The sequence below is a fragment of the Salarias fasciatus genome, chromosome 19 (assembly GCF_902148845.1).
Source record: "Salarias fasciatus chromosome 19, fSalaFa1.1, whole genome shotgun sequence".
In the NCBI taxonomy this organism is placed as follows: Eukaryota; Metazoa; Chordata; class Actinopteri; order Blenniiformes; family Blenniidae; genus Salarias; species Salarias fasciatus.
This window is the reverse complement of record NC_043763.1, coordinates 15645639-15715403: the sequence shown is the minus strand read 5'-3', so window position 1 is coordinate 15715403 and position 69765 is coordinate 15645639. Positions and strand designations below refer to the sequence as shown.

The 69765-nt window shown below is 42.3% G+C and overlaps 2 protein-coding genes across 4 annotated transcripts in view; both read left to right on the top strand.

The window, feature by feature from the left end:
• eif4eb (eukaryotic translation initiation factor 4eb) overlaps window positions 1-4719 on the top strand; it is a 6288-nt gene extending 1569 nt beyond the window's left edge. The window contains exons 3-7 of the mRNA XM_030116612.1: window positions 2354-2449; window positions 2557-2620; window positions 3250-3363; window positions 3738-3877; window positions 3967-4719. Of these exons, the coding sequence (XP_029972472.1) occupies window positions 2354-2449; window positions 2557-2620; window positions 3250-3363; window positions 3738-3877; window positions 3967-4081 (529 nt within the window). The 3' untranslated portion in view covers window positions 4082-4719. The remainder of the gene's footprint in view (window positions 1-2353; window positions 2450-2556; window positions 2621-3249; window positions 3364-3737; window positions 3878-3966) is intronic.
• Window positions 4720-28608: 23889 nt separating this feature from the next.
• On the top strand, window positions 28609-68619 carry lingo2b (leucine rich repeat and Ig domain containing 2b). Of its 3 annotated transcripts, none has more exons than XM_030116475.1 (2): window positions 28609-28954; window positions 65149-68619. In XM_030116475.1, the coding sequence occupies exon 2, from the start codon at window positions 65192-65194 to the stop codon at window positions 67058-67060; it is 1869 nt and encodes a 622-aa protein (XP_029972335.1). In that variant the 5' UTR covers window positions 28609-28954; window positions 65149-65191; the 3' UTR covers window positions 67061-68619. The 3 variants fall into 3 exon arrangements, with proteins under 3 accessions (XP_029972335.1, XP_029972337.1, XP_029972336.1); XM_030116477.1 differs by lacking the exon at window positions 28609-28954 and adding an exon at window positions 63412-63586; XM_030116476.1 differs by lacking the exon at window positions 28609-28954 and adding an exon at window positions 63412-63591.
• Window positions 68620-69765: the final 1146 nt, after the last annotated feature.

Here is a 69765-nt window from a genome sequence, read left to right as displayed (position 1 = left end):
TTCTTTAACCTTTAAGATGAGGCAAAGTTTCATATGTCCATTAGTTTTGAAAAAAAAAAATTGCTCTTATGGTGCATTTATGAAGTTTCATTCACAATTTAGAATGGTAAACATTTCATTATATTGTCGGCTCTTTCTGTACCTGATTTTAACAGTCTCATCCTTCTTTTCCGGAATTTTTCTTGCAATTTGGTATGCAAGAATAGAATAAAAAAATAATATAATATTCCCAGAAGAAAATTCCTTTAAGCATTGCTCCACAAAGAATAAATGGGAAAAAAAATATCAAATTGGACAAGAAACCCATTAAATAAGTAAATTCAAATATGTACAAGGTTTAACGTTGACTAATAAAAACACAGAAATGAAGAAACTGAAACACAGCTAACACTCTACAGGGAGGCGTTATAGTTTTATGGCCACAGGAAGGAAGAACGGTGTAACCATTTTATGTCTTTTTTAAGCAGTTTTTCTTGTTTTGTTTTTGTATTTCCTTTTTAAACTTTTTCCCATAAAAGATGAATGTAATCCTTTCTGTAATGTCTTAACAACTCACGTGTGATTGATCGGAATTCTGAATTGTGGTTGGTTAATGTGGAAAAGTGGAGAAAGAGGCAGCAGCACTGAAATAGTTTATTTTATAACTGTAGTTATTCACGAATGTATTGCTGCCAAAAGTAGTGGCATTTCTCCCACCACTGAACATCATGTACAGTTCCTGTTTGTCTGAGACCATCTATGATACAGACGACACAAAATAAGCTCAAATGATGCATTTGTGTTGTTGCATACATGTCAAAATGGGATAAAAAAAAGACATCAAAGATCAGACTGGTGCTCTGGGTGACACTCTTCTATGTTTGATCTCGAAGTATGCGTAGCAGCTCACAGAGAAGTGGAAGCGAGCCGTGAATCGGCCATTCAGCGAAGAACAATGAGCGCTGTGTTAACAAACGAGCTGGAAGCTCAGCCATATGCTCAACTGTCACAGATGTCACAACATCTGGGAAACCCAAAACTGTGTGTCTTTTAGATTCTTGAGAAGAGTGCTTTTTTTTTAACTTAAGTAAATCAACAATTGGAGCATGAAGACACTTGAAACGTATGAGGCAGCTTCTCAGAATAAGGACTAGACACGACTGTGCTCATGTATTACATATACTATAATGGAGGTGCTGTGATTCGATACAGTTAAATACAATAAATATTTTCCCTCACTGAGACAATTTTTGTAACACAGAAGGAAAACTGTGAGGGCTGTGTGTGATTCAGACAGAGGACAACCCTGAGGGCAGAGTTTTCACTGGTGTACATGTTGTACAGTAGACAGATTTAAAATAAAGGAAAATATTATGGGGGTATCTTGCTGCCACAAAGAGCAACAACAAATCAAGATGAACATTTCCAAATGATCAGAATAGAATTTATCATTTTGGAGCAACTTCTTTGTGCTTTGTTCTTTGCTCTTGCTGCCACTGCGGTCTTGAGTTACGGTGGACTTCTTGTAGTCTGCTGTGCCGGAGTCTTTTCATTTTTCCCTCAGACAGGCTGTGATTGCCTGCGATGCTGCGGTGACCTGTCCGGAGAGGTTCACCGTCTCTCTTTCACTCGGCTCCGGCTCCCTCCTGCACCGAATACAAAGAAGCCGCGGATGAATATTTGATGCATATTTAAATTCCACAAGGATATTTATGTCCGCGTGGGTCAACTAGAAAAGCCAAACGCTACAGAAAGCTGAAAGAGATGCCAGACCCTCAGTGCAAAAAGTTTAGATTTAGTGCTGAAACATTTGAAGGAAGTGTGTCGTCGGTGCTCCTACACACCTCATTTAAATGAATGCCTTATTATGAGACTTTTGGATGGTCTGTTCATTTAAATCAGGTGTTTTCAGCTATAAATAGTTATATTTGCTATGCATTTGCAATGTGCCAAAGAGGTCTGAATTTATATCATTTCACGTTTCTCTCTCTCTCTTTCTTTTTTAATTTTTTAGCGTTTTCTGTAGACGGTGCTCTCATTTAAACTCACCCTCTGAGAGAGGAGCTGCTTTAATTGCTGCATAATACTTCCAGCAGTCACATTTCCCTTTAATGTACTCCAGCTTCAAGACTTTGAGTGCGTTGCTGAGTTATGAGGGGACTGCTGAGCGTCGCGCACGCGGCTCAGCACAACGTCACAATTAATTGGGCCGAGAGAGTGACGGCGTGATTTAGAGAGCGGTTCGCACCGACGCCATCCAGGTGCATCCATACGACGCGAGTTTGCTCTAAAGCACAATGGCCTCATTTGCCTCGCGCGCATAATTAGGGGGCTCGTCGCATTGATGCGGATTCTCTTTCTCCTCTTCTAACAGATGGTCCCTGTGGTTCTTCAAGAATGACAAGAGCAAAACATGGCAGGCCAACCTGCGACTCATCTCCAAATTTGACACAGTCGAAGATTTCTGGGCGTAAGGAGCTTTTAATCTCATCTCCTGTGCGCGCTCCTCGATCAAAGTGCAGAGATGTCGTGGCTATACCCCGTTGAAATCATCCCTCAATCTTTTTGTTGTTTCAGCCTCTACAACCACATCCAGCTGTCAAGCAACCTCATGTCTGGCTGTGATTACTCCCTGTTTAAGGTACCTTTGATTTATTCACCTTTTGAGGACGCAATGGGGGCATCGAGGGGATCAAACACATATTTAAGTAGAATAATGTCGCGTTCAGCTTGTTTGGTCAGTATTTCTATAGTGTGTGTGTTTTTTAGAGCTCACTGTGAACATCTGCAGAGGATTTCACACGAAACATATTCTATCTATTCTACGTTAAGCCATTTGATCCACCAGTTTCTAAGTGCTTGTCAGTAGATTGCGGGTCAGCCTCTTGAGAGGCTCACAAGCCTGAGCATTTAAAAGGTTTCAACATAACAGCCATGAAGTTTGGAGATGTTTCTGACAGCATAATGTAGAAAAACATCCCTCAGGCAGAACAAGAGCCGAGTTAGTTCTCGGGACGAGACATGCAAGTTTGTTTTCTGCAACCTTAATACTGTATTTTTCATTTTAACACGCTTTAAAAGATCATGAAACATCACGGGATGCGGATTTTGAATATGTGAGGATACCCTGAGTGAATCACTTGAGAATGTGGAGGAGTGAAAAAGTTTTTTTTTTTCCTGTTTGTTTTATTTCAAACTGTTGAAATGTGAAAGCCCCCGTACAAGCGCGTGTTTGGGGATGTTTATTGACCATGTAAACCACCGCTGCAGGATGGCATTGAACCCATGTGGGAGGACGAGCGGAACAAGCGTGGCGGGCGCTGGCTGATCACACTCAACAAGCAGCAGAGGAGATTAGACTTGGACCGCTTCTGGCTGGAAACTGTATGTTCGCTCCACTCCGTGTCCTCTCCTCCAAACCAGTGGCTCTCTTTATCACATCTTTTAGCTTCTTATCTTCATCACAAAGTAGTTCCTCTTATTAGCCACCGGCAGCCATGATTAGCACCGGCGCGCTTATCGTTATACGTATTGCTTTGGGAAATGAGTGATTCTGTTGACTGATAGCTCTGAAACCTGAGAGGAGCCGTCGCGGCGCTGTGCTGTAAACAACAAAGTCTGAGAGCAAGTGGAAATGAGGTTTAAAAGTAACTCGATAGCATAAACATCACACCTTTGTCTGTTCTGAGAGGATTTCAATATGGGGCTCATCAGGCCACCGCAGCTTCTCCTCCTCATCCTCTTCATCCTCTCTCCAGCTCCTGTGCTTAGTCGGAGAGGCCTTCGACGACTACAGCGACCAGGTGTGCGGCGCCGTGGTCAACATCCGCACTAAAGGAGATAAAATAGCCGTCTGGACATCAGACTATGAGAATCGGGAAGCTGTCACGCACATAGGGTGAGCCCTCCTCCCCGCTTTTCACTCCAAAACCTTCAGTGTTTCCACTCTGCCCTCCTTCCTAACACTCTGCTTTTCCCTGTCGACAGGAGAGTTTACAAAGAGCGTTTGGGGCTCCCCATGAAAATGACTATCGGCTACCAGTCCCACGCGGACACGGCCACCAAAAGCGGCTCAACCACCAAGAACAAATTTGTCGTTTGAGCATCGCCCCCATGTGCCTCTTTTCATATTCTTGTCTTATTTGTTGTTTGTGCATATGTTTACTTTGCTGCAAAGACTCTGCGGAATGCAATCTGGAAGGAGACAGAAAAGAAAAATATATATATCAAGATGCCAAATGTTTCCATAGCCTGCCCGGGACACTCACACCACAGGAAAGACAAACACACCCAAGGAAAACAGCTGCACACAAATCTTCCAAAACACTAACAATGAGAGGGATTAATAGTGAAGTATATTTTGAGTGCATCATACTCTATTGAAAATAATTGTGCTGATTTAATTTTTAATTTCTTTCTTTTTTTTTTCTTTTTTTTTTTTTGAATGGCAGGGAATCTTGAGATGCAAAAACAATGCGTATTCTCTCCCCACCCCCCTTTTTTTTTTACAGCATGGTTGGTTTGCTGTATTCTTTAATGACATTAAAACATTTTAATTTATTATATTAATTTGCCTGCATATTATTAGTTTGTTAGACTTTTGTTTTATGCTCCTTTTTTTTTTTTTTTTTTTGCTTTGAACTGTTGCACGTAATCAACCTTTTTAAAGTATGTCATGATGACCCATTTTAATTTGAGTGTTGATATAATTAAACATTGGTTTTGCAGTTATTAACTGTTCAGTTGTCCTTTATTTGTATTTGGGTCGTCTTTTGTGCTCTGCTTTGAGTAATAATTAGCCGTTCTGGTGCATTGTTATAATAGATAATACTCCACAAAAGATTTGGGTTCCTGGATTCATCATTTGGATCTGACTAGTTGTTTGTGTTCATAATTATGTAAACATGCAAAAAAATGAAATGAGGTTTTTATGGGGGTTTTTTTGCACCTGAAGGTATCAGTGTTGGCCTCATGATACCAATTTTCAGTAGGAATTATTGAAATTAAGATATTTTTAAATCGCATATATTGTGCACCACGATAAAAAAGCCTTTCAAGTTTGAATTTCAAAGTAATTATGACACTTTTAGCCCACTTAAGATGAAATCATGTCGTGTTTGGCTCCTGAACAAAAATGTGTTTGACAACAAACTGATCATATGAGTATCATGAAATGTTCTTTTGCTCTCAGACGTGTACCCATATTGCTTTTTCAAACTTAGTGTCACATGGCGTTGGAGCGGACAAAGGTGTGAATTACAGAAAACAAAGCTTTACTGAGAGGTCAGGGTGCAATGGTCGGCCTGATAGGAGATAGCACGAAAGCAGCAAGAGTTCTACCAAAGTTTACTGAAGATTATGTCAACGCATCACGGTGAAGCAGATGAACCCCTTTACCGTGACTATAAATATTTTTTTAACATTGATTTTTACATGTTTTCAGTATTTCTCCTTTGTGAAACATGGGGATCACAAACCGGACATTCGCAAAACACCTTTTAAGTTCTGTTTTTAAAACTTTATTTGCCTTTTTTTCTGTCTCCATGCCTCAGTCACCGATAAATGATTTCATCGTTAAAGCACAGTGATGCTGAACCACTAGATTCTGACTTTTATCTGCCAAAATTGGCAGACAGGAGGACTGCTGGATTTCACCACCGCTTAACACAGACACAATCACGCTCCAAAAAACCGGAATGGCTGTGAAAAGTGCCAAACTCAGTCTCGCTCACTGGCCCACACATCCCCCACCCTCTTAAGATCCTTAAAATGTCACTGTAGAAGAAATTTTGAAGAAATAAAGAAAAAAAAAAGGTTACATTGGCCAACATGGCTTTCTGTCTCTGCTCGCCGCCGTCGGTGCGGCATTAAAAATGTCATTTCTGCATGACAAATGTCATCACGTTCTCGAGGACGGGCTTGTTTAAGCCAGCAGGCAACACATCTGCAGCCAGATCCTTCCTGATCTGATGAAGCGTAACAAGTGACTGGCGGCTCTTCGTTCGGCCCTCGCCGGAGTTGTTGTGGTATAACCTTTTAAAGGCCGCGCAAGATCCTCTTCAAGCACACACTCGTATGATAAAAGTCAGTGAATTGCATGTTTAATGCTCTTGGTTGAAGCAGGTTTCACAAAAACTGGACCGATAACAGCCGGGGTTGGGTTTTTTTTCTCCAACTCCAGCCTGTCAGTTCGGTTTGCGTTGACAACATGAGCGAAACTAAATTGTACAGCTGTGTCGAGGAATCAGGGGAGAAAATCAATTCAGAATACAGAAACAAGGTAAAGCCTCAGAGGGAATAACAGTTTGCCAGAACCTGTTAAATTTTCAATTGATTAATTCACGTCAAAGGCAGAGAAAGAGTTTGCATGTGAAAAAATATAACCTGAATTTTTTTTTTTTTTTTGTTAGAGCCAAGTTGGGCTTCTCCACCTACTCTATGAGCCATTCTGACTGATTCACTCATTACATTTAGCTGTAGTTCGTAACATTACTGAGGGGGAATTACTGTAGATGTCAGCACTTCCTGAAATAAACCTTTTTATAAACTAATGGCAATGAAAATATGCCAACATGCAGACATATATTAACAAGAGAAGTTTCATTTTAATGTTAATCATGTAATGGACCTGACCTGTTTGTCAACAGCCCACTGGAATTTCAGTAACTCGACAGTTTTGCTAATTTCATGATTCAAATCAGGTATTAACCTGTCACTTTATATTACAATGGTTAAATTCCAATTCATCTAGTAGTGTTAAAATCCATTTCTTTTCATGACACATTTTTTACAGCACTGAGAGGGAGAACAGACGACAGCAGTGTTATTTACATGTTGCCTGTAGGTGTATGCAAATTAGACCATCGTACCAGTGCATGATATTCAAGGAAATTGTAAAAAAAAAAAAAAAGTTAAACCGCAGATTCAGGCGATGATCATTTTCAAATTTTTTGGAGCAAGAACCTTCTCAAATTGAGGCATACAATCACTAACTACAATAATAGTTCCTCCAGGAATGCAAATAATACAACAGTCTTTACAACATCATATAAGGAAATATAAGATATTTGCAGTTGTGGTATTTTTTTTTCTTCTTCTTCCCTTGTGATTATGCAAAAAGTGACAAAACTTACCAAAAAAAAAAAAAAAAAAACAGGACAGTGCAGGGAGCAAAAATACAAACTACCTATATGTATAACGCATAAATTTATCCTGCTACTGGTGGAGACAAACAAGAAATATTATCACCACCAGCCAGCTCAGTTAAAGGACTGTAGAAGTGCGGAGTGTGTGTCGCATCTGCAGTATGTGAATGGATGAGAGAGTGACCCAGCTCCGTCTGCTGAGGCCCTCAGAAGTGTCCCAAGAGAAGCTGCTCTGTCAGGAGCATGTGTTTCAACATTCACTGAATAGGCATGCATTAGACAAACACACGTAAGCATGTGAGATTTAGGCATTTACTCCTATTATTGTGTTTCATTGGTTGATGAAACATTGTTCCTGCACCACGACTGGTCACTCCGCTCAGGAGAAGAACCTCTTCCCCCTTTGAGCAGATTTAAAATCAGTCAGTAATCAAATCATTTAGTTGGAACGATTTGCGTAAACAAGTTGAGATATTTAACAGTCCACATTTGATCATAGAGAGTTTTTGTTCTGCTACAGAGACGGTTTTGATTTCAATTAAGTTCCTAAGATTAACTCCTCTCCTGCGGAATCCAGTTTGTCTTTAAGTAAACGGTCGTGGAGCAGACACGGTCTCTGCAGGATAAATAAATGTTTGATTGTCGGAGTGTGAGAGATGCGAGGAAGCAGCGGAGGAGCTCTCTGTCTGCGATGCATTAAAATGAGAGGAGCGGGTTGTATTTGTTTTTTTACAAGCAGATAGCTGGAAATACTTAATACTTCCAGCAAAACAGTTGGAAAGCTTTAAGCACCTGTCACATCCTGAGCTTTCAGTTTGAACTTCTTCGGTCTTTGGTCTTTGCTACATCACAATAATCTGAGTTGCTCAGTTGCAAAATCGCACTGATTATACAACTAAATTTAAGAGCAACACTCCTGTGTGAAAAACAAATGAAAAAATTGAATAAAAATCTAGATTTAGTTTGAAGGTTGAACATTAAATGGAGTAAACCCTCAAAATTGGCCTTTTATGCTGCATTGAAGCCATTTGTTGCTTTAAAAGCTCCACATGCTTTTCTTCAGGCGTCTCCTCTTCTATCATCTGGGAGGAGGCTGAACGTCAGTGTGTTTATGAGAGCTACTGCCATGATTTGGTGAGACCCATGTTTTGTAAACACTCTCTGATTCTAGACTTTATTCTAAATTGTATCAAATTTATTATTAATCTAAAATTGAAATCTTGCAAAAAGTATTTAGAGAAAAGTTCAAACATGGAGCTTGAACCATTTTGCCATTTACTTCAGTCCCCCAGACCTCTTTATTTATTTATTTGCCATTCTAAGATACTACAGTTAATGGATCTTTGCATCGAGGGATGAAAAAAGCAACAGAGAACTCCTGCTAGCTGGATGGTTTCAATTTTATTTGCCTTACAAGTCTTTATCTTTATTAAGCAACATTCTTTTGTACTTGTGACACTATCTTCAGACCCCTCTTTAAATAGTCTCTAGGGCTTGGGTCAGTCACGTCTTGAAGCTGTTCCTAGTTTGTCTTGATGAAGCTGTTTATTTATAAAAGGTTAACTATGAGTCCAAATGTCTGATCCCTTCCTTCGAGGTACATTTTCTTCAACCATCACGCTCTACTCGACTGTATTCTTCCTTCTGTCTGTTCTGGCCGCTCTCCCAGTCCCCGCTGCAGAGACGTACCCTCACAGCATGATGCTGCCACCGCCATGCTTAACCATATGGACGGTATTAACCAGGGCAATGCCTGCTGTTCACCAGACATAGTGCTTGGAACTCTTCCTAAAGTGCTCAGTCTCAGACAAGACAATCATTTCCACTCCCGTTTTGAGCTCTTTTAATGTCTTTACAGCTGTCGTGTTACTTCTGCTCAGAGTTTAAAAGCAGAACTGAGAAGGACTGATTTCAGTGAGGTTTCCTCTTCCTTTAGCTCTGTCAGAATGTCAGGATCTGGAAAACTTTTCTAACTATGACTTTCCAGTATTAACAGCTCAGAGTGACCAAATTATATTGTATTTTCAACAACAAGCAGACAGCACAATGTCACTTCATGTTCCTGCAGTTTGGTCAATTCAGACATTTTTGGTCGCTGCTGAGTTTCGCTCAATAGCTCAACTATACCGAAGCTTGTTCAGAAGTGGACTAAAGACCAATATGTGAGGCCTGAAAAAACAGAATCTGATCGCCTTCCTTGGGCTTTAAGAAAAAGAATAAAACCATTCATTTGTCGCTGCCACGGTCTCTGGAGCTCTTGGTGGAAATGGTCAATGTAGATTCACAAAGATAACTCCTCAGTTAAGGAAATTGAGAAATGTGTCTGTTTCTGTGGAGTATGCTTGCATCTCAATACCTACTTGTCAGAGATTCTTCAAGTTCAGTGCTCACCACGGTTTCAATACAACATTCATACTTTGAGTATTTAAGTGTGATGCCCCAGAATTCAGTTTGAGCAGACATGCTTTACTCCACATGGAGAGCCTGTTCTGCACCCTTCAGCTGCAACAATACTTGAATGTCATTATTATTTCTTCATCCAGCTTCGAAAAAAGCCCAGTAAGGACCCTCTCATTGCAATCAATGTGGAAGAGACCTGAAGCACAGGGCAGGAGCCCTCCAGGCCAAAGATCCTGTTTTAAAGCATTAGAGCGAACTGTGTTGAGATTTATCTATTGGAAGCTTTCCAGCTTTTAAATAACCCATTAAAAATATTCTTAAACGTGTTTTTACATTCTGTTTAAGCTCACAGCATAACTACAAATCCCCCTTGTGCCGGATATAATGTCCCAACCATGAAAAATCCTTTTGTTAGAACTTTATGGCCATTTTGGAGGCTGTGGTGCATTTGAACTGCTTGATTTTAAGATAAGAATCCATTTCAATAAAAGCGCACCCTTTAATATTAATGGGGTGGAAAATTTGTTGAAAAGCCAATGAAGAGAAAGCATTATTTTATACATGAAGCAGAACAATTTAAAACAACAACAGCCAGTTCAGTTTTTTATATTTTGCATTCCTCGAGCTGTCTAACCCCAACAGGATGAATTTAATAGTTTTAATCTTTCTGTCGTGTGAAGTAACGAACGTAAATGCACACAGGTAAACGCGCGGCTGCCGACACGGTCACTTTATTAAACGGGGTTACAGGCTAACCTTGGCAGCGGTGAACGCAATCAATGAGCCAAATTGAATTGAGCACAGTTTTCTTGGTCTCCAGTCGGGCCCCCGCCAGCCGCGGGGCCTTCTTGTTTTCCAATCACAGGCACTTATCAAAACCCCAGACCCTCCGACGTGAGGCGGCGGGTCACATCAGTCAGACGGAAGGACGGCCGGGGGAATACGGGAGGGAGGCCCACGTCGGAGGAGACTTCACAAAGACGGATGCTGCCGAGGCGCTTTATTTCCAAAGCCGTAACTTGCAGAAAAGCAAAAAGAGGCGAAACATAAAATATTATTACTGAGCACTATTTATCTGTCTGACTGGTTTTAGGGCTGCCGTGGGTGTTTCTGTCCACACTGTGGCTGCGGGCAGGTTTTAATAGGTAATCATTTCACTGCTGTCCATCACTTCACACTGGAGGGAGCTGCAACCCTATTTAACTTTAAACCGGTGTTTGTTAGGTCCAGTGGACGGTGCAGAGATGGATTTGTTTACAGCCTAAAGTTTACATCCTGCAGGCTTTCATCTGGAAAAGCAATGATTTAGGAGCTGGGTTGTTGTGTGGATTACACCACTGTCTGTCTGGGTGTTTCCTATCCCGGGCTTCACCATTCAGAGCAGAGGGAGAGAGAAAAAAAAGAAATTAACTTTGGCGGCAACGCGAGCTGAAAAATGGATTGTGTTTGTGCAGAGGTGAAGAGGGAGTTTCAAAGAATCAGCAAAAAAACCATCAAACATCAAACGGGAACTTCCTCATGTGTTGCTGCTGCGACTGGAGAAAACTCTCCCAGTGTGATGTGAGTGAATCGAGCAGCGACGCAGGAATGAAACTACATGTTTAACATCAAAGAAAAACATATTACATACAGTGGATGCTGCCAGCAGCTCTAATTAGGATGTAACATTGTGCAATGCGCTCGCAGAAAAGGGATCTAAACTAAGGCCATTTGTGAAACTCAATGCTTCATCAGCTTACCGTTCTATAGATGGCTGATCAATTTCCCCAGGGGGCGTTTAGACTCTCATTTTTCCCTCTATGGTGTTAAGGATCAATTGCAGGATTTGTTAACCCAGAGAGATAAACGAATGGAGCGATCAGAGAAGTAGTTTGCCTTTTTTTTTTTTTTTTTTTTTTAATGTGAAGGTTCAGATTCAAGCTCAGGCTTATGACACTTAAGGAAAATACAAATATTCACGGTAAAACCCAGGAGACACAGAAACACGGAACACATCGGGCAGTCCTCGCACGCCTTTCAGGGCCATAATATCGATCCAAATTCCCTGTACACCTGTTTGAGTCTGAGTCCTCATAGCCAACTAAGCACAAACAGCATATTATAATCATGTCAGCTCCAATGTTACTGGCTCCGAAAGCAGCCCTGCATCGATTCGAACATTTTATTGATCATTTTTAAGACACATCTCAGACTGGAGCCTTGTTACTTCGCTTAACTTTCAACTGTTTGTGAAATCCAAAGGCTCCAGGGAGCGAGGTTTCTGGCTCCCCCAAGGAGAATTCCACTTTATTCAATGTAGATTTCCCATTGTCGTTACTTGTTGTAGCTACAGAGGACTATATTCAAGAGGGAGATGAACATAGAACTGTAAGATACTCTTCTTTGGTAAAGTTATTCATACCACTCATGCAACACAGTCTTGGGAAAGACCATTCTACATTTGCAGTGGAAAATCTTCTGTCTTGGAGGGAAAACTTCACCAAACTTCAGCTGTGATGTTTTCTCTCCAGAATAACTTTCGTTTAATTGCACCAAATAACCGTCACATGTAGGAATGTTTAAAACTTTAATGTTCTGAGCTGCAGGAAAGACGATGTTTCTACAGCCACACGCATAACCCGATTTGGATATTTACATAAAATACCTGGAGAGAAATCCCTGGCAAAATCCAGGTGAGACCAACAGGCGTGTAAGTAAGCCACACGTGCGCCTCAATCAGCCATGAACGCATTATTTCTGCAAGAATTTTCACACACTTGCACAGAGAATATCTCTGCTCACATGCATAATATTGCATTTGAGAAAAAAAAGGTTATTTATATATATATATAAACTTATTTCTTATCTAATTTTTTTATTTACAATTCATGAAAATAAAATTTGAAAAACTAAATGTTTCCAAAGTCACCAAGGAACCATACTTTGTCAGCCTTCTTTGTGGAATTGAGTCCATACCACCAAAAATAAAAACCACTTGTGAGCTAGCACATCAAAGTTTAGCAAGCGGGAGATCAGCAGCAGCAGGTGTGAACTCATTTACACTTAGCAGATATTCAGAGCAGGAGTTTTCACTTGCTTGTGTGCAGTGAAATGCAAAAATAACATGCGCTTACACGGCTGTTTGAGCTGCAGCGAGGTGTGCACTGCACACAGATCTCACAGAATTTGCCGTCATTTTGTGAGGCAGTTTGATTAATATGAAGCTTAAATTGCAAAACATTGAGGTTAGTTGCATCATTGAGCTATAAGTTCAATACCAGCATGTTTTATTTACCTTAAGTTTCAAATAGTCTGTTGCATTAATGTTTCTTTAACACAGTGCTCTTGCTGCGATTAACCATTTTTTTTTTCTCTCTGAGCTCAGTTTAGGTCTTTCAGCTGCAGCTTTCCAGTCCCATGTGCTCCATCGGAGTGCGACTTTTCCCTCAATTAATCATTACACCAATCCACTCTGGCCTTTTCTTCTTTCTTTTGCTAATTGAAAAAGTGACATTTAGTTTGCATCGTGTTAATTACCACTGTGATTTATACTTAAATACAGTGGATATGGGTCCTGCCTGCAGCAAACACGGTGCTTTCTACTTATCTGTCTTTCCAGGTGGGTAATTGCCGTTAATTCCATTCACCTAGCACTGCGGGTGTCAGTTAGTCCATCATTAGGTGGCTGGAATAAATACCAGCGGGTCTGAGAAAACCAAAAGCTTCTAAAGAGGCGAAAAAAAAAATATCTCAACTTAAAAGGTTATTTCTCTTAAAAACTGATTGGCCACTCAGTGAGATTGAGCACTTTCCACATTGCTCGAAAATATCCAATCAATAGAAGTTCTCATTAATTTGAGCTGCTGTGCATTCATCCAAGTTTCAAAGGAAGGCAAGGTCAGAACTGGCAGGGTTCACACAAACTGGAGGTAATTAGCGTAGCCCTTTGTGAAGTTTCATGGTGTTTTGCACCGGCGGTTGTGTATTAAATTGGCTGGTAATAATAACCCCCCCTGCGCTCTCCCCGCATCACTCATCTGTGACAAATGAACTCAGGAGATTCAGACGCCGTATTTTATTTGTCGTCTCGACTCATTGAGGCGAACGCGTTCCGTTCAAACGGCCGTTTTAATAATATTGTGATGTGAGATCGGGATTTCTCTCCGTATGTTCCCTTTGTTCAGTCCAACCACACACACACACACACACACACACACACACACACACACACACACACACACACACTCAGGCTGTTTTTGAGGGGTAATATATCTGGCAATCATAAATCTTTATAGTTACAAATAACCAGTCTGTTTCACTGAAGTAGTGAGATGGAGTGTTGTAAATTATGCCTGCGAGTGGCAGCATGCAAGTGAGTACATTTCCGAAGTTTTACCAAAACTTATGCCATGTTGCTCGACGCCAGCTTTCTGAAACCTTCAGATCCATTTTCCCCACTTGAAGGTGGGACTTTTCCCATCTCCCTCCTACCTATGACACTGCTATGCTCTTGTAAAATCTTAATTTGTGACATAAAATTAAATGTTCCAAACTACATTCTACCTCCTTTATTACATTATAAATGATAGCAGGGGAAAAAAAATCCCCCCTAAAGAGCAATTTAGAAACACAACTTTGCTAATAGACCAATCAGAGAAACCATTTGAATGTCAGAAGCTGCACTCAAGACAGAGCGATTCATGGGGAGTTATATTCTCTGTATGACATTTCATGAATGAAATAGGATCCCTTTTTGTATTGTAACTGCGCATGATGGATATGTTTTCATAACCAGTGTGTAGTATGCAACGGGGACACATTTCTCCTCTCTGTGGGTTTATTGTAAATATGCATTTCAAAGAGGGCTCGCTTCCTACAACTGGTGCACAAGACATTTACAGGGGAAAGAAAAAAAAAGAAAAAGAACAGGCTTCCATCAGTACTTTGAAGCTTGGAGCACCGAGCCCGTACAGTCTATGAAAGAGGGTGGAAAGTATATATTGTTGTCTGCTGCAGCCTTGGGGATTATATATACTATAGGCCACCACTTCCCTCTAACTAGATCATCGCTGCGCTTGTGCAGACGCGGAGATGGCCCTCAAAATATACATAAGCTTCGCTTTGTAGACATGTGCTGTCTGTGTGAGTGTGACAAGCAGCGTTGCTGCCAGCGCCTCAGTGCACAGACTACATATTTATCAGGGGTGTCCCTGGAGGGGAGCCCTAACCCTGACACAAGCACAGAGTCACACCGAGCCGTGTTTCTCTTTGTTAGAGCAGATGAAAGGAATATGTCATTTCAACAGACCTTTTATTCAGAGCAGTTATACAATATATACAGTAAACACAGACGGATTTGCAGTTTTTCACAGGAACGTGATAAGTTGAGGGTTTCTGCACCGTTTCATTCAATATCACGACGCCGGTCGTCTGACTCCTCGTCCTCTGATCGCTGCCTCCGCCTTCTCATTTCCATGAGATTGGTAGTAAAATAATTTCATTACACACACTTTGAACTACCGGATGCTTGTTATTGCAGAACTGCTTTGCTGCTCCCTTCTGACCAATTTTCCTCCCACAACTCTTTAAAAAGGCGCAAAGCCTGCAGTATCCCCTTCAGGTGAGGCTGTTTGATTGTGTGTGTTTGACCAGTGATAAAGCGGTTAATATTCCCCGAACAACGCTCACCAATTGCATTCTTCTCTCCATTCAGAGATCCTGCATCTGTTTCATTAACAGTTAAACGTTAAAATTTTTTTTTTGCAGTGGATGATTAAAGAAATACATCAGAGGAACGGCAAATCTCGCACTGTATTAAATATTTAAATCATAGAATTGTTGGATATTGCTTGTTAAATGTCTTAATGTCTAAGCCTATGGATGCTCTCATTTATCCAGGTAAAAAAGCAAATAAAAGTCCTCAAATGAACATTTTATAGCTTTTATGTTCATTCAAAGAAGAGAAATCTGGGCAAAGAAATGTGAAAAAAAAAAAACACATTTCAAGAGCAGCAGTCTCTTACTTCTTATTTACTGGCTGAACATTAACATGACGCAATCTTAAGTGCTGCCAGCTTCTGATTTCAGTTTAGAGAAAGGAGACAGAATAGAGCAATGACAATAACAACAGCAAAAAGAGTGGAAAATGTACTACATTTGTAGGCAATAACCATCTCTTTCAAATCTTTTTCTTAAACTCATATTAAATTATTGACCGTCTTGCTTTGGGAATTTCAATAATATCGCTGAAGCATCATTTTCTAAGGTAACGCAGAACCAGGCGTGAGAGTTGGCAGCCCTGTTACTGCGGTGAAAGCTTAGTTTATCACAAAGAGGAGAAGCAGCGAGACAACAGCTATCCAAAGGTCAAACATATCCTTCCAGCACCGCTAAAGCCAACAGATTTACTCTCTATACTATGTGTGTTTGATCCGCACAAAATCCAAACTATCAAAGTATTCCTCTTGTCTTTTTTTTTTTTTTCTTTCTACAACCTCCTGCTTCATGTATACCGAGTGAATAGAAAAGAGATATTCTCCATCACTCTTGTTTGGAGTTGTGTAAAGCCTACAAGCAGTGAGGGGTAAAGAAATCCTGTCAACACCGCTACAGCTTACCCATCTACTCTTTATACCTTCTGTATTTATTACCTGCCATGCTTTAAGGGCTTTTTTTTTTTTTTTTTATGTTTACTGTACATATATAGGGATTGTATCAAGTTCTATGCTTCTGCTTGGAGTTGGGCAATTAAAATCCCTGTGAGGATATCGCAGCGTGAAGGCTATGGAATTGGACTCCAACCATCCAGAGATAAAAAAAAAGAAAGCCCCGCTTCAGCTTCCTAATAGGTCCTTTAAAGTGTGTTTGTTTATTCCGCGCGGCACAAAAATGCAAATATAAGTTGTGATTTCGGTTGTGGAGTTAATAAACCCTGGCATTTCCCCCCCTCTGCCTTCTGTATGCGGTGACCTCTTGTTTTATTGTTGCTGTGGGAACATAAAAGTGGTGCCAGCGCATCCTCCAGTCTAAACGTTTAATGTAGGTTAATTGGACGAGCGGAAACAACAGTAAAAGATTTAAAAAGAAAAAACAACATATTTAGGGGGATTAATGTGACACGAGCTGATTCCAGCTGAATGTGAAGCACCCTGGTCAGACCACCATTCGCCAGTTAACCTCAGTCTCATGTATTTGACGCTGGGAGAATGCTGATCTCAAGACCCATAAAAACAATTCTGCATGAATCTACAGTATTAAAGGTGTGATTAAATGTCAAATAACATTTTACTTTTTGTTCCGATCTCGGCCTGAACAGGTTGCGTGTTGCGTATTTGCGACGGCGGGTGACCTTTAAGCCGCTGGAGAACGCGAGCTGACTCAACCCTTGGACAGCAGAGCATCAGCTGGATGCGCTGCTGTTCTGTCACACAGGCTAACACCGAAGGCCCTCACGCAGCCCCCGCCGCGAAGCACCGGGAGACGGGTCAGGCTTCAGCTATCTCACACAGCATCCGTGAGAGGTGTGGCGTTTACATAACCGCCCCACTTACTGCCTCGGTACGTGCAGTTTGCGATGCATGTCGACAGATTCGAAATGTCCTCAAGAGGACAAATGAATTGCCCAAAAAAACAAGATATGGCTTCATCAGCGGCGAGCTGTTGGTCGTAAAAGGAGATCTGTGTTTTCACCACGACACCGACATCGTGCGAGCAGCTTCGCCGGAGATGCGGCTCAGTCACGGCACACCTTTAGCAAGACGAAGTCAAGATGGCCCGATTGTTTTCCTGAAGGCCTCGGAAGCGAGACCAAATGGTGCGCCTTCTGTCCCCGTTGTTTCTGCCTCTCTGCACAACCTCTGCGTGAGTGCAGGTGACATTTATGATGTGAGCCAGATGCTTGTGACCCCGAGGCTCCGCCGCCGCCCGCCACCAGACTCCGGGACCGTGCAGGACGACCAACCTGCATCCTCTCACTTCACTGCTTAAATCTGACACATTGCATTTTTTTTCATTAACCTCAGCTGGTAGATGATTTTTTTTTCTTTTCTTTTCTTTTCTTTTCTTTCATAGTTCACCTTTTCTGTTTGGTCCTGGAAGACAGAATACACTTTTTTAACCTATGATAATTAACACTTAATGTTTGGAAAAACAACACAACCGTAGCTGAGTTCTGAATATTGAATATTCTGCTTGACTTGACGTCTCTTGGCTTGTCGTTTGTGTGTTTTTTCCAGGCCTAACTTCTCAATAATGAGTCTTCTGGGTAGAGTGGAAGCAAACAGATTGGTTTTAATTCACAACAAATTAGATAATTGGGAAAGCAACTTTTTAATTCATAAGGCATAATTACTCTCACCCAGATCTGGCTGTTTGAACGCTCCACTGATGAAAGTCGGCTGTCACTCTCCAATTAGGTTCACTGTCTCCTCGGCTGACCTTTTGAGTAGGACGACTAAAAAAAAAAAAAGTCAATTGAAATGTCATGTTCCCTATGTTTTAATCACCGGGGATATTAATACGGTTAAATTATGAATTTCTCATTTTTCAATCCAAAATGTCAAAATGCGGGTTGCTTATATTTATAGAGATGCTGCTGTCATTATGTGCCATCCGTCAAGAAAACATTCACTACATTTTGGCAGGAGTCTGCACTGACTCACACACGAGTGGAATACATTTAGGCTATCAGCATTTTGTTTTCCCTGTTTGTTTGTTTTTTTCCCCCGGTGCTACTATATCTAGTTTCATATTTCTATCAGCTCTATTATAACTTTAAATGAGGGCTATTCTGTTTGCAAAATTTTAAATTAAAGAGAAAATAATAGCTGTACAGATTTCAGAGCTTTAAATATAAAACATAGATGAAATCCAGTTAATGATATTCCATATAATATCTCAATATTCAACCAATTACATAATGGCATAGTATTAATATTCACAAACACTCATCTGATCGACCAGTGACCAAAACAACGGAAATCACCCAATTTTCAATGAATCAGGCCACATTTACACCACAGCCTTTCATGTGAAAATGCATATTTGTTTGATTTTCAGTTTAGAAAGTTTTCAAAGTTGCTGTTATGGGAGACTCAACTGCTGGCGTAACTCATAATGTGACTGTGAGCAACGCTGTAACCGGTATATCCGCTGGGTTTTTATTGAATATTATGTCAGTCAGTATTATGCGGACAAATGATATAACATGTATCACATAACTGCTTAGTCACTTAGTGACAGACATTCACACCCAACGGGACGGAGCCACTGCTGTGGTCCAGGAACTTAATAAAGTGGAGAGAAAAAAAAAAAATCTGGCATTTTTTTGACAATTTGTACGGGCTTTCACTTAGCTCTTTATTTCTAAATAAGTTGCAAAAAAATATACTGCTGGGAAGATTAAAAAAAAAAAGACATCTACTACATAGATACTGTATAAAATATTAAAGTAAAATGTATGAATAATCCATAAATGACGATATGCAACATTAATCGTCTTTACTCTGCTTTGTCATGCACAATACATCTGAAACAGTAGCCTACATAACATGATATATGAAAGTGTACAACATATATCGTTCTCTCTGTGGGGATTGACAAACATTACTGACACAAAAATAGGGATGAATTATTTACACAGTCATGACAGCAGTGGGACCACTTAGAATGGAGGGAGTCGGAAAAACAACACTGCAGACATGCCGGGAGTTCCTGTGAGGTTGTGTATGTGCTTAGCGATGGTGTTTGAACACTGATGTGAAGTGTGTACTGCATGACCTCGAACACACACTTCCAAACTTTTGCTCATGTAGCGTCATGGCTTAGCAGAACATGCAAACTCCGCTCAGCAGCAGGTTTGAAGACGGACCGTGCGGTTGGTGCCACAGCGGTGCAGTCCACTGCGCCACATCTCAGCCTGTGCTTTCCAGCAGCTTATTATCATTCTGCATGTAACCGTGAAAGACGGGGGGAAAACACTGGAAGCTTCAAAGAGCTTCGGGGCTTGTTCGGTCCAGACATGGGAGTACACCAGAAAACAATCTGTCTTAAATCAAAACACACACATCTTCTATGAAAACATATAGTTTCAGATTTAAGATGAATCTAAGATAAGAAATATCTGTAGGTCACACTCTTTGCTGTTTAATTTATGGATCTTAATTTAAGGATTCTAGTTTCATGGTTCATATTTAAAATAAACTCTATTAGAAAGAATGTCTTCCAGTTTTATTTTACTTGAGGTGTTTCAGGAAAAGAACTCCGTATATTTGATGTGGAAGTTTATGTGATCACATTTGTTTTACAACTGAGACAGGGACGGCACGTCAAACCGGGCGAGGAAATATTTCACTTCATCATCGGAAGCGATTGGAAGTAATAAACGGAGTCGGCGAGCCGCGGATGTGCTACTTTGTGCTTTATTTCCTCCCTCAGTGTGGTTGCTATAGATGCCAGAGCAGTGTCTGCTCCTCTTTGGTCTCCAGTTCTGTCTTTACTGCTTCTATTTTGGTCTCCCTCGCAGTCCAAAGTGTCAGGCGGCGCAGGAGGGGAGTGGCGAGCCGGTCTCTCCGCCACGGGGAAGAGGAACGGAGCGCTGGCTTGTCTCCTCAGAACCCCATAGAGACGTTAGCCCCACAGGTACATGCTAATGAAGGCGGCGGAATCAATATTCCTTCCACCCTCCCCACAGTGACACCCACACACACACACACACACACACACACACACACACACACACACACTCAAGTCATACAGCTGGATTTCGATGCTTGTGAGAACCCTCCGTTCACCTCGTCTCGTTCCCATTCACACACCTGCAAGGAGACGTTTTATCATCGTCTTGTCAATTTCAGTTGTACTATTTAACACACCGTGTCTCGCTGTAAAGCCGCAAGAGGTCATTTTAATTCAGAGCTGCACACAAAGTTGCCGTCCAAGAGGCATCTGCTGGAGCAATGAAATAAATGGACAAGGCCTCCTATATAGTATTCTGCAAAAGCAATGTAACATAAGGGAACATCTTCTATTTATCTTTTCTCGATTTAATTAGCTGTGCTTGATCAATTCTGATTGATGCTTCGACAATGGTTTTTAACGTTCACTTTTACCACATTTTTTCAGTAGACCAGCTGTCATTTGGCTGCAACTGGTTATCAGTGAAGGAAAAAAAAAAGAAAATGTGCATAGTAATTAGGAAAAAAAAACAGAGCAACAGCATGATGAGCAGACTGCCTGGTGACAGAATGGATGCGTTACAACACCAAGCCTCAAAATTCAAGCACCAGACCACAGCTCTCTTTTTCCCGCAAACACATTTGAATGCACCGATTGTTCAGATATTGCGCGTCCAAATGCACGGTACAGATTAATGTGACAGTGTTGATAATGTGTCAAGTGTTACACAGTGCAGATCTAACTCGTCTGTTAAAACTGATAGATTGATGCCTATGCAGACTGGCTTCAACACAAGACTCAAACTGTAGACCTACATGGAATTTCTCAGTAAAAATAAATCAAAAGTTTAACATTTGAATGGTATCAGTCAGCACAAAATATACAGGACTGTGTTGTTGTTGTTGTTGTTGCTGTTGTTGTTGTTTTATTTGTGTTTTTTTTTGCTGCAAAACAGTTGCAAATGGTTGATCTATAATTTTGAATTAAGCCATCCTGTGTTTTCGGGATTGTAGATACTGATTTACCGGATGTTCATGACAGCGAAGTGACGACTCCAGGGGTTGGTTATCATTTGTATATGGCTACATGCTGTGTTCCACACGCTGCATTTACATTCAGGTCCCCTGATAAAATGACTCGCCTGCACACTCCACTGGCTTTCATTAAGAGGAGCATTTTGACAGGAGGATTTATGCCTGTTGTCAAGCTTTACGTCGGCCTTTAAACTGTGATGTTGTCAACAGGCACGAGGTTCTCGCAGCTTCCTAACTGAAACTGGACGACAGTTTGATTAAACATAAAACAATTATAAAGTGAAATTCAATGTCATATAGGCCAACGCTAAACAGCACAATACGATGTTGGATATAAATAAGTTGAAGGAAAGTGCAAGCCTGCCTACAGCGGAGTGGGAGACCACAGGGGCAGGTGCTGGAGTGCCACATGAGGTCTCTCTGTGCACGTGTCTGCTGCTATATCAGTGCAGATTAACTCCCCGGGGGTGGACTTCCATTCACTACCTGTCTTCACTCAGAGCTACGCTCATTCAGAAAACCATACGTGATCTGCTTAAGCTGTCTTATTAAAATTACAAAGCGACGGGACGGGTGCTGAACATGTCTACTTCTTTTTAAATAGCAAGATTCACTGCAGTTTATGTTGGAGCTAGTTTTACAAAGAAATGATGTGACGTAGTTTCTCAGTCAAATGAATAAATTTCAATGGCGACAAAACTGCAGTTCGAAAGGTTTGAATAAAAACTCTGCCACTGTGGTGTATGCAGTCATGGCTGAAGATGTTTAAAGGGGATTTATATAAAATCTGAGTCATTCTGCTGTAGTTTGGATGACGGCTGTTTCTTCTCTCTGGTTCCTAATTATAATTAGTAGTTTTGCTGATCTAAATTTAGTGGAAGATGTGAAAATGTGACTCCAAGAAAGCATCCCCAGACCAATGAATTAGTATTTGCATGGTCATTTGAGATACAGGCAGATAACTCATGATTTATAACTCTCAGAGCCATTGTTGTGCCAACACTCCTCCAGCTGCTTCTTTGAGCTATAATGCACCAACTTGTGGCCCAAACTGGATTTTTTTAAACTGGTTGGCAAACCAGCTAATGCAACTTTGGCAGGTATCAGGAGAAATCATTTTGCCTTTTATATAATTTGAAGGCACAAGGACCTTAAAATGCTCCTTAATTAACGTAATGTGTTTTTGTAATTTAATGCTTTTAAACTCTGGCGAGTGACGCACTGCACAGTGATCACTTAGGAGTGTTTGCATAATCTTCTTCAGGCAAGTGATGTCATTCCTCTCTCTCTTCTTTAGTTTTCTGGAGTTGGATCTCTGACATTTCATTAGTCCATTCATACTGGGATTGATTCCGTCCCCACTCAGCACCCTCTGCTCTCCGACAGTGGTTTACCTCCATGTCTTCAACTTTGATTTTCAGTAATTGGTGGTTTTGTTTTACCACCAATTACTTTGTGTTCTTTCACCATCAGCATATGTTCTTCTTATACTACTTCAGGAGATACTTTTTTTTAGCATTGGTTTGAATTGCATTGCATTATTTTGTCTCAGTCATGATTTGAGCACCTTTTATATGAACACACAACACTGTAGCCTTAAAGTTTCCTTGCAGCAAATTGGAATGAGAATTTCGCGACACAGTACAGATTCAGTCCGACTCGTTCTTTTTGGGCAGCGGGTACTTTTCTGAGGTCGAACTTTCTTCTTCACACAGTCATTGATCATTGTGATGCACACAGCGTGGACTCATCCTCACTTTGGCACAAACCTGAAGAGAGCAGGAAATCCCAGATCCTTTGGTGAACAGCAAAACTTGTGCATCGTCTAATTGACCGTGCTGTCGACTTGTGGGGTTCCACTAATTGAGGTACTTAGTGAGTTTAAAAATCAGTACCGCAGTGATAAAGCAGCGAGGGTTAATCGTTCCTCACCAGCTTTTAACTTTATTCCTGCTTATTTAGACCATTAAGGAAAGAAAGAAAATTGTGGGTTTTATTCAAAGTATATAACCTCTAGATCCAAAGAATTTATAAAATCAGGGATTTAACACTTGTTGAATGTCACAAATAGTTAGTGGTGTGGCCACATGGGAGATTTACACCAGAACTGAAATAACAAAAATAAGCTGAATAAAGCAGGAAAAACCAGAGAAACCGATAAAGGGTGGCGAGAAACTTCATTCTTCTTTACTTCCATTTTTTTAACCAACTTTCCAAGTAAACAATCTTCCTCCACGACCCATCTGCCTTCTTCTGAGTGCATCAGGTATTTCCTTTTGCGTTTCCGTCTGCAACTCAGAATATCTTTCACTTCCGCGTCTTTAACAACTCCTCGGTACAAGCTTTGCTTCCAGTCAAAACCTGAACCCAAAATAACCACGAATAAATATGTCAACTGGAACCTTGCGCTCATTTCTCCGTCTTGGTGAGAACATTATGTTCTCATAAGGGTAGGAATGTGAGGCAACCCTCATACATTTCTCATGTCTTCATCGTGCCACATGGGAGTCGGCGGTTCCCCTGCGACTGAGTTGTGGGGAAGACTGTGTTACAGGAGATTGAAAGGAGGAGGAGATGAAGAGAGCAGAGCTCTCTGTGTGTGTATGTGTGCGTGTGTGTGTGTGAGAAGGAAGTAAAGAATAAAAGTCGCACAGCGGAGTGGCGAAGGAGAGACGGAGGGAGAGGTGAAGGTAGAAAGAGAACAGATCCCACCAGTACTTTTCTCATCGGCGCCACACTGTGAGCTGCTGGGAGCTGCCGAGAGCACACAGCTTAACTCGGAAGGCTGAGACGAATAGCAAACACTGCTTCCTGTGAATTCTTTCAGAATTAAATCCGTCACAACTCGGGTGCTTCGTGTGTATTTTGTCATGTGTTCACAGAGTATAATTATTGGTAGGCAACTCCGGGCTTCGAGGATCCGATATCCTGCGTGTTTCAGGTCCCTCCCAGTTCGGGGGCTCATTATTGGGCTTTATTACAAGCTTAATGAAGACGTCAACGTCAGATTGAGGTGAGCTGAAGCAGGAAGACAGCCCTCGAGGCCCCGGGGTTGCCTCCCCTCGTGGCGCCTCTGTGTCGGCTCTGACATGGGTTAATCTTTTAGTCAGGGCTCGTGCATGTTTAATGAGAGGATGACTTCCATCATCCCTTCATGTGTCACGCTCTGATGACCCTTTGTGATTCTCAAATGGAGGTTTTTCATGTAGCGCCGTGCATGTCACCTTTTTGGTGTTGATCCGGTTTGTTCTTGTCATGCTCTCTGTTGGATTCTGGATCACACTGTTCGACTCCCCGAATAGAACTGGCACAGCCTGATCTGTCTTTGGGTCTACCATTCTGACAAAATCTTTTCTATCATGAAATAAAAGCAGTGTTTAGAAACATTCTTGACAGGTGCAGTTATCCTAAAAACACCAGGATGCACTATTTCTGCTTTCTCTCAAAACAGTATGTATAACCAACATTTATCTCTGTGGTTGCATGAGCTGCAGTTCATCCATCCATCCATCCATCCATCCATCCATCCATCCATCCATCCATCCATCACCTAATCCCTGCAATGTAGAAATAGAAGGTGACCCAGGGGCATCCTCAGAACGGCCACAACTGGCTGGTAGCCAGCTGCTTAGCTTTAAGTCTCTCCCAGATGGATTAGCTCTCTGCTCCATCACTCTATAGAGAGAATTTTTTTTTCCACTGGTATCCACGATCTTATTCTTTCAGCCGTGACCCAAAGTTCACCGGTGGACTGAGGATGGGGACTGACTGATAAACAGAGGTTTACTTTGCAACGGAGTTCGTTCTTGACAACTAAATGGATTTGCTCTTAGAACATTGTGTCCTATCTCCAGTACTGAGAGCAGGAATTACAGTGTTTTTAATTATTTTATTGTCTCAGAATGGTCGGTTTTCAATGACAGATGTGTCCCCTTTAATACGTCCGATGTTCAAGGTGCAGCCCTGCAGGAACAACGGCACCTCCGCAGCCTCTTAACTTGTCCGGTTAATCTTCTGCAGAGATTTCAGAAAGGTTACGGGGATTGCGGCCGTCCGCGCAGGAGTGAAATGAAAGTTTGGCCCTTGCTCTGATTTTGGCACTTTAGAGACACTCAAGACAGAGATGAACTGTGTTAATTTTAAAAAACTGCACACTGCAGGCAGAGAGAGGTGGAGTAGGGAAAAAAAAAGTTCTCATCTGCAATATTTTACTCAACGTTTAGTATGCATATTGCTGATGAGATGTCGTCCATGGCCACACACGACTTTGGTCACCAAGCGTGTGTGATTTGGTTCTGTAAGAAAGATTTCTGTTTGATCTTCGAAACGCCACAGTAACTTCCACAAATCCAGCTAAGGCTGCACATCTCAGCCGGTAGTAACAGAGGTGCATCAGATGTGAAACGTGTCAGCGTCAGCGAGCGCTCAAACGCACTCACGCTTTTAACGAGTGATGTGTTGCGCCTCCGTCACGCCTCTTGTCGTGAAAAAAGCCACTGGCTGCTTTAAATCACACGCCGAGCGCCGTTAGCTTGATTCGGCGTGAATCGTTAGAAGCCGAGACGGGAGCTCATTAAGGCTTCGTGTGACAGAGGCTTCAGTTTTCTGCCGTCACATGACTCACTTGAATATTAACGTGGACTTTAATCATCTCCTCCTCGCCCAGAGACCCTGATCTCTGGAGGCAAACTTAATGTTCCATTCAACCACCTCATCCGCTTCTGGATGCAGGCTTTCTAGCTTCTATTAAGCGACATGCTGGGAAAGATTATCATGTATTGATAGTTTCTGGTGGGCTATGTAAAGGATTTTCTTAGAGCTAATTGTTTTTTATATGATTACAAATTTCTGAGGGGGAAAAAAAAGGTTCTGGTAAAAAGAAAAAAAGAAAAGATGCTTCAAAGTAGAAGGGTACTTTCTGGATTTGATTGGCATTATTGGTATGCGATCGAGCTTTAATGCAAATGCCTGACTCCCCCCTGTTATCTGAAGCCTGTGCTGCAGAGGGAGAAGAGGAGATGACTGAATATGCATCTCCACGGGACGCGATCAGGGAATGCTCACAAGTGCAGGACGAATCATCTCAAGTTTGTGTTCGCTTCATCGAAAAGAAAAGGGAGTAAATTTGATGCGACATAGAAACACAATAGATTGTGTAAAAAGTTATTGGACTCTAAGAGAATTTTATTCATCGAGACATAGACTGGAGATGTTAGCAGATGTCTTTAGTTCTTGCGCTTGTTCCACAACTTCCTTCATTTAAGTTCATTTTTCCTGCTTTTAACACAACTTTAAGAACCCAATGTTTTCATATATACAGCAAACCATTTACTAACAGGTGCCTTGATGAAGACATGATCAGTGTTGACTGGTGATGTAATATGAGGGCTGACTGTTCCTGTCTTTTCCTTTCTGACATAATTGAGCTTTTAGCAAAAGCCTTTCAGAATGTGGAAGGTTGGATTTATTTGCTTGGCAGCATTATATCAAATCAAAGTGAATTTAAAAATGTAGGGAAAATGATTATTTCAACTGGAATGCACATGATCCATATACTCTCCTCATTTTATTTTGATGGAAATGTCAAAAAGATGATTTTGTTTCATAGAAATGAATGTATCTGCGTGAGTCCCAACCACAAGTGATCACTCAAGAATCTCATGGAGACATTTTCCAATAACACGAGTATTATGAAGTACTTCAGTCCGTCCAGTTTTGATAAGATCGCCCACGATGCATGTTAATGCAGGTGCGAACAGGCAAGTGACAGGGCGGCTGGTCTTTGAATAAAGGTGTGAAATCAAATATCAAATCTATCTCGAGCCAGGAAAGATCAGATCGGGGTGACACATGAGCCAGATATCGACCTCTTCTTAAAACCCAGATAATCTTATCTGGGAGTGGCTGCATTGTCCGCCTCTGCTGTAACAATTCATTTGTTTCAGCGGAAATTGATTGGAGAATTGATTAGTGTTGGGTGGACTATGAAGCCTTTGAGTTGATGCTAATGTGACATTTCGCTGTGATTCCAGGAGAATATGTCTTAGTCTGTGCTGTAAAGCTTCTTTCTCTCGCTGTTTTGCTTCTGTGTCCTCTGCATGGTGGACTTGTTTGCATGAAAATGGCCTCAGACAGAATAAATTTCATGAAGATACCACTCAGATATTTTGCTTATGTTTATTATGCAATAAATCAGTTCTCACAGCCAAATGGAAATTAAAAGACAGAACAAGTTCAAGCATTTATGTTGAATTTATAGAATAAGAATGTTCTCAATCGTCTTGTCCAGTTTTGCAGAAAAGTCAAGTGAGAGGTTAATATTTGAAGTCAATCAACCATCGATCCATTCATCAATCTTCTATTCTGCTTCATCCTAATTAGTGTCACCTCAGGACGAGCCGCCTGTCGAAGACAGGCTTCACCTCTGATAGGTCACTGGTCCATCACGTCGGTTCACCATGATCGGATGATGAAAGATTCAACATAAATAAACAACATGAATTTGTAGTCAAGACCTCACAGAAACATTGTTCCAGGGCCAATCATGTGTAGGTTTGATCTCTCAGTTGCATTTTTTTTTTAAAAGTGTCCTTGAGAAAGACACTGAGCCCAGATGTGGTCCCAAGGTGTGGACTGAGCATGTGCACGGTGGTCGTTGCCACTGGACTGTGTGTGAATGGCACTATGTAAGTGAAATCCCTAATATACACAACAAAATTAAAGCCTCACCCATCATCTCTCTCACTGTGTGTTTGGACTGGCTCTGTACGTGAAGGGGCTTTGAGCAGTGTGAATCTGGCAGGGCAAATTTCACTAACTGATTTGGAAAGGTTTACTCAAGATATGTGCCAGACACTTTGATTTAGATGCATTTTCCTGTAGAATCCAACACAGCACACGTACCGAGAAAGTGGTAAACCAAAGTAAACCAAAAACATGAACAGCCTGCCTTATTTTTTTTATTTTTATTTTTTTTTTTTATTGCCATTGGCTCACTTTAAATACTGACTTGATTGATGAGAAAAATGACCTCAATTACACCAAACACCTAAACAAATAAGAACCAAATCTGTCCCTCACTTCCCAGCGACACGAGTCTTTATACATCAAAAGCAAAATAGAAATCGGGTCTCTGGGGGGGAAATCTTGTCCACCTGGAAATGCATGGGCAATAACTCTGTTCGTATCTTTACAGGTTTGTGTAGAAATCACTGGAAGGAAAGCAAGACTTTGGACTCCCAGTCAGGTATTTTATTATTTGGAAGATTTTACTGTGAAGGAAGAGGCCATCCTGTCCTGTTGGTGCGCGATGCTGCTGAATTGACTCTCTCTCTCTCTCTCTCTCTCTCTCTCTCTCTCTCTCTCTCTCTCTCTCTCTCTCTCAGCCGCGGTTACGCACGGTGCCTCGTTAAACCGGGAGCTGCTGTCAGGAGGGATGATTCGCCTTCTGACCGGACACCAGACCACATAAAACAACCTCATAAAGAACAAATTGGAAGGGTGGACGAACGTCTTCTTTCTTTCTTTCTCTCTCTTTCTCCCTCCTTTTTCTTTTCTTTTTTTTTTTTTCTCTCTTTTTTTTTTCAAACCTGCGGGTAGTTCTCCCATGGAAGACAGAGTGGAAGGAGTCCAACTCAGAGACAGGATTTCGTCCCCGGCGTGTGCGTCAGGCAGAGTGCGCGCCCCGGACTCCCACTCAGAGATGTAGAGCTGGATTTTGGCATGTGGACGAGCAGGTGAGAGGTAAGCACAGAGCCTGCTCTTCATCATCTCCCTGCTGTGGTGTCAGTCAGCAGCCATGAATGAATGAATGAAGGAATGAATGAATGAATAAATGAATGAATTACAGCTTAATACAGTCACTCATCAGTTGACTTGAAAAAAAAAAAAAAAAAGAAAAGATATTGACACTTGGTTTCATCAGCAGACTGTAGGCGTAGTCCACATCTGACCAGGAGGTGTGAGGATGATTTTCAGGACAGAGGAAACCTCACCTGAGCTCAGGGCTGTGAGAAAATTTGGCGTTTGAAGATGCTGTTTGTCTTCATCTTTTCTCAAATGAGTGCAGGTGAAACCTGTGGGTCTTTTTTTTTTTCTTTCTTTTTTAAAGACTGTATCCTGTCAGTGTTTGACATGAAGCCACCAGCTCTCCATCACAGGGTGGACAGACGAAGCCCTCCCCAAGCTGCACAGCAGGGAGTGGGGACATGACACATGCACTGTATGAAGTTGCTGTGAGTCAAAGTCGCCTTGCAGCAGAGGAACACACTCCTTTTATCATTTTTTTTTTTTTTTCTATTTCATTTACTCTCTTTTTGGACCCCTGCACTCCCCTTTTTCAGAGGGACGTCTAAAAGCCTGCAGGGGTGAGACATAAGTGTAGGTATATATCCTTTCATGCGGATGAGCGCTCACAAAAAAGCCTCACTTTAGGCACTCCGATCCCAGCCTTAAGAATGAGAAACGGGGCTGAATTATAAATGAGTGGTGCTCCTGCTGAGGGAGCCTCCATCTGAGGTCCGTGAGGCATTAATTGAGTGTGGCATGACTACGGTAATTGTGTGCAAATTTAATCTTGTCTTTTGCGTCTTCGTGATGGAGAGCAAAGTTCAGAAAGGTGGGGGGAGAGAGAGAGAGAGAGACAGAGAGAGATGGGGAGGAGATGTCATGAAAAGCGTTTGCAAACTGAGTGCAACACAACAGGCTGTGCACACATGAAATCTAGACCTAAAAGTAGAAATTTGGAAGTTTTGCATGTGTGTGTGTGAGGGAGAGCAAGAGAGATGGATGGTTGGATGTTAGTTTCAGATTGTGCCTTTACATGGGGGGGGTGTTTCGACAAGTGCCGCCCCTGCTGTCTCTGAGCGAGAGGGATGCTAATGGAGGAGAGGAGAGAGAGGATACAGGCGTTACCGCTGCAAGAGAGAAAGACAGAGAGAGAGAGAGAGAGAGAGAGAGAGAGAGAGAGAGACGGGGAATGAGAGTGAGTGTGTGAGGCGTTTCCATGGCAACCGGTCAGGGGTGTGTTTGGTCCCTGGAGACGGCGAGGTGGAGGATGGCGGGGTGGTGATGGGGAGGAAGATGAGAGACAAGGAGAAAACTATCCCTCGTTAGGGGTGAGAGTGGCGGCGGTTAGAGTGTAGGAGGGGGAGGCTGGCGGGGGGGGGGGGGGGGGGGGGGGGGATGGGGGGGTGAGAAAGGAGATAATGGAGGGAAGAGAGAAAGGTGGGACTGCCTCAAGCCCCTCCCTGCCTCGCTATTTCAGCCTCTATTGTTTGTTTTCTCCCACCTTGCCAAGGCTTTCCTCTCCCAGCCTCAGTGGGCTTCACAGAGGAGGGGGCCTGGTGTGGCAGAGGGGTGGCGTCAGTGTGGGGGGGGGTGGGGGGGGGGGGGGGGGGGGGCTTCAAGTCCAACGGAGTGTTTGAGCTCATGTGAGGACACGTCAGTGCACCACACGGCTTTTTCCACCACCAGTTTTACATATTTTTTTTTCTCGTCGACCCCTGCAGCCTCATACTTGGAGCTCAGACTCCCCCCTCCTCACCCCTCCCTCTCTGCATCTTCATGATGAGGAAATTAATGAGTTAACATCCATCCCACCCAATGGAGTAGCTTCTCCAACCAGCTGGTAGCTTCTTGGCACTTTATTTTTTTCTTCCTCAGATGGCGCCGATAATTTGGAATAAAAAAACCATGCCAGTGTTTGGATTTCACGAGCCGAGTTTTTAAGCTCTGCTTCACTTCTACTGATTCTTCCTTGCTGGTAATGGCTGTATTAGATTAGACATGTAACCAAATGGAAGAAATTAGGCACGGAACCAGTTGGTGTAATGATTATGTGAGAATGGCGAATGCTGCGAGCAACAAGTGTGTGACGTACGAGCGGGGTCTCGGAGCGAGGCCCGTGTGCAGCGCTCTAATGTGAGGCCAGGCGACGGTCTTTATGCCGCAGCAGCAGCACGCTCCGAAAGAGAAAGACGTTAAGAAAACGCATTAAAAAAGCATAAAAACCCGGCTAAACGAGACAAATTACACTTGAATAAGACACCGCAGCAACTCAAACATGTAAAATGATCCCAGGGTTTAATTTAAAGGGGACTGATTGTGTTTTCCTGTGTTTCTGTCACACATGTAATGGTTATTAGGTGTTCATGCTTAATGTGTTTAATGTAATGGGTAAACTATTCAAATAAAGCTCTTCTTAGTAGAATAAACTCATAAAGGACTTCCTTTGGTGGGCTTCCACATCCAGCAGTGGAGCAGCTGGCAAAGCAACAAAGCAGGAGTAAAATTACAAACGACGCACGATGCATGTTTTCTGGGAGGTTTCCCAAAACCAGGACATTTAGAAGAAGGCGGCAGAGCTGAACTGGCTTGTTTCAGGCAAATACAGGGAATTACTGTTAACGACGAAGAAGTTACACTGGAAAGGCGGAGCATTAAAAAAAGAAAAATTCTCAATTTTTAAAAGAGTCGAACAAAGATACAACAAATAAATGAGGTATTTTCTTAACCATAACCGAATGTGTCGTCCCATCGCTCCCTGTCTAGCTGTTTCCCTCAACGTCTTGTTTTCTGTCTCCTTTGTATTCACTGCCACAGCTGTTTCCATGAGCAATGCACGTTTTAAGTTCCTTTAATGAGTGAAGGACCAGCCTGCTTTTCCTTTCGCAGGCTGACTTCTTTCTCTGACTAATAAGATTTCTTGCCTATGCCTGAAAAAAAAAAAAAATCATACTCATGAAGGTAACGCCTGGCCAGCCTGAGACAGGAAAGAAGTCCCTTTTAATGAAAGAGTGCCAGACAGTATGCAATCTCTTCCAAATATATGGCCGTGGGTCTCAAAGGAAGAGAGCCTGAGATCTCTGGTTGGCTTTTAGAGCATCATTTAGAGCGAACATCACCTCTGAAAAAAAACAAAACATTTCCTTCTCTGTCTAATCTTTCATTTTGTAAAGCATTACAGTGAAGCCAAACACTGATGCAGTAACTCTAAGATGTTCCCAGTACCTGGTGTAGCTACAATATAAAAGGAAATTAAGAAGTAACTTTTTTTTTTTGCTTCCAGTATTGAATGAAATGCTTGCTGTGTGTTCGTGCTTTCTAATCTTTTCAATACATCAGTTATTTGCAAACTACTTCACTCTGTCATTTAGCTGAATTTCAGTATAATTGCTTGTATGCACAACAAAAGAATAGAAGTGATTATGCTTTTTTTTTTTTTCTGAATTCCTATTTTTGTCGCACCGGCGCTTGCATCGAAGCCAAATACTCCAGTTGATAATCAGAGTTACAGACATTCACGGAGATCGAAGGAATAATCACAGCAGCAAACTCGAGATCCGGCTAATTTGTAACAGGTTACAGACCTCCTGCAGACGGCCTGCTGATTAGGACCGCATTTTAAAGGAAACCTCTGATCAGACATGCTGAACCTTAATGGAGGCACATCTTGGCACTTCATCTGGCGATCGATACGCCATATAGCCGCCGAGGCTATTCCTGGAATATCTGCGTTCATCTCATGCAGCTGCAATCACTCATTACGGCAACAATACAACAACAGCTGGCTGCTGATGGCCCCATTATTAATGCAGCTCTTGGCAAATTTACACAGAGCAAGTGTAATTGCTTAATAATGATCTTGTGCGAGTTGAATCTTTCGACAGTATAAATGAATAACAAAATGTTGCTCGGCAGCCACCTCCTATACAACACGTGTTGGAGCGTCCCACCAACACACCAGCAAGTGTGCCAGACTCGAAGTTACCATCTGTTTCCTTGTAATAATAATAATGATAATTAAAATGCACGCCAGTTTTAATCATAATATGATACTTTAGAAGATTTTTCATGGTTTTTCCTCCCCCCATGCGGCATTGTAGGATTTCAACATGCAAAAGCAGCATTTTTATAATTAGTTCAGGCCTTTTGGGGCTTGCAGATTTCTGTTTGTATTGTAGCGATCCACCTAGAATCGATTCTATTCTAATTTCACTGCATCAGCTGCAGCGAAGTCATCTCAAAGCAAGAAAAAAGCAAATAAATAATCAGATAGCAGCACCGAGCATCTTAAAATATTCATTTTTTGCTTTTTGGTGCAATTAGCAAGGAACAATGTCCTTTTCTCTAAGCTGATTGGACAGAATAGGACATGTTGCTTAAACTCATTGTAGAGCCACTTAAAAATCATAAAATCAGTCTGAAATCTCAAACCTAATTGAAAAACAAGACAAAGGGGAATCTCCCTGAAACATTTATTCCAGAAACAAAAGAAATCAATGCAAACAAAAAAGGGCTCGTCTGAATGTTTTTCAACAAAACCAATGTTTTAAAGAATCTAACAATAATCTAACATTTATCCACATTTATGCAACACTTAAGAATGGATTTGAAATCATGGATCGTGGACCTGCAAGTTTCACAGTGTTGACTCCAGGTATCGATTTGTCCTTATTTATTTATTTTGAATGCGAATTGGTCAAATACATCAAGAAGAATTTGTAAAGTCATCGTACGGAAAAAGCTTTTTACCTGCAGTACATACAGGAACCACCGGGGGGGGGGGGGGGGGGGGGGGTCCTGCCCACTGCTCTTGTTTCGCACTAATGATCAACTAAAAAAGGTGGGATAGCATCATTATGAAAGCTTTTTCCAAAGCTGATTAAATGCTTGAAATAAATGAAGGAGATTATGCAGATTCTAGATTTAAAGATGCAGCATGGATGGGGATTTTATGTAGCTGAGGGGTTTTACAGCAAAGCAATACGTGGGTGCAGCCACAGGAGACCAGGAGGTCCTCGAGATGTTCAAGTTGGAGAAAATCACTTTACAGCTGACACTGAAACCTGTTTTAGGTTACGGGCTCGCTGTTGGAAAGGGATTGATTATATAAAACTGCGCCGAAAACTCCTCCCGAGGTGGTCAGGAATAAACTCAGTCTCCAGAGAAATGCTGGCATTTTGCTTTTCTGAAAACTGTGAAACTGTTTGTGAACCAGAAATACATTTGTATCTGTGCTTCTACCAACGCAGGACACGTGACAGGAATGCATGTATTGTGTTCCCGTTTTGAAGCGATTGTCAGGTTTGTTCAAATCTCCAGCTTGTTAGAAAACTGGTTTCATTCGCAGTTCAGTCTTATCTTGTCATTGAAAATTAAATTTTAACACTGACTCAAAAGATCCATACAGCCAGTAAAGTCATGTGGTGAAGTGGTGATGTTAATTTAATGTAATTTAATTCAAGAATTTCCACTTTGGAAATAAAGCATTTCATTTCTTTTCGTTTCTAGCTGCTTTAATCAAAGAAAAATTTAAATGTGTCCCCTCTGGCCACTGGGTGGCAGTATTAAAATATATTCCCGACCAAAGTTTTTAAAGAGGAAGTAAGACTGAGCCACGTTCTTCATGTTTACACATCCTTCATAATATCACGATATTTAAAGTAACATTTTTAAGAATTCAGGCACATACACTTTTTTTTTTCATTAGATTATATGAATTTCAAACTGACAAAAACTGAATGTTATAAGAAACCTGATGCTCTATTTTCAAATATATTTATTTAGTAGTTTTACCTGGTCATGAGGACAAACCTTTCTTTGTTACTGACCCACATATGTCAGTTTGAAGACGAGACAGTGGCTGTAAATGCCCCATCCTGCATGTAGACGCTGCTGTGGACAGCGATTCCACTGACCGCAGCCCAAACAGCTGCGGGAATCAGCATTCCTCACCGATTTTTGTCTCCGGTTCTCAACCATGCACAGCAGATCACACGCCACGATAACAAAGCCTCACAGCTGACTCTCATCTTCCTCCCTCTGTTGCCCGGTGTTTGATGTTTTCATTGTTGCATGCAAACAAGAGGGTTACGTGACACACACAGCAACAGTCTGGACATCAGACGTCAATATAATGTGTGAACGGGATTGGTTTCAAATAGCGTCCCCATGCTTCTAGGGGAAGAAATTCAAAAGACACAGTTGGAGGCAGCAGTGGTTTGTGAAGCTGTTAAACACTTTTAATACTTATTCACTTCTTATCTCAACACTGCCCTATTGGCTACCGGTGGTACTGCCTCGCTTAATCTCTACCTGTGAACTTCCCGGAGACGACACAATTCCATAAAATAAAAAAATAAAAAACCCGCAGGAGCTAACTTCATGCATATCTGTATGAATATTAAACATAAATGAGCCCTGAAGTTACAATATCTACAAAATTCACAACTAATCAAAGGGTATTTTCACCCATACCGTTTTCACCTCAACCCAGGTCGTTTTGGAATGGATTACAAGCCCCGTTCACTTGACGTTGGAAATAGTTTTTTTCCTCTTTCATTTTAGAGAAGTTATTTCCATGGGGGAAAAAAAAGTTTGTTTGCACAGAAACTGCAAAAATGCTGAAAGCGATGTTTTTAACATGCCGGGACATGGTTGGTCCTATTGGATGTTTTTCTACACCACAAAAAAGGGGAGCTCAGATACAAGATATCAACACTAAATTAAAGAAATTTTTCTCCTAAAACTAGTGAAATTATCTGTCCATGCAGAAAGTAAATTTTACTTAAAAAGAGATCTTGATATAAGAATTTTAAATCAAGAGATAAGTCTCTCTCTATCTTAAACTTATCTTAAATCAAGTGGGATGAGACATTTTGGCTGAAAACAAGACTAATGACAATATAGACCATCTCAACTCTTGAGCGCTCCCTTCCTGTCATAGTTACATAAATATGGTGCTCCCCCCCCACGTCGCCATGCTCGGTAGTCATGGTAACAACATCAGCGCTTCAAATTTACACACTTCCTGCACGTCCTTCTGCGCTCCAACAGGTGTTCAAGCACCCAGAGTCAGGTGATGGATTCAGACTTGTCGCACGTGGCGTGCGGACTACTTTAATCTGCTCGCCTCTATTCCGAATGCAGATTCGCCCAAAGTGGCAGGGCAGCCAGGGCTTCCTGCAGGACGTCGCCCCGCAGCGCATTAGCCATGCAGCGAGACGCGGGACGCCTGGTTGTTATGGGGAGACGGATTTTTTTCGTTTGACGGGGAAGGGAAGGCGAGGCTCGTCTGTGGGGCCCCTTCGCCGGAGTGTGATTAGCATTGCAGATGCTGGCTTCTGTAGGCGTCCGTTTCAACAAACTCAAGGTTCCCCCGTCTCCAGTGCATGATTAAAATGTAACAGTGGTGCGTGGGAAATTCACAAGAGCAGAATTATGCCGCAGCACTCAAAGAGCCTATTTTTTGCTCAGGTGTGTGTTGTGCAGCCTTCTTCTAGCATGCACTCTCTCTCTCTCTCTCTATCTCGCTTCTTCCTCTCATAAACACACACCAGGGCGTGACCCACATGGGTTTTTCATCACAAGAAAGCATCTGAAGCCTGCCAGCATTAATATATCCTGGTGGTGTTGGAGATCAAGAAACAACGTGCAAATGGGAATTCGGAGGGCGTCGCTGGGAAGCCGGACGTCTCAATCAGCTGGAGCTTTTCAAATAATCCTCGCCATAACCGGGGCGATGATCGTAAAGCATCATCGTAATAAGCACCATCAGCGTGGCTCACACTCATTCAGACCACGACAATAACACAGCCTTCATGCTTATGTAATCCGCATCCATCCTGGTTATTTCCCTCCTCCACACAAACAGGGTCGATCGGTTTATTTAGTACGAGTGTGTGATCGGTAAAAGTGGATCATATCATGTGACGCCGCACGACAGTGATTCCTAATGAAAGCCTGCAGTATCACAGTCATCTATCACAGAATCAATACGCTTCATTGGTGTCAACCTGCTGTGTTTAAACACACACACACACACACACACACACACATGCACACACAGAGCTGTTACACCCCTTTATGAATACTTATTTTTTTCTATTAGAAGAGAAAGATGCAAATCATGATTTACAAATATTTCCCGTACTTGTGCGCTTCTCTTCCCTCACACATTTCCACCGTCTGAATTTCGTCAATAATTTAGCTAAGGCAGTTTTAACATGACATTAAAGGTTTCCTGAGGGTCTTGAGGAGCTGCCTGAGCTCAATATTCTGACCTGATCTTGCATCTCGATAGCAGTTACATAAATAGAGTCACAGGTGAATTATTGTTGTTCTTTGCAGCTTGTCTGCAGTGATATTAGCAAATTATCGATGTTTTCATTACGAGGGGACTGAGATTCCTCAGCGTGAATTTTATTTGGAGTTAATTTCATCACTTTTTATGTGAGTTTCTGTGAAGTTCCGTTCATGAAAAATGTGAATAATAACATCCAAATACTTTGATTCTTGGTGGAATGTCAATGCATATACGGTTCGCAGTGTTTCATTTTGTGATTCTGTGGTGGACTTGATGCTCTCTGCCATTAAAAGACCTTATTTGTTGTTGCTTAGCGTTTGATGAGCATCAACTGATTTGCTGATTGGTTACTACTGCTACTACATCTCATCCTATATAAGATGTGCGTCATATCAGTCTCCCAGATGACACACTGACAGTGAGTTGTAGTTATTCTGATTAGCAGCGTAAGTGGTGACGTGTGTGATGAGCCGAATAACCACACAATCATCAATTTCATTCCCATTGAATCACCTTGTGGTGACTGTACTGACCATTCTCAATCCCCCCCGTAACACGCCACATTATTAACTAATCACATGATTTAATGTCTTAATGTACGCCCGTGCAGTCTGTTCCTACATGAATGAAAACATCTCTGAGGTGCTAAAAGTCAAAATGTTTGGAAGTGCCTGTCAGTCGTCCCGCTATATATAAAGACGTTCGGCGCTCGGTTATGTCTAGAGCAAATAATAGCACACATCCTTCCCAATGATAGATGAGGAAACAGCAACAGGCAGGTCTCTGGAGGAGACGCTCCTGTAAGAGACGCCAGCGAAATGGGAAAAAGGCTTTCAGCACAATGGCGTTCTCAGGTTGGTGCGGGCTTCCCTCCCTCTGGCTTCATCACACGCCCAGAGGATGACGGACATTAGATGTTCCTAAGAAGGCTATTTCTGGATTATTTAAAAGTGCAGCCCATGCATTGGGCCGGGTGCTTTATTCTGAAGCGGCGCGTTCATTAACACAGCGGTATATGTTAAGATAGAGATTTCCCCCCCCCTGAATTTAATTTCCTGAGCTTCGCTAACGAGGAACGTGAGCTAATGAGGAGTCGAAGCGTGCGGTTTCTCCTGGGTGGATAAAAATCTTAATATTAAAAAATGTCAGTGTTCTTCAGAGCAAGAGCAAGGCCAAACTTATATTGTCTCTGTCCAACAACTCAGATATATAGATATTTTTTTTTTGAACACTTACATGTCCCGTCTATTTTAAAGGAAATTAAAAAAAAACTTTGATTCAAAATTCAGAATAAAATATGCTGCATTAAAAAGTACTCTTTATCTTTTAGCGTATTTTTAAAAAGTGATAATTCTTTGTAACAAGCACAGTCACCGGTTTCAGTCTTTCTGCGCCGATGACAAACTGTCTCGATGGTTTCTTGAGTTTTAATCAACCATGTGTTGGTAGGATTCATAACACCTTTGAAAGAAATCATTGATATGCTTCAAATTTGTGGTTGGTCAAAAATCCTCTGTTAGTGTTAATATTGAGTGTTTGAAGGGTTGTAGTCCACATAATGTGTTATTTATCTCTAGTAGTTTCTTACAGTAAAATACGACTTTTAAGCGATCATCTTGATGGACTTGGACTGAGGCAGATCTTGGATAAACCTCTGGTTCATGCTTTGTAGAAATGGATTTAATTTTACTTTCTTTTACTTTGCAAAATATTCATGTTTTGTAGTGTAAATGAAAACACGCTTCCCACAAGGTTTCATAGAGCTTTTAGAAAGGGTTGATTTCCGTCTTCGGTGGAGGTAAAAGTCTATTTTTTCTCAGTTTATGTTTTCCTCACCTCATAAAGAGGTAAAATGTATTGATGGCCACATCAAAATGAAAAATAAAAAGTCATTGAGCGTGTTTTTGTAGAAATATCATGCAGGTTTTATGTCTATTATGACAATCGAACAAAGAAATCGTAAGTGGAGCAGGAGAGTGGTTGACAGCTTGTGCTTAAACTTCCATCAGACTGTCTGAAAAGACCCTCGTTGAGAGGCTAAGAGCTTCAGATGTGCCAGTATTATATACAAAAACGTCCAAGTTTTTGTGATGGCAAAAAGAGAAATGATTATACTCTTTCTGTGGGTTTGGCAGCAGGCGGGTTCGTGACTGTAGAGGCAAGGAATTAAAAGTGACATAAGCCAGGAGGCAGATTCGATATGAGAGTGTCAGCGTACCTGCCGGCCCTCCCGCCCTCACTCTCTCATCTCGTTCCATTTTTGTATTAATTCCAGCAGTGAGGTCCGTAAACCCCGTGTCTGCAGGAGCTCCGCCTGCATCTGGCGCAGATTCTATCATTAGCTTGGCGGCCCTCCCCCCCCCGCTGCCTCTCAACATCTCCACTGCTGCAAATTTGCTTTAGTCACACATCCAATGATAGAAATGCACGGGGGCAAAATCTTTCGCACGCGGCGCAGGTGATTGACACTGAAGCCCAGAGGGGAGCTTCGGACTAAAACAAAAGCAGTCAGAAACGAGCACGGAAAGGTTACAAGATCACCGTAAATTGGATAACGGAGCGGAAATGATGCCAAAAGTCAATAGGGAGGCACATTGGAATGTCAGAATGGTGCGGCGTGAAATAATAAAGTCAACCTGATACAGGTGATGGAAAGTGAGAGGCTGGCGGGACTGAAACTGCCCGCTCATACATAAAAAGGACGATCAAGTGTGAGACGGACATGCATTCTGAGTCTCACTGTTTTGTAGCACAATATGAAAATGAATGTAAAATGTGTTCTTGATCCCTCTTGTGCTGTTTTGTCCAATGTCAGACGTGTCTGCAATCATTGATCATCAAGGATTTGTCAGATAGACAGACATGTGCACTGCGATTCAAGCAAAAACCCATCAAAACCAGGACAGTTTGATGTTGCATTACCACGTGGGACCACAAGATGGTGCATTGAGTTTATTTTAGTGTCTAGATCAAGCACGCTTGCTGCTCGGAGGGGGCAACTGGTGGGCCGATTCAGAAATTTGTTCACCGGCTTTCAAATGTTAAAACAAACTCAGATTACCGGAAGTTTCCAATGTTTCAAAGTAATTCTTAACAACTCCTTGAGTTTCTTCACATTAATGAATAGTTATGGTTGTGTTGTGGCTGTCCACCTTTAATTATGCTGAAGTTTGTAACAAGTCAGCAGTCAATCGTACAAGGCTGAACAGAAAAAGCAGCTGAAGACACAGAAACAACAGTGGGTGAAGCGTTGAGCTGAATCCCAAGCAGCCAACTCTCAAAGTCAATTGGATGCTTCAGAAACCCACTAACCTGAACTCCACTTGGAGGGAGAGCAGGATCGGCCGACCCGTCTGCCTTTTAGGGTCGAACTCTGACTGAATGAACCACGGGCACGTCGATCAGGTTCAACGCATCGTCGTAACATCATCATGATGTTAATAATCATTGTCAATAGAAAGATTGTTTGACAGTTCAGCAAAAACGTTACTGAACTGTCAAATTTGTGCAATGCAGTTATATTGTGAAAATATTAAAAAAAATGTTATTTTCAACATCCCTTCTCTGCCTTCATTGCATGATTGACAGAGGTTGTTAAAGAGTCAGGGAGCTTTTACCAAAAATAGCATGAATGTCTAGATTTTGGAAACATTTGACAGTTAAATTTAAGACAAGTACGGCTTTAGTGTAAATCAGAATCCTACTTATTAGACCTCCTGTCCTCAGCCGGGGTGTAAGAAGCATCACAGCTCATAGGCAGACACAAATCAAACGGATTTCCTCACATCACGCGCTCCGTAATGAAAACTGCTGCTGCTGCCTGTCATGTGTGACAGAGGGAGTGAGGCCGCCTGCCGCCGCGCGTTTCACTACAAATATTGTTCCAGGCCGAGATGGTCAATATGGCTGCAGTCACCTCTGTGACGGGAGGCGGGACGGCTTAGCTGGAGCGCTCGCTAATGGCACAAATAAAAAGCGGGGAGAGCGGCTACAAACAGGCTGTTTGTTCGAGCGGAGCGGCGCTCCCGGGGAACGCCTTCTGCGCCGGAGTGACGGCCCCCGTCAATACGACGGGCCCTCCGAGCGGCGGCCGCCGTGCACTCAGCCCCTCGCCATTATCGGGCACTTCAAAGAACACAGAGGCTATTAAAGGCCCCGTGCGCGCCGCAGCTGCCGAGCCCGCGGGCCTCTGGGCCGTCCTGTCGCTTGGACGCCGGCGCTCCGGCTCATTCTTCCCGTCTGAGAGCACACTCCTTGCCGCGGGGGTCGTTCAACTGGTTCACGGCCAGAGCCGCAGACCGCCGGCTTTGTTAACATGACAGCGACGGCGCCGCGTGACCTCCTAATGTGTAGGTTGGAGGTTTCGCTCCCGTTCGCCTCAGTTTTGTACTTTTTTGTGCTGATTTGGCGTCTTTAGGCCGACCAGTGTATTCCCTGGAAATCAGTGTGTTAAGTTAAGAGTGTGTGACCTATAATGTGAGAAAGCTGATGTTTTCAGTAGCCGCTGACCCTCAATACCAACCAGTTTGAGCCATTATCCCACGCCGACGCTGCTGTTGGTGCCGAGGAAACACCTGCAGGGCAGTTTCTGCCTTTAATTGGATGCTGGTTTAAGAGATGCCCTCAAGTCCAGCATGAGGAATCAAGCATTTGATACTGCTTCGCAAGGAGAGAATTTCATGCGAAATAACTCCATTAATAATGTTTGATCATAAAAATGTTTTCTTCCACGTCAAGTGGTGAATGAACATTTAAGTGAAAGACTGGAAGAAATTCGTTTTTTTTATTTCAGAAGGTCTTGAAAACAAGCCCCGTGTTTTTCCTTGATAAATGCAGATATTTTTTTTTTCAGTCTTTGAACTCAACAGCAACAACCTCAGTGGTGAAGAACAAGCTTTTTTATTCTGTTTGTTTCTTTAAGGATCAGTTTCACTGATACCACGGCCAACGAGCGCAGACCCACAGCAGGATCCCACTGGTCTCGTTGTTTCCCCACCACCACCTGCAAAATTGGATTAGTACGATGTATTTTAGTGACATTACTAAGTTACAGCGGTCCAAGTGACTCATTTTATAGACACAGCTGTGTGCACATTTTTTCCACCAACTGTGCAAGTGTTGAAACAGCGTCACACAGTTTATGTACATTTAATTAAAAAATAGACATGAAAATGTCTGTTTTGAGGCCTTCAAACGGAACATATGTAATTTATGTAATTTAAAACTGAACGGTAAAGCAACAGCGAAGCTGCCATTCCACTTATATCTGTTTGAATAAGTCCAGAAACCTCAGTATCAATGATCGTTTCATACATCCAGGCGCAAATTTCTTTTTGAAATATGGTGTAATTTCTGAAGAAACGCTCTATCACTTAGCATTGAGCAAAAAACTACTGTAACTGAATGGAAATCTTGCAAAAAGAAAACATTAACAGCAATTTGTTGGAAACAGTCAAAGCTGATTGTTCTCATTTCCCCAACATGTTGCACTGTTTTAGTACGACTAGAGCATGTACTCTGCAGATGCTCACTGTGCATGGAGCCAACACCTCAGTGATCGAGCTGTCAAAGCGAGATATCGTATTGCTGGACAATAGCGTTAGCCTTGAAACTATACCATTAGGGGAGGATTCGTGAAAGAGTCCATGCTGAAGGCTGTTTGCTTTGTTCTGCGAGGCGACAGGTATTTGTGTGTTTTATTGAGAAATTTCAGGTTGTTCATTACAGATTTTGTGGAAATGCACATTAAGCGTGGAAATTTGGAGGGTGTATTTGTATTTTCTTGTAGCTGCATGCTCCCAAGTGACTGGCCGCAGGTGAATCTAACTTGTAGCCACACACTCACTCACTGACAGATTTGTGTTGGATCCTCTCGCTGATTTCTCAGCTGAAAGCCTGGCTGACTTTATGTACAAACATCTTGCGGCTACACGACAACTCCTGCAAAATTGATGTAATTGGTGTTTGTTTGCCAAAACACGTGCACTTGCTGTAATTGCTGTAAGATTGGTGCAATCTAGCCGGAGAAGACGCAAGAAGAAATCACAGCACTGCAGTGTGTAATTGTGGAAGGAGTGCTTTGGTGAGAGGCGCGTCTCGGCAGAACAAATACTCCAGGGCCGCCTCGGCGTTACACCGAGCGAGCACGCAGCGGCTTGCTGGGACGCTGACAATTTGACGAGAGAACATCCCGACTCTGTCGCGATTTCCTAAACTGGCGAAAATGTGCGATCGGTCGTCCTCGTGGTGTTTGTCAGCTGCTTGTGGGATTAATTAGCATAGACTCGGCTGGAAAGGGATCCACTGCAGTGGGAAGACCGTCCCTCATTTCACACACTGTTAGAGGGTGGGCATCACAGGGACAGGAAAAAAAAAAAAAAAAAAACAGCTCATGGTTCAGGAAACTCTGAGGCGCTAAAAAAAGAAAGTGCCACTCATACTGGGTGCAAAGAGAAGGCTGCGAGAGAGGAATGAAATAAAGCAATCACCAGAAAAAAAGAGAAAAAAAAAAAAGGTTTGAGAAGCAGAGGTGTTAAGTGTAAGGTGTGAATGTTATGCAAATCCAAGGTGAGGAAGAGTATCAGGAAGAAAAACTCGCTCATTACACTGTACGCAGGTGTACAGAGCCTATTTCCAGCATTTTAATGAAACCTGACACATTTTAATTTCTGCATTATGAAGCTGTTTTCTCTCTTTTTTTTTCCCCGTCTTGAGTGTGTACCGATAAGATGAACTGAAACCACAGTGGTAACATGCAATCTTTCACAGCTCCATATGATCTGTTAAATCTGCTGGCAGATGTCTTGTCCCGAGTATTTTTAGAGGAGGCTGAACGGAATCATCCAGAATATCTTTATATTTCAGCTGTGAAGAAAAGATATGCTAATATTACAATGATTACAAAAACACAGATGCTTTCCTAATAAATATCATAGGATTACTGCCTGTATCCTCTCATTTTCCCTGATTATCACTAATGTACATTAAAAATTAGAATAGCACTGTTGCAAAATTGATAATGATGACTGAAGTAGTCACGCTAACTACAAATGAATGCAATCACTCCTATCCTGAAGCTACTTCAGATGCTTTAAGAATTTAGTGATTTTGTTTTTCTTTGCTTCTCTTGTTCAATGATATAAAAAGGAAATAAGTCTTCAGTTTTTATTCCATAGATTCATTATATTATTGAGGAATGATTGAAAGAAAAAACAATCGTGAGCTAAAAAATGTTGCATCCTAAGTGAATATCTGGCTGCTCCCTTTTACAGGGGTCACAACAACATGACATTTTAACGTGCACTGTGCATATTAATCATTTTTTTTTAAAGAAGTAACCCAAGCAAACAAACTCACAACAGGTTTTCTTCTTCCTGGGAAAGAAGAAAAAAAAAAAAACTTTCTGCACAGCCATCTTTCTTCAGAATTCTAATTTCGGAGACACCATGCTGAATCCAGCCTCCGAAATCAAAAGAGTTATTTGGGATTTTACAGGTAATCGTGCCTTGCCTCTCTCCTTTGGAGATGTGTGGTTGCTCGCTGACTCACTCTGGGATTCATTAGAGGCTATTTGACTGCTGGACGATTTTACCAAAGTTGAATTCTTCTACTTTGCTGGCGTTTTCCTCAACTCGGAGCTCCCACCAGAGGGCCGTGAGGCATTTTCTGCTTTGCACATTATCTCATTAATCTGTCGTTAAGTATATTAAGGGAATTCTTTTGTAGCACCGTGTTGTAATTTTCTTGTTGGTTAGACCCGTTTTTCCTTGAGTGCATCTTCTGCTTTATATTTCATCTCCCAGAATGCCGTTTGATTCCCCCCTGAGACAGATCAGAGTCATAAAGGTGTTCAGCAGCATCTATAATTGAGAATCACAAGGAGCCAAATGTCCTTACATGGAGTACTTTGCATCATGTCCTCCTCTAAAAAGAGTTCCTGCTGCATTGCACTGCGGTCTACTGAGGCCCGTTTCATTTCACTGATTTGCGGTTGTGGCTGAGAAACCTGGGTGCGTCATATCACGCCAAAATATTCAAACAGCAGCAGTTTTGGAGGACAGGCACATGATAAATCTGCACTGTAGGCACTGCTCAGTCCTCTGTTACCTGCACAAGGACCCCCCCGATTATTAACAGTTTACTGCTAATCGCCCTCTAAAAAAGTAACATTGACTATTTCTGTGAACAACTAAGTGGTGTTAATGTTTCCGGCCACTCAACGGTGTTAATGGACGGTGGCGGCGTAGGGGAGTGCGCCGGGCGCACACATGTGCTAAGTGCACTCAGCGATGGTGCGCCGACGCGAGCGTGGTCGCGGGGCTTTGTCGTACTTACCCGACAATTTCACAAAGCTTTCCCTCTTCGGTACTTTTACCACAGCAAAAATCAATGCCCGCTTCTATTGCGCCGATTTCTCTTAGAAGCACGTGAATGAATACGGTTCAGGCTCCGTGCGTGTGTCATCCACCCGTCCATTCATCTCCTATTGCTGTCTTCGACTGAGGGTCGCCCGCTGCTGGAGGAGATCCCAGTCGACTATAGAAGAAAGGCAGAGTGCAGCAGAGGCAGGTCACCAGTCCATCATCTTATGAGTGTGACGTATGTAAGGAATGTCACAGATGTGTGTGTGTGTGTGCACGTGTGAGAGTCTGAAAGAGTCTGAAAGCAAGAATGAAACCGCAATTGACGGTTTCTGTTGTTGTTCGTTACTGGAACAAAAGGAAGATGGCTGGCTCCGAGGTATTGGCAGGTTAGACCCCTGGACCGTTCGCCAGTCCATTACAGCGCTGGCACAGTGAGACACACACACACACACACACAGCTGAAGAAAAAAAAAATCAGCCTGCCCTTCGACAGTGGAAATAAAAGCTATTACTAGTAAGAGAACATGCAAATTCCACACAGAAAGACCAAGTAAAGTTCAAACCATGAATCTTCTCCTGATGGGCCGACAGTGCTTTCTGCTACAGCACTGTGCTGCAAATACCGACCGATACAAACTGTGTTCAAATATATCACGACACTCTGACTCAGTTCACCAAAGGTTGTAAGTTGAAAGTGAGACAGTAGTTCTGAATCTGTTTTTAAAACAATAACGTGCAATTCTTTACAGGGTCGACACAAGTCAGGCTGTTTTGATCTGACTCTAACACCGCCGATCTCTCGCCTCGGCCGATAGGGAACAGCACCGGGGGAACCTGGGGAGAACATGCACTTCAGCTAAAAGCTGTCTCAGAACTGTACGGATCAAAAATTCAGCATCGGGGGAAATTTTAATCACTCTTTACTCCCCCCTGTTGAGCGCAAGTCAAATATTGTACGGGAAAAAAAAAAAAAAATCTAAATTTGCCCAACTTAAGAGGGAATTACTGCAATTCCAAAGTCATACAGTGCACGACTACGAGACAGAGGTAAGGATAGATTTGCTGGTAATGAGTGTAGCACAGAACCCTTTTGGAGCTGCGCGGTGGTGTAGTGGATAGCACTCTCACGTCTCACAGAATGACGAGATTTGATTGTGGGCTTTAGGGGTCTTTCTGTGTGGATTTTTGAGGAACTTCAACTTCGAAAAAAAATCCCATAGCAGACATCCAAATATCACATTGGCTATAAATTGCAGAATTCATGATAAAATCAACTAAATTCTAAGCCTGAGGGTCTGGAACACACAGACTATTAAAAATATCACAGATACCTTTTTAGACCAGGAGGGTCTAAAGTGCCACCTTGTTTTGGCCAATGAGGACCTTGAACTTAGTCTGGCACTGACTTTCTGCTCGGAGGCAGTAATTAGATTTCTGTATTAAATTTTGAGGGAATTTAGTGAAAATACGCAAAAAGAAAATGCGACTTTATGCCCGTTTCTACCTGTTATTATTAAGCCATCAGAGGGCGCTACAAAACAAACTTGTGCATTAATTGTGCACTAATGTTCACTTATTTTATTAACTCCAGTGCTTTCTTGGACAGCCGCCAGTGCGTGTTACATGGTATCTGGTCCAATCATCATTCATCAACAAAAACCGTCTTCATATAAAAAAAGGTTGAACTTTCCGTTTTTGTCGATATGTAGACGAATCCACTCCCTCCATTTTCAGCCTTTTTTCAAATTTGTAGTTTTTCAATAAATGTTTATTTTTGTTATGAACATTCAAATCAGAACTGGATGGAAATCAAATCTACATCATCAAATTGGTTGATTACTACGGTAATTCACACTCCGAATGAGACCATGGTGCCACACAAGGTTAATAATGATTGCATTAAATCACCAAGTCGAATATTCTGGGTGAACGGTCCCTGGAATTTCTTTTAAATAACTAAAACACAAGCTCGGAAGGATTCCGTATTTTGTCAGCAAAAAGACAAAATAGCACATCTTCGCTTTGCCTCAGCTCGCCGGCTCTGGGGTCTAAATTAAACAGGATTACAAATGTGCTGAGGTCCAGATTTGAAATACCACTGGAGTCAGTGGATGTTGGAGCAGCTGCCACTATTTACTCTGCTCCTCTGTGTTTCATTGATGGAAAATAGATAAGGCGCTAATGGATGCATGCCACCAGTCCTGTGTTAAGACACGAGCTTTGCTACCGGGGCCCCTTTGTCCGCAGCTCCTTTTGTATTGATTTTCTGGCATATGCTAGTTTTTTCTCTGAATGGGACAATTTGTAAGATCCATAATGGCGAGACGGCTCAGCGGCTGAGTGCACAGGGACCCCAACGCATGGCTTTCTTCTTCACTGTGTGAAAAGAATATATAAAAAAAAAAAAAATGTTGAGCTAAATAATTTTTCTGTGCTACTTTCTTAACTGGATAGTCTTTTTTAACTAGCTTCCCCTGAGGATTGGCTTTTTAGGATAGCAGGAATTTAGCTGGCTGCATAAGGAGAAACAGTATTTAAATATATAACAGCAGCTCTCTCCAAAGCAGCCGCCATATACCGTCTCGTCATTGTGCAGGAAGAAAGAAGAAAATTGTCCCTCTCACTTAGTCACAAGAGGATAACGGACCGTTGCAGAGTGTTTTTTGGAATATTTATGCATGTGTGTGAGTGTGAGCGTGGCGTTAGCCTGGGATTTCAGTGCTTTTAGCGAACATTTAACTGGTCGAATCGCCTCCCCGAAGGGTTGGCGTTCGCCACTCTCCGGCTGCGTTCGAGGCCAATTATGTGGCAGGTGTGGAAAACATGTAATACCCTGCATCCGGTAAACACACATCCGATAATTTGATGCTCTGGCATTAAGTCTGAGATTCACATTCCGGCGTAAACAACTTAAGAGAGGAGCCTCGGTCTCAGCCTGAGCCTCTGGCTTCTGCCACTATTGTCACGAGAAATCTACAAAGAGCAAACAGCAGCCTTTCCTTTTATTGCTGGAACAAATTCACCTAAAACAGAAACACAACTGGGAAATTAAGTAATGCTTAACCGTTATTGCTGACCTGCATTAATTGCAGCGGAAACGGTTCTCACGAGAAATCTGTGTCTGTTTTAATAGTGCTAAACACTTGTGATTGGGGGACAGCTGGTTTAAGTATTTCTTTGTGTTTATCAAGTGAAAAATGTAAAAACTGACCAGCTTCTCTTAGCTTCGTAGCGCCATTGGCTCCACGGACATGTGAATGGCATTTCTTGCTATTTTCTGCAGTGTTTATGCAGTCGTGGCAGACCAAACATTGGATTAAGTAGTGTCCTTTATTCGGACTATCATAGCCAAGTTGGGCTTCTGCTCTCAACACAAAGTCAATACAGATTGTTTCATGGCCTTTTCCTTGTGGAGTAGTGTTTTTAGCCTCAATGGGCAGCTTGACTTGACAGTTAAAATAGAGGGAGGAGGTGTCAGCAGCAGTGATTTGTCAAATAGGCATGTAACAACCTCTAATTTCAGTCAATATTCGAAGGCATCCATTCACAAATGACTGCCCTTTGTATCCACAGGAATATAATGAGACATTTTCAAAGCGTGCTGACTTACCGGCGTTTCTTTTCTTTTTTTCTTTTTCTAATTAACACGCATGCATGCACACATCCGCACGAAAAAAGAACTAGAATAAGCACAACAATTTGGCTTACATATCTGCATAACATTGCACTCCAGTGGGAGAGACTAACACTTGTGAAATGCATTCAACTCAGTGCTTTCTTTTCTTAAATTTGTAATCTTCTGCAAAAACTGTAACAGTGAAATCGTCCACTGACACATGTTTAAAGTATTTTGAGCTTGATATCCAGTTCAGGAAGATGCTTTTTCTTGATTTGAATATGAAAATCTTGAAGAGTTTAGTATATTCCTGTGACAAAGGCATTTTTTTTTCTAATTCCCTATAAAGCTTCAAAGTAGGTCACACACTGTTGTAGAAGGAAAAAAACTATTAATTTCCTTTCTAATAATGTGCTGAAATGAGTGTATCCTCCTGCAGGACCACAAAACTGTGATTAAGACTGCCTGTGCTTCTTTTACACTTTGGGCACAGTGGAGAAAGGTCAGAACTAAACTGATGACATTTGGAAGAAGAGAAGTGATCCAGACGTCACATTTTACATGAAGTTACCTTCACTTTGTTTCATGTAAAGTGATTCATTGAAAGAGATAGACATTTTTAAGAGTAATGGATCCAAAAGGTGTGGAGATGTGGTCCCTGCTTCCCCATTTTCAAACCAACAACCTTGAACACGTGCATGGTGCGGTTACATTGTCATCCTCTTATTTAAACTGTAGAGGCTTCAACTGTGTTTGGATAGTGGGATCGACAAGAACAAGGTTTTTATCACTGATCATCACTTGGATTTGTGAGGAAGCCGGTAGCAATCAGCCGTGGAAACCGTGAAGTCAGGAGTTACAACACGACATTGATTCGTAGATTGAACTTTTGTTTGACTTGGATTGGCCTGAAATCTTACTGAGAGTCGAAACAATCCCAAAGCCCAACGATCAGTGCTACGACATAAAGTAGAAGAAATACTCCAAGTGACTTAAGATTTCAAGTCACATGAGGTCAATTTCTGTCAACATAAACAAACTTTATTAACTACTGCAATGACAAAACTGACTGAACTGACTGAGAAGACTGATTGACTCCAAAAAACAGGTTCTTTGAGGAGATATTTTGAAGAGAATTCAGTGAAACTAAACAACTCCCCTGACAACAAAATAAATTACGGCTTGCTTGCAACAGATTAGACCAGTATTTCATCTCCAGATCTGAATTTAATCATGGTGTCACATTGAAATCCTCCTCAGAAACTTTACTCCACATCGAAATGACATTAGTTGGAGATGATTAGAGCTTTTTGACACAGTCAGATATGACCAAAAGAATGTGCTCTGTGATTATAAAGGAGGAGACATGGTCAGCACCAACACTCATTTCAATCATGCTCGGCTTGAACAAAGCAGCCCCCAAAGTGTGCCAAGAAAAACTCCCCCACACCATCACACCACCAGAAGCAGTCTGAACTGCCGGTACCAGGCAGGACGGATCCATGCTGTCGCGTTCTCTCCAGCAAATTCTGAGCCGGCCATCTGAACGTCGCAGCAGACAGACAGACGGACAGATTTTGGACAATATAACTCGTTTTTCTTCAAGGTTCATTTCCATAGGTGGTGTTCTTCAGTGATTGGTGGATCAATCTCTCCTGACCTCGGAAACATGGTGAAAAGTGGGGAAACCATCAGCAAATGGAAAAAAAAAAATGCACTTAAACTCATTCACACTTCGTCTGTAGTTGAACCAGTTTGAGTCCAGTGAGTCGCTGCCATGTGAAGAAAAGTTGTCCCAGTGAACCTGATGCTGCGGAGACGCGACCAAACTGGTTCGAAGTGGCCTTTGATCTCCGGCCGGCTGCCTCGGTTAGCGGTACTGAGGCCGTCTCTCGCCGCCCATTAGCAGCTCCCTCTAAACGCCCGCCACGCTCTCCATCGTCCATGCAGGGTGCGGTGCCAGACTCCTGTCAGAAGAGCGTTGACAGAAAAAAAAAAAAAAAAAAAAACGCCTCTTTTCCCTTTTCGCCTCAATGTCACCTTGGCTGTCACACCGACTTGCATCTGTTCGGAGCCCGAGCGAATCCTCGGGAGTGACGGTGGAGATTGCTAATCCGCCGGGCTGATTTGGTGACAGGCGAAAGTGCTAATCCTCCCGCGTTATTCAGTGCCAGTGAGGACCGCCTAATCCCCTGCCGAGGGTCTGATGTAAGGAGAGATGACGCTAACTAAACGGCTCTCTAGGAAAGCGATCCGGGGGTCGGTCCGGGAGCGAGTTCACGACTCCAGTACGCACTGACATCAACTCGGACAATATTTACTGCTGCTCTGTGTATTTTTTTCTTGAGATGTCTTTTTCTGATTTGGAGCCAGAGGTGAATTTGTGTGCTGATTGACAGATCAGGGTTCCTTTGGCAAACAGAAATTTATTTTCTGCATGCAGATTCAACAACATCTGAGTTTTTTTTCAAAGCAACATTTACATGTATGAAACTTTTTTCGAAGTGGAAAAGCTGAGTCAGCGGTTCAGATCTCACATCAAGGGGTGAGTAACACTTCACAAATCATGAATATGTAATCGGGACAATTTGGATGAAGATTTGAAACTCAGCCGGAGATGTCTGAACCCATTTTTCATTCTGCATTTACAGAATATTTCCATCTTCCTTTTTTCATTTAACCTTGCTGAGGGAAGCCTTGAAAGCAAGCGATGCTGCCCGGGCCGATTTCTCTCCCCCGCCGTCTAAATACAAACTGAAATGAGACCAGCGAGAACATGTTGCGGTTCTTGGCACAAGACGTCCGCCCGAGTTCAAACATCTGTCTGATAAACTGGCTGCGCCGGAGATACACCAAGCATTCAGGGCTTTCATCAGATTTTTGTTATTAATAATTGCCAACAGGCGAAATTACTTCCTCGACGTGCGGAGCGGAATACAGAGAAAATATCAGGTCTCACGCTGGCACCGTTTGTAAGCAGAGGAGGCTTTCCTGAGGATGAGTGGAGGAAAAAACTTCTGCGATGGAGAAAAGGAAAATGGGAGCATATTATCATCACAAATCCTTTGGCAGCTAATTGGAAAACTACAGTTTTTTTTTAAGGTTACTTTTAATTACCCTCTTGGCAGGAATATCTCGCTTTGGTTTGAAATGCTTAATATACATATAGATAAATATTTCCTATCTATAGAACTCGCTTGATTTCAACAGGAAGTAATAGAAACCGGGTTTTCTTAGATGCAACGTGCTTTGCCGGAAGAAATTAGACTTCAGGTGTCGTCTTTGCACCTACAGATCAGTGAGGGACTTCTTTACAGAATCCTGAAGGTAATCATGGAGTTATTATCATTCTGACGCCAGCGTCATCAGCCAGGGGCCTCTCATTCACGCCGCTGACTCATCTGGTCTGAATGAATGAAAAGCCTGAATGAGGAGCAGAGATCATCAGGCAAAACAAAAAAAATATTGTTGTGCATGCAGGTAGGAATGAATAGCATCCAGGCCATCAGTAACATTTTAAACAATAGATTCATTTTTATTTCTTTTTTTTTATACCCCCAAAAAAGCCAAGATTATTTCTTTTAAATTCTCACCTGCGTCATTTGACATCAAGACATCGTGTGTTTTATTTGTTCGTTTTGTTCGTTTGAAGAAACATAAAATGTAGATTTAAAGAACATAACTGGTTCAAAGACAGGTGACTTGACTTAAACATTCTTTCAACCTTTTCCTGTGGTTGATGGGTTAAAGTTTTGAGTTAACAAATAAAGAAACAGGGGTTACAGTCTGTGCATTAGAGGGTTTTGTAATGTTTAGAGTTGGTTTCTTCAACCTTCTCTCTGAGTTAAGGTCGTTTTCTCATCAAAGTTGAGAAAATAAGACTTGTATACAGTAAAAAGCGTGAGCTTTATTTTATTATTCCGTTGTTGTATCATGAGTTCGGTGAAAAGGTCACGGCGTCACGGCATCCGGCTGCTCTTACTACATCGCATCGCAGTGTCAGCTCCGGGTAAAACGGCGGAGACAAGATGTTGTTAGCTGTTTATGTCTCACTTCCTAAAGCAAATAGAAATGCCTTATTTATGAGGTTCCCTGTTGTTTTTGAATGAGAGCCCCTTCCATTGTTCTCATTTCCTCTGAAATCCTGAGAAGCATCTGTTGAATCTTAAAATCAAGGACAGACCTAAATCAATACTGAGGATCAATACGGGCACCATATAATTGCAACAGGCCCCCGAGTCGGACAGTACAAATGCCTCCCTCGAGTTTTGTGGCAAGCATAAATATGTTGACACGAAGGGAGCGTCTCCTTCTTTTTTATTTTTAGACATAGAAGCAAAGATGGAAGTTAACACTTGACCTTTTTAATGATTGGCACGTCTTTCTTGTTGGTGCCATCTGAGATTTAAAGCTTTCTTTCCATACATTACCCTGCTGCATGCCATGTTTTGCTGTTACAGTATATGGTTGTTAGCGTTTCACCCAAGCTTGACAAAAGATAATCCCTAATCCGGCCTCATATGGCACCGCAGCCTGAAAGTCACAATTCAACTATAATAGTTTTTAAACATGTTAACAGAGAACTTGTTTCCAGGAGATACGATTATCCGAGCGCGGGCAGGAACAAACTTGTGTAATACGCTAAGACAAATCTCATTTTGGTGACTAAGGACGGGGCCTATGAATCAGTGGTGGTATACATACACCATGAAAAATGAATGAGTTCTCCCTCCCGAGACTAAAATTAGACAGAAACCTTATATGGCGAGTGTCCTTCAAGTCACACTCGGATTTATAAGCACCGACCAAGGAATCGAGTGGGAGAGGGTGAGAAAAACCTCCGCTTCCACCAAACACTTTCCCGAGATAGGTAGGGGAACATAAAGCTGGTCGACGTACCGTGGAAAATCCGATTATTCCTTTTTGTCAGGAAACCTAAGCAGCCATTGAAATGATGCAACGGCGTCTTTTCAAGCAATCATTTCACACACGGCGATTACTATGTGACTTCCCTCCTTGTGACAGCGTCACCCAGTTGGAATACAAAGTGGTGCGGAAAGATTAAATGCACAATATAGTTTGCACATTGATTAACATTTCACAATAACACAAGCTGCAGATTCAAGTGTCTGCATGTGGGGGGGGGGGATATTTTGAGAGTGCAGCTAATGGAATAACTGCTTTATGTTAATAAACTTTTTAGAGTTTTCAGCTTCTAGAACATCTGTATCAACAGCCATTAAAGACAGATTCTAATTTTAAGCATAAACACAATTATTTAATTATGAAATGATGTTCTTCTGGGAGTTTTATGAGCTACTAACAGTAAAAAAATCAATCAAAGCAAATTTAATTGCAGATTCTTTACTCAACATGTTCTACACATTGAAAAAGTGTCACTGAAATCAAATGAAAATAGTTAAATTTGAGCAATTTAGGCTTTCACGTAATTGAAAGACTACCAACTTTAGTGCCTTGGATCTAAATATTTCTCGTAAATTAACACACTTTAAAGGTGGATGTCAGTCAGGATGTTTCCAATTTATGAGACAAAGAAGTAAAATCTACATATGCAGTTGATAAAGAGCCGAGTGTTCATCAGCTGTCATCACTTCTGAATGAGGCTGAATTTCTCTGCCCAGCCTTCATCCTTCCATCCCAGCTCCAATGTTACGAATTCACTTCAGGCCTGAGGAAATGACATTTTTCAAGTTATCTACATGAAAGATCTACTACGAAATCTCAGTTCTGCTCAACGTGGTTATATGTTTTATTAAAAGTGAAATGTTGGAGAAGCTTCTGTTCCCAGTCAAGGTCTTTAAAGAAAAATAAGCGCAGGGATTGGTGAAGGTACCTGCCAAGCACTGTTTTTCAAGTATTTTTGGAAGTTTTTTCGTGAACACACAAATGACAAATCTGTTGTGGGTTTGGATCCCTGGTCAGTCAAAGTGTTGAAGGCAGAGCAGAGTTGGATAAACCGCGGCGTCGACTCCATACATTTTCATGAACTGTGCTTTGGATGAATGAAGTAACTTATTAAGTATTCAAAAAGGAGACCTTCAAAGATTATCTCCAGCCAGTTATCTCTGGATGGAGGCTCGTCATTAATCCATGACGGAGCTTAACTTGGATGTCCAATAAGCAGAAGATGAAACTGGGTTTATATACTAACATAAACCAGATCGTCTCATGTCTGTATGATGTCCATCCAACACGCTTGGAGAGAGATCAATGAGTGCAGGTCCCCACAAGGAGTTATTTATTTATTTTTTTATCATTTTATTCTCAAAAGACCTTACTGCACTTAACACAGCAACTCAATTGACAGAAACCATCAGGTATGCCACACCACAGTGAAATCGTTGTGAGCATATTGAGCCTAAAGTTGGAGAAAGATAGAAAAATCTGCTGTGGAGAAATTTTTGTTTTTCACAGCTCAATGTTCCCCAGCTGCTTGTTAACATTTAATACTGAACATAGAATGAACGGTTGGGTTTAAATAGTTAAGTCCAACCAAAAAAAATTGAATATATAAAAAAAAAAAAAAACCTTCTTACTGTCTTCTGCTTTGCATGGCTGTAGCCTTTATTTTACACTGCTGGCATTTACCTGACACTTTAATTCAGAAAGGCACGCAGAAATGTCAGGAGGCCTCATCATGGAAGATTGTGGTCGCAACTTTTACATTAAAGCCATTTATTCAAACATGAGGCCAGTTTCCAGAGCGTGTGTTAAAATAAGTGCGATATAAAGGGTCACAATAAACATCGTTGGCATTTTTGGTAGATTTTTTTTTTTTTACTGAAACAGCTGAAGTTACAGACATCCTGATTTTTGCATAATTTGGGGGAATTTCTTTCTGCTTTGAAACTACATGCTGACAGAAGCTTCAGTATTTTTGATGCAGTCCTGCTTCATGGGTGTAATCAATAAATAATCTTAAGAAATGCTTAAGAATCTTAAGAAATCACTTGTGTCATATCTCACAATATGTCAACAGCAACAAAAAAATGAAGGAATGGCTTTTCAGACTGTTAATGTTCAGATCTTTTCATTCATTTCACATTTTGTGGCTTTTTTCGTTACTATGAACTTGTGTTTTGCGTTGGTGAGTTCTCTTCAAATTAACATGCAAACCCACTGACTTTTTTCCAGATGTAATATGAAGTCAAATCAAAGCTTTATGTTTTAATCGATTTTTTTTTTTCTTGTTTCAAACATGAGACAGAAAAGAAAAGTTAGTGAGTTTGCGATTAGGACCCCTCAGCTGCAACTTTTAGCCATTTAGCGCTTTCCACATGACCTTTCATTATTTGGAAACATGTTGGGATGTGAGGAATATTTCATCTGACAAACTGCTGAACCATTATTTTATGGAAAAGTCACATCTGTCAACTCAGTGTCTGAGAAGAGAAACATTAAAAGTTTGACAGAAATGTGATTTTAGCATAATTTTGAGAGATCCGAGGCTTTGTCTTCTTTGAGCTGTGAGTTGACCATAATTATAGTTTGGCACATTAAATATAAAATCATCATAGCAGACCTGCTTAGATGACCAGAAGTCTGTAGTTTATCAATGAAAAAGATCACAAGAGAACACAAACGTTCAAACAGATTTTGCAATATAAAGATTTCTAATGAATCACTTCATCCTTTTGGTGAGTGCGTGCACGTGCGTGTGTGCATGTGGGTCGGTGGGGTCTGGTGTTTCTGAAACGCAAGTCAGGGGAACTCCAGGGAAAACAGGTTGGGAACCACTGATTTACATTCATTCCTGTATTGTCCATCGTCTCCTGGGTGGGGTCTTTTACATGCTCTGTTATATGAGATCTGCAAAACCGGCGTGAATTCAATACCGCTCGATTAAGTGAAAAATGTCCGATTCAGTCCGGGCTCAGCCATGACCTGGGTCAAACCTCAGAGATCCAGATATCTGTAGTAATACTACGTGTTGTCTTTACTGTACTGCCCTGATCAGCCGATCAGTGTCTGAAATGTAATGTTGAAAACTGAAAATGCAACTTTTTGAATATGGCTTCCAAGGTGGAACTTTTTGAAAGTGCTCCAACTTCATCTCCATGTGAACTAATTGGAGAAAACGCCACTTTTATGAGAAGCCACTACTGTGCATGGTCGTGAAACATTGTGGCGTAAAGGGGGCCTGAATCATAAATTTTATTTCAAAGTTTATTAGATTTTTTTGTTTTTCATTGCCTAAATGGGAAATGTTGAAAACATCTACATCACCTTTCAACGACCTAAGATCTTGTCATATGGAGAAAAAACTAAATGACTTTCCTGCTTTTTGCCCTTTTCAGATTGTTTGAGGCAGCTGGTGACGGTCATGCCTGAATTCGATGGCTACATTTTTTTTTAGTGTGACAAACTGTAGATTTGCGTGTCGCACATGGCCTCCGGTTGGTGGAGGAACATTATGTTCCCCTCGTACGTTCGCCACAGCCCGGAGGCTGCGTTGCTCGGCACGTCAGTGCCAACGCTCCCCGTGCCCCTCCAGAAGGCTGCTGTGCAGAAACGGAGCGGCGCACAGCGTTAGCTGGACTTCTCCAAATCTAGAAGACCGTGGGGGCAAAGCGGCGTCCCTCACGAGCACAATAAGCCACACGCCGGAAGACAGGATGCGCTGCTGATGGCTCCGCCAGCCACCGCGTCGGAGGAAACAAGTGCAGCGGTGCGGAAAGGAGCTGGTTAATTGGCGGGGTTTGAATGCACAGGCGCTAATTAGCCGAGTAGAACACGGTTCAGCTTCCCAATAGCAACACCCTCCTGAAAACTCCGCTGACATTTTGCACTCTGCAGGGTGGTCAGCAGGTATTCCTAGAATAGAAAATGCATTGGGCTTGTTAGCGTTTTCAGTGAATTAAAGCAAGCTCTGTGAGTCTCAAAGCCTCAAAGCTTTATTGCACGCACGCAAAAGTAAAGCACAAAAAGAGGTTTTTTTTTTTTGTTTGTTTCTTTACTTGAATATGCATTCCTCATGTTTTCTTAATTCGGTGCATCCTCGACGCGGCTGCTGTCTGAGTGAGCTTGGAAACGCTGTGAACAGAATTTGCACGCGCAGATGACTGCGCCCCGACACGGAGATGGCGGGAAAAAGGGACGGCGAGCCCGGCGACGCGTCCTTTTCCGGTCAGTTGTCACGCGGACGTACGCTATGGGCTCGCACTGTGACAATAATCTCCCACATGTGAATTCCCTCATGTGAAATAATTCCATTATTCATGCCACCGTTACATCAGGAAATGGGCCAAAGCAGAAGATTCCAGCCTGTGGTTCATATTCAAAGAGAAAGCAATAGCACGGAAGAGAGCTGTGATCCATCGTGACGAATAGAAACTTCAAAGAAACACGGAGACAACTGTAAAATGCATATTAAAGACCTTTGCAGGGGTTGTGCGAGGAGGACAATAATAAAAGTGCTTTTTCAAGGACCTGCCTCAGAAATAATTGCAGACATGTAGATGAATTCAAAGCCTCGTCATTATGGGCCTGTGGGATGAGCAGAGAGGATTTTAACTGTAGTTTCTTGATGCACTTGCAACCACAAAAACGACAACATTCATCGAATCCGACCGCGTGCATCAGGTTGACGACAAACCGCAGCAGCTCAAAGCTGCTCTCCTGTGAGCCACAAAAATACAAAGCACCGTATTGATTTATCGCACACCTGACGGCAAGAAAAGAAGATTTCTGTCAATAAAGCTCATCATTAATTCATAAATAACTGTGTGGCTTTCAATACTGTAATTTAGAGCGGGCCAATAAAGCCCCACTCAGACTGAAAGGCTTTGCAGTGAGTGTCAGAAGCCACAGATTTGGAAAAAGTGGTGCGGTAATGAAACGGGGACTTAATGGCGCCCGCCTTGACGGAAAGATTAAAATCAACACGTGTAGCGAGTATTACCCAGATCTCCTGGAAGAGTCAGCATCGGTTTCTCCAGCTCCGCTCTGTTAAACTCCCATTAGAAATCGCCAGAACTCAGGAAAACAAGAGCTTTATCTAATCTCACCAGTGTGCCTCATTTCTTTGTGTGTTTTAACTTTATCTTTTTCTCCCGTTTTCTTATGTCTTCCTCTCTCTCCCTCTCTCTCTCTCTCGCTCTCTCTCCTCTCGTAGTGACTCATGCATCACCCTACAGCTCCTTTTCGGCTGTCAGATTTTCTACAGTTTCACTGTGACTCTAATCCAATTCAGAACCAAATCCCAAAACGCTCAACCCCGTGGGCTGCCCTTCTCAGTGACCCCCCTCCGCCATTACCATTTACCCAGAACTCGGCGGGGATCTTGTATGTTTTTCCTCCGGTTGGCTCCGAGTCTTTCTAAAAATACGGTGCGGCTTGAAAAGAGTGAGGAGGCGGTCCGCCAAGGTCGGCCTGGGTCAGCCTCTTACGGCTGTAGCTGGAAAAAAAAAAAACAAAAAAAAAAGACAACTCAAAGTGGGGAGTTGGATGTTACTGAACGGTTGGTAACTCCGAGTCACCGCAGGCTCGTCTCAAAACATTTTAGGTCACCTAAATCTAATCCCTGATTTTCCTGTTGATTTTTATCGGCCTTCGGTTGTGTCTTTATTTCAATCATTTAAATTTCATCAATGGCCATCAATTGGCCTCATTCACTGTCCGTGGGTCAGCTTTTTCACCAAGACAGTATTTTCTACGTACTTTATTCATGCACAATACGATCTCATCCTACATTACTCACATGCATAAGCTGGTGGTGTAGTAATAAGAATTCTCGCCTCACAGTGGAGAAGGTCCTTGGGCTGGGCTGGGCCGTTCTCTGAGGGAGTTTTTGTGTTCACCCACGTGTGACTGGAATAATTTCTTGGGGTCCTAATTTGGATGAAACGGTGTTTAAAATGGATGGAAGGAACATAGCAGTGCTGTGTATCCTCAGATGAATCTACAATGGCATCTGAGTGCGAACGACGCACCATTTGGCAGCGCCACCCTGTCAGATCTGATTGGTTTATTCATCATTTCATGGTGTCACAGCATTAAATTCAATTAATCTACATTTATCTCACACCTGCTAATTTGCAGGGGAGCCACAGATCATGAGCAGCTCTCCTTTGGTTTAGTTTTTTGCTGTTAAAATATTGAGTAGAAAATGTATTATGCCACAAGTAAGCAGCTCGTATTGATGAAACTCTTAAAGGAGTTTTCAGCTGTTCAGTCGTAGCCCTGTTGGCCTGCAGGAAAGTCAGTTTGTTGTAATACCAGCCAGCAGGGTAAACATTATAGTTTTCATTAAAGATATGAATAACTTCTCATGTATTATAAGAATCAGTTTGTAAAAGGCAAAGAAAACGAAAAAAACAAAAAACCCACGTTTTTTCAGATGAACTTTTACGGATTAAGACAAAAAAAACTGACCGCCATCTCGATTTTTTGATCTCACAAATCTCTGCAAGTCTTGAAGATGAGAATCTCTCTCATTATCTTTCCTCCCACATGACATGAACACCATTAACATTGCGGGGAAGTGCAGAGTGGGGCGATAATTATCTGTGATCTCTTGACTACGAGTGTCCCTCACTGCGTCACGCGGTCTCAGTTGTTACTACGAAAAATGCTGGTGCAGCTTTAAAAGGTCATCAGTGTCATATTCTTTAAAGAAGCGCAAAAGACCTGTTGAAGGTGTTACTTTGTGTTCAGTAGCTGTGAAATCGGTGAGAAAAAAAAAAGGATGACATTTGTCTTATGAGTGTTGCTTTTACAATCAAACCACATTTCAGGAACCCTGTAGCCTTCTTCTCTGCCTAACTCCAACCAGGTGCTGCACAATAAAAAAACAGAGAAGAAGAGAAGAAAATACAACAGCCTCAGCAGCCATCTCTAAAGGAAAACACACTCAACCAAGCATGTTTTGATTTGCATGTATTTAACCTTTGTTTGATTCCACAAAACAACAAAATGATAAATGGAACACTTTTGTTTTTGCTCCCATTTTTCATGAGCTGAACTCCAGACACACCTGCTGTCTCATCAGCGTCTTGATCTGCCACACCTGCGAGGTGGATGGAAAGGAAAAGAGGAGAAGGAGAAGAGCTCACTAATGCAGATTTAGACAGTCGTGGAACAATGTCTGAAAGAAACAGGCCTTTTTTTTTTTTCTTTTTCCTTTTTTTTTTTTTTTTTTTTTTTTCTTTCCACAAAAAATAACTGAAGTGTAATTTATTTGCTGGGAATTGCACTGGAGAATTAGGCATCCCTGAGATGCAGCAGTATAGATTAACTCATTTAAAGTTGCATTTGCTTCAAAGCTACACAGTCAGGATGACTTTGTGAAAACAGTGCATTTTAGAGATTTCACTGTTTGCAGTGTAATGGTGAAGAAAATCGCCTTTTAATGCGTTAGAGCTTTGTGGAAAACTTTTTAAGTTAAATGTGAACCTTTTAGTGATGTATTCATACCATTTTGCACTGTAGTGCAGGAAAATATTTGGAGACGAAAACATTATAATAAAAATGTTGTGAAGCTGTCATTTCATTGGTCAGCCAAACCAGGCTGGGTGCACTAAAACGAGTTCACATCCCCGTGTTAGGGATTTGAGAGAAATCAGGAAATAAAAAGGCAAATTACTGTTTTGATGCACAAAATTATATTTAAAAAAAAAAAAAGTCATGCAAGGCTGAATACACGGCCTGACTACAAATCAAACTTCATCAGGTTTCTCTTGCAATTCAATATTCTAGCCAGGCTGTATTGGTACTTTCAGGTAATAAATGAGATTATTTCCCCCCACTTCCTTATTTATTTGATTGAGGCATCATTTTTTATTTTCATTATTTTATTGGATTTTCTTTTATGCTATGCTTTTATTGCTCAGAGAGCCTGTACAGTACTATTGCATTCCCTTCCATATCATCAGCTCTTATCAATTATCCATCCGGCCGTTCTGCAGAGATAGAAACATGTCTTCAGGGGAAATAAGTGAATATGCAAAGAGAGAAAGCATTTGGAGGACAGTGGAATCACTATGCCAGATATGGATTGGGACATCAAACGGGCGGCTGGTCTTCCGGAGAATCAAAGCTACATCATTTTTCAAGGTTATGCACTCGAACAAGTGCTGAAATCATATTTTAATCCAGGGAGGTGATTTACAGTCCTCGGGGAATCCTCATCTTTTCATCAGCGCTTGAATGGTTAAATGTAGATTTGGATTCATGATGTGACAGTAAATGTGACCGGTGGGGTTTTCGACCTCATAACATGCTGAATTCTCTTCAACTGTTTGAGATAGTTTCAGGCGGAACAGAGAAGGGTGATCCAGCATTTTTTTTTTTTTTTTCCTTTTTTTCAAATTAAAGAAAGTATTTTACCATGGGCTTGTTCTGCTCGGAGCTTAAATAAGTTACGAGGCGGTGGTGTTTTTGTGTGCAACAGCAACTCTCCGAGCACAGCCGTGGTAAAGGCTGACACACAACGCTCCAGCTCATCGCCGAGCCCCGACCAGCCCCCTCCACCCCCACCGCAGCAGCAACAGACAACTGGACTGTAATTATTAAACAGAGAGGCGAGGGGAGGAAGAGACGCTGACGGGTAAAGGCAGACTGATAAATACACAAAGACAGAGGCAGGCTTGTGGACGGATAATAAGGTGGAGAGACACGGATAGTTACCCGAGCAGCAGATGGATGGCCGATGAGACAGGTGGACAAATAGCAAGGCGGTCAGAATGACAGCTCAGAAACAGCCTAAACTGGGCTCCACTCTACCTGTGAAACCCAATTTTTCCCCCCCCAAATGCTTTCAATTTGTACGTCGCCTCGACGCCAAGGCTAAACGAATATGAAAAAAATGTGACCCTCCTTACTCTGTTCCTTCCCCCTCTTTTTTTTTTTTTTTTTTTTCATTAATTTGATTGGCAGACAACACAGAGTGGATGGGAGTAAGGGTTTGTAGTTGCTGTGGCAACGGCCTGCTCTTTGTTAAAGGCTACATTCCTGGCATCTGATGTGTCTGCGCTGCGATCGATAAAAACTCAGCCTGCAGGGACTGATGAACGGACCGGGGCTTCTGCCAGGCCAGGGGAGGACCGGGCGGAGAGAGAGAGAGAGAGAGCGGGAGATGAGGGGAAGGAGTCAGGCTGAGGGATGCGCGAACAGGAGGACGACCGACAGATAAAACCGGGGTAGAGAGGAGTGGAGAGGGGAGAGATGGAGATGCGAGCGGTGCGGCTGACGAGCCGGGCGGAAAGGGGGGGAAAGAGGAAAGAGAGTGAGCCGCTTCCCTACTGCCTCATCTCGGCTATTTTCTGAATGTCACTCACTTCACTATCAAAGTAAGGTATGTGCCTGTCTGTGTGCTCATCATCTGCTTACCTTGGCAGGATTCTCTTTTTGCGGGTTTCGTCAGCAGCTGGAAAAAGCTTCTTCTTTTTTTTTTTTCTTCTTCTTTGTAAGGCACCTTTCATTTTTCTCACATTTCTGCTTCGCCTTTATGACATCGTGTTCAAATTTCCACTGCTCACAGATGTGTCTTACATTTTGCACACCTAATTGGCAAAAATCGCCATGAGCAGAATGCAAGATACTCCTGGTAATGAGGCAATTATGGTCAGCCTCTCCGTCTCCGAAGCCATCTGTCAATTCAACAACCTGTGGCTGCTGCATGGTGGTTGTGGGTTTTTTTTTTTTTTTCCTTTCTCTCTGTGAAAAGGTCTGTGCCTTTTTCTGACACTCTCCACGACTCGACTCTTAAAGATCATAATATTTCAGAGTTGAACCATGCGTGCGTCTCCTCATTACCCTGTTGTTATCTCTCCTTCCCTCTGCAAGCCCACTCACCAACCCATGCGGTGGCTGAAAGTCACATTTTGCTGCGTAAATGAAGTGTAATGTATACAGAAAACAAACGGATAATCAGCACAACGTTACCAATTTTAAGTATGAATCGCTCAAAATTTTTTAAACAAGGAGCAACCTGGTTGTTGTTTGTTGTCATTCACATGTAAATGTGTGCTGTGATCATAATATGTTGCTGTGTTGTAGACATTTGCATTTAGGGAGTGGAGTCTAACACAACTGTGCCACTTTGAGAAAATAAGTGCAAACCAATATCCAAACCATGAAGGAAAAGTCATGCACAGCCACACGGAGTGAACAGTAACCAGAACATGGTAATCCTATCGCTAATATCGAGCTTCTGTGATCAATGGAAAATGAAGCACTGAGCCAGTGGGATGACTCACTATGTTGATTACTTATTAAGGAGCCTTATACGTTTGTTTCCATTCATCCTCGAATGGGTTAGAAGTGCTGGCTTACACAGCGGTAAACTCAGTGGGTTTATTAATAGAAGAAGGCACAAGCTGTCTCCAATATAGTCCTTTTTTATTTTAGATGAACACTTGCAACTTAGCCATCCCTTCACACACACGCATACACACACACACACACACACACACACACACACACACACACAAGCACATGACTGTCCTACACTCACTGTAACAACAAATCCATGCGGGCTTTTAGCCTCACTGCACTCTAACGAGGGTCATTTCTCGCCACTGGCCCGAGATGTCTTCCATCCTCGTAAAACATCTTCAGTTAGCCTGCAACCTTTTCCGCTAACACAGTGATGAACGTTCCTCCCCCTGTTCGCCCCCCTGCAGCTGATATTTCTATTCCACACTGTGTTTTGCTCCCGCTGTGAGTTTAATTCTATTATACCCGCCTTGCCAAGAAAAAAAGACAGTTCATTAAAGTGGGTGCTTGACAGTTGTAGATGTTCATTGTAAAAGGTTGAGAATGGGGGGGAGGGGCAATCGAGGAGGATGACAGGTGCATGCAGATCAAGAGTGCCTCGACTGATTCCTTGTTCGTGTTTTGTGTCTCGCAGGACTTGTTCGTGATGGTGCTCTGTATGGACAAGAAGCTGTGCCATGACAGAGGGCAACGTGGGTAAAAGAGACATGCGACACCCAGCCCCGCATCACTGCCACCTCTTCCTGGGCGGGGCCCTGTTGCTTCTCCTGGCAAGCTCGGCTCTGAGCTGCCCCGCCCGATGCGAGTGTTCCGCCCAGACCAAGTCAGTGAGCTGCCACCGCAAGCGCCTACCCAGCATCCCCGAAGGCATTCCTATAGAGACGCGTGCCCTGGACCTGAGCAAGAACAAACTGCGAATCATCACGCCGGACAACTTCTCTTCATTCCAGCAGCTCGAGGACCTGGATCTCAGTGACAACCTCATCAGCGTCGTGGAGCCCGGATCATTTCGTTCCCAGCTCGCCCTGCGCTCCCTCAACTTCCGTAGCAACCTGCTCCAGCTGGTTCCTGCTGGTGTCCTGTCAGGCCTCACCAATCTAACCCGCCTGGATCTCAGCCACAACCGCTTGGTTGTTCTTCTGGATCATGCCTTCCAAGACCTGCGCCGGCTGGCATCGCTGGAGGTGGGAGATAATGAACTGGTTTTTATCTCTCAGCGGGCCTTTACAGGATTACTTGGACTTCAAAGTCTGACCCTGGAACGTTCCAATCTGACGGTGGTCCCGACTGATGCCCTGGCACATCTGCATAGTTTGGTAGAACTGCGCATGCGCTACTTGAGCATAAGCTTTCTGAAGCCTTTCTCCTTTAAGAGGTTATCGCGTCTACGCCATGTCGAGATAGATTTCTGGCCCTGGTTGGACACTCTGCCTCCCCTCTCACTGCACGGCCTCAACCTTACAACATTGTTCATAACCAACACCAACCTATCTGCCTTTCCCGGCTTGGCACTGCGCAACTTGCCCTACCTCACCCACCTCAACCTGTCCTACTGCCGCATTCAGCACATCCACCAGGGTGAGCTGGGTCAACTTCCACACCTACTGGAGCTCCGCCTCCAAGGAGCTCAGCTACTTTCTATAGAACCTTTTGCTTTTCTTGGCCTCAAATCTTTGCAATTACTCGATGTGTCACAGAACCGCCTGGACTCCCTGGAGAGGGGAGTGTTTGCCTCCCCAGACAGTCTGCAGAGGCTTTGTCTGGGCGGAAACCCATTAGTGTGTGACTGCAGATTGCTGTGGCTGCTCAATAGCCACAAGCCCCCTGCACTACAAATTCTAGACATACAACCTGAGTGCAGCGCACCCGAGAACCTCCTGGGGAAAACTCTCCGTGACCTTAGAGAACCTCTGGTCTCCAGGTATATGACCTGCACCAAGCCACGGATCGGACCCAACACGACACAGCTGCTGATGGCTGATGAGGGTCAGCCTGCCCGCCTCAGCTGCATGGCAGAGGGAGCGCCCCGGCCCTCTGTGGTCTGGATTACACCTCACAGACGCTACATCACAGCCAAGAGCAGTGGAAGGGTAGAGGTTCAGCCAGATGGTACCCTGGAGATCAAGGCAGCAGAGCTGCATGACAGCGGGGTGTATTTGTGCATTGCCAGTAACCCTGCTGGCAATGCAAGCCTGTCAGCCTCTTTAGCTGTGAAGAGCCTGGGCATCGGGGACAGATCTCACTATAGCAACAGGAGCTCAAACTACCTGACAGACTCCAACAGCACATGGGGAAATGGGACAGTACTGTACAACATGACAGTCCCCATTGACATGAAGACCATCATTATATCCACAGCCATGGGCTGCCTGTCTTTCCTAGGTGTGGTTGTGTTCTGTTTCCTGCTTCTGTTTGCCTGGAGCCGAGGCAAAGGACGCCATAAGAGCAACTTTGATATCGAGTATGTCCCCCGCAAATCCAACGGGGCATCAGCGGAGGTAGCAGAATCAAGCGGCCCACGGCGGGTCAACATGAAAATGATTTGAATATCATGCAGACCGAGGAAGGCGACATCAACGCCAACGACACAGTGCACACATATCAAGTGAAAAAACAAAAAAATGTCTTTTTTTCTATGACACAGTGGATTTGTGACAAACGAAAAGTGATGTACTATTATAGTGGGTGTCAATATGACGGTGATCTAGTGATAAAGTGGACATGTGAATATAAAAGTGATATATGAAACCGTGTTTATATGACATAATGTTCTCATACAGTACACTTAATATAATACTATAACCAACATATCAATATGGGAGTGATATAGTGTTGCACTAGGCATGTGAGTCGTGGTGATGTGATGAGTAATGGTGTTGTCGACTCACCGTGACATCAAGGTGACGGAGGGAGCCACTGGGAGAGACGAGGGACGTCTGTGTGGCAGTGGGGGCTATCATCACTGCAACATGTCAGGACTAAATTGTCTAACACTCATCCTAGCTGCAGTGTGAAAGGTGTGTGTGTGTGTGTGTGTGAGAGAGAGAGAGAGAGCGTGCGCGTCGGTGTGTGCATGTTGCATTTGTGCGTTTCTTTGTGCATGTGCACGCATTGCCTTTCCTGTTGGACGGAACAATTAAAAGGGAACGGTGGGGTCCAAAGCATTTTTTTCCCAGGCCTTTGTACTTGTTTGATCATTTGCAACAAGAGTAAAGTTGCTGTTGAGTGAGAAATTAAACAGAGGATTGTCTATGTTTGTATGCAAAAATCACAGTTATTATATAAAAAAAAAAAAAAAAAAAGAAAAAGAAATAAATGCTGCAGAAATTTTAAAATAGGTCAGTGTCCACCCTTGGAATGACTGCATTGTTAGATGGGGTTTTTTTCTGAACTGGATATAATGTAGTCAGAGTGTGAAGCCGGAGCTTTGTCCTTGCCACAGAGCTCACTTCCCAGCAAAAAAAAAAAACAAGTGGCTTTTTCCTGAGAAACAGCAGTGGTCAGTGGCGTTATTGTTGTGGAAAAGCTTCCAGCGATAGATACGGCATGTTAAACCCATTTTATAACATAATAAATCACGGGCAGATTTTCCTGCCAGACAAATCCCTTGATATGATATAAAAGAGTCGGTGGCCAGACACAATGGCAAAGATTTACTGGCCAGTGCCCTCTTTGGGACAAGACAAAGTTGAGCTTCAGAGATTTATGAGTTGAATTCTACCCCTCTTTCCTATCGCATTTTTCTTTGATTGCACCACTTTGAGCTATTCTGTCCGATTCTTCCCCGGGGGAACTGAGAGGTTCTGGGTATTTAATAGATGGCAGTCTGAAAGTTGTAGTGGAATCTTGTATTGTTTTGGGGATTTTGGGGGAGGCGGGTGTAATTTTTGCATATTTTTCATCTCTTGGGTTAAAAAAAGAAGTTTTCAATGTTTAGGGGGAAAAAAAACTATAAAACGATTAAGGGCAATTCTTTGTAATGCAGGGATGTGGGTGTTAACTTGTGTGATTCTGTTGTGATAAAATGTTCAAGGTTGTATAATTGTTTTCATATGACAAATTTATGGGTATATTTTCAAAAGGAAATAAATCTTAATCATACCCCAAAAAAACTGGAGTTTTTTGCTCTTCAACTAATGCTGTAATATAGTGTAATCATTACGACCTCAGTATTTGTATTGGAGGGCTTCTGATCCCTCTGGACCTCCTGTGATTTCAATTTGAGACTTGATCCCGCGCACATAACCACACAGCCCTGCAGAACTTTGCATGAAACACTTTACTTTCAATTACAGAACTTCGCATTTATTACCTAGACTACAGCAGCTCGCCGTACTCTCATTTGTCACAACACAGTTTCCTAATGAACCCACAGCATTGTACTTCTCTTCATTTTTTGTCCTCTTGCTTGGATAAATCATCCCTCACTCCCCTGTTTAACTTTAAAATATACAACTTAGAATCCAAAAAGGTTGGAACAATGTCCAATATTTTATGTGTGATAAAAACAGGACGGAGTAATTCTGATTTACTCATAAATCTGCATTATATGCATGATAGAGCATACCCCGTTTTCAATCTGACAGCAACATTTCTCAAAAAGGTTGAGGCAAGTGCAACAAGGACTACAGACATGAGTGAAAAATACAGCAACAGGAGAATTCTACAAGTAAATTTGACAAGAAGGACAAAGGCGCAAAGGATTTTGAGGCTTTAGAATGACTTGCATCCACTTATCTATGTCAAACAATGTCTAGCATTCAATTAATGTTGAACCACAAACTGCAGCAGAGCTTCACAGGTGGTGAACCTGCCAAAGGCGAATTAGCAACTGATTTCCTCACTTCCCAGATTTTTACAGGCAGCAGTTACAAGAGTGGATGCTACACAACGATAAACAGCATGGCCCTTTGCTGGCTTTTATAAAGCTATACTGCTGATATCAAATTAAAAATGAGCAAAAAATGATCGACTTTCAACATCTGTGAATAAAATATGGGTTCACGAGTGTTGCAAATCTTTGTCTCCTGTCATCTTAATATTCTGAATATAGTCCCCAACCTTTTTAGAAGTGGGGTGGCACGCTATCTGTTGAGGACATCCCACTGACTGAAATACCACAACATCCTGTAATGAACGCTGGATTTGATCTGACCTTTTTGATTTATCATTTTTCTTGTCAAATTACTTCGAGATGAGCGGATAAATATTCATAGTCACAACATTCTGCAACTTTTATTATGCTTATGTA

Coding starts and splice junctions, on each gene's coding strand:
- lingo2b (XM_030116475.1), top strand. CDS start 65,192: ATGACAGAGGGCAACGTGGGTAAAAGAGACATGCGACACCCAGCCCCG.